General features: G+C 41.0%; 1 long non-coding RNA gene across 2 annotated transcripts; it reads right to left on the bottom strand.

The window, feature by feature from the left end:
• Positions 1 to 8,117: 8,117 nt before the first annotated feature.
• Positions 8,118 to 55,628, bottom strand: LOC119248301 (uncharacterized). 2 transcript variants are annotated; one of them, XR_008552343.1, is made up of 3 exons: positions 55,442 to 55,628; positions 54,597 to 54,776; positions 8,118 to 8,155 (listed from the first exon to the last, which is right to left on the bottom strand). It is a non-coding gene; the product is annotated as an uncharacterized LOC119248301 (long non-coding RNA). The 2 variants fall into 2 exon arrangements; XR_005125898.2 differs by lacking the exon at positions 8,118 to 8,155 and adding an exon at positions 43,361 to 43,699.
• Between the last annotated feature and the right edge of the window lie 16,461 nt (positions 55,629 to 72,089).

Raw genomic sequence — 72,089 nt, forward strand, 5'->3', positions numbered from 1 at the left:
AAGATTCGTAGTCAAGGTTAAATAAAATAATGTGTATGAAGTACTTAGCCAAGAGCCTGATGCACCCTCTCTAAGTGCCAACACTATTATTAAAATTTTGTCAGACTGTCAGCTCTGAAATCTACTGTCTTCTCTCTTTGTTTCCCTTACAATAAGCAGGATAACAAAAGGCTTTTCGAGCCATTGCCCAGTTGATATTATACACATGAACACATTTGTTTTTAGACAAGTTTCATTCATGACCTCTTTATAAATAAGTGCACAAATCATTTAATCATAGCTTTCTTGTCATTTTAAGAAACACTTATTAGCACACAGCAGTCCCTGAATGGGTGTCTTAAGATCTTTCCTCAAAGCTCACAGTCTGTTGCCATGGAAGAGGTTTTGAAGGTTGGGAAACTATAAATGGCACATGTACCACGGTAGAAACAAAGATGGGGCTTTGGGGCACACTGCAGTACTATGTGGAAGAAAATTATAATGAGCATAATTGTAATCAGCCTCCTGCCTAAATATATTAGAACCTATTATAGCTTAGCTTAGTATTACACACCCAGAGATATCACCATTTAAGTCATCTCCCTTGATATGAAGCAATAATACATAGTGAAACTAGAATAAAACATTGCAATACTTTAAAAACATGTTTATTTTTATTAAAGTGACATTGTATTATAACATTGTATAAGTTTCAGGTGTACATCACAGGCAATCAATATATATATATATATATATTTCATTAAATAAAGCACTAAAAATCCAATTGTATTGTTTATCATACCATTTTTCTGTTTGTTCCAATTACCCCCTGACCCCTTCCTTCTGTTAATGACTAATTAGTTTAATTCTTATTGCAATTAATGAACTAGAAGAGAAAGAAATCCAGAAAACAATCCCATTTAAAATCCCATCAATGGGCCTCCCCCGTGGCGAAGCGGTTGAGCCAAGTGCTGTGAAGCTGTCTGCAGCCTCTGCAGTGCGGGTTCGATTCCCGGCTGGCCAGGGTGATTCCCATATGGCTAGCAGACCTCTCCTGTCTCGCCCGCTGCTCCCCTCAGCAGTGTTCTTGGTCATCTGCTTATTCTGCTCCCTGCTCTGTCTCTGGTGAATCCTCTCACCCTCCTGTGCCTCTTGCCTGTACCCCAGCTCTTGTATAAAAATAAATCTTTAAAAAAAAAATAAAATCCCATCAAAATGAATTGAATACCTAAGAGTAAACCTAAAAAAGGAGTTGAAAGATCTATACAATGAACACTATAAGAAATCATTAAAAGATGGTCTCCCCTGGGGTGCAGCGGTTGAGCGCTAGGCTGTGAAGCTGCCTGCAGCCTCTGCAGTGCCGGTTCGATCCCTGTCCACTGGCGAGGGTTCCACATGGCACCGCAAACCTCTCCTGCCATGCCTGCTGCTCCCCTCAGCAGTGTGTTTCATCAGTCTGCCCGTTCTGTTCCCTGCTGTGGCTCTGGTGAATTCTCTCACCCTCCCGCACTTCTGACTGTACCCAGTGCTTGAATAAATAAATAAATAAATCTTAAAAAAAAAAAGAAATTATTAAAAGAAATAGCACATACAAATTGGAAAGATATCCTTGCTCATGGATTAGAAGATTAACATTGTAAAAATGGCCAGCTTACTCAAAGCAATATACAGATTCAACTGCAATCTCTATCAAAATTTCCATGGCATTCTTAAAACATATATATATGTATATAAATTACTGAAATTTATGTGGAACCTCAAAGATCCTAAATAACCAAAGCAATCCTCATAAAAATCAAAATCAACAGGCAACTATAAACTACAGACATACTGCGGGGGTTGGGGGGAGAAGGGAGTAGGATCAAAACAAGGGTGGGAAGAGCACAAGGGACCATGGTGATAGTTCACAGGTGAATGGGTGGTGGGAATTTTATGGGGACTATACCCAAGAAGAAAATGCATACATTGTACAAAAATGAAAACTGATGTAAAATATATAAAATAAAAAAATAACAAAAATAAAATTAACCTGCCAGTTTTATAAAAACAATAAAATTACATGGCAGGAGCTAAATTTTGTGAAGTGCTGACTCCTGAATATTTAATAAATATATAATAAACCTAAAAGGTATCAAAAGGAAATACTGAAAAAAAAAATGGAGGTATCACACTCCCAGACTTCAAAGTCTATGTACTTCAAAGTCTCCTCTACCTATAGTAATCAAAACAGGATTGTACTAGAATAAAAATACATACATAGATGAATGTAATAGAATTGAGAGCAAAAAATATTAACATTAGACCACTACCTCATACTGCATGCAAAAATGAACTCAAAATGGATTAAAGAATTCACTGCCATTCTGAAATCAAACAATACATAGTAGAAAACATAGATAAAAACTCCTTGGCATTGGTTTCAGGTATGTGGCTGTGTACTCAATTCCAACAGCAGAGGACTACATCAATCTCCAAAGCTTCTGTGCAGCTAAAGAAACTACCATAAAAATGAAAAGACACCCTACTGAACGGGAGAAGATATTTGAAAGTCACACATCGGATAGGGCTAATATCCAAGATTTATGAAGAACACATACCATTCACTAATAGAAAACAAATAACCAAATCAGAAAATAGGCAAGTGCCAAACAGACACTATTTCAAAGGTGACATATACGTGGCCAACAGGCACATAAAAAAAAATGAATATCATCACTTGTCTTCAGGGAAATGCCAATCAGAATCACAATGAGATATCACTTCATACCCACTGAGATCAGCAACACCGAAAGATAAGAGACAAGGAGTGTTGGTGAGCATGTGGAGGGAGTGTACAAGGAACCCTAGTGCACTCTTGGTGGGAGTGTTTCTGGTTCATCCTCTAAGGAAAACAGTTTGGAGTTTTCTCAGAATATTGAAAATAGAACCACCATATCATCCAGCAAGTCCACTCCTAGGTATCTACCCACAGAATGCAAAAACACTAAGTTGAAGAGATATGTTCATTTAATCACTATAATAGTGATGGTACGAAGACAACCTTTGTGATCAATGACAGATGATTGGATAGAGAAGATATAGTGTATAGGCATAATGGAATATTATTCAGCTATGCAAAACCCCAAATCTTGCCATTTGTGACAAAGTAGATGAGACTAGAGGGATTATGCTAAGCAAAATAAGTCAAAAGGAAAAAGACAAATAATGAATGATTTCGTTTATTGGTATAATGAAGAACACAAAGGAACAGGCAAAACTAAAACAAAACAAATCCTAGAAGTCTTACTCTAAAAGTGAGGCTACAGGAAGGAGAGGCTAGGAAGTGGGGAACTAGGGGATTTGGGGCCAGTGGGCTATGGTGTGTATTATTGGTGCTCAGGGGGTGGATGTGTTGTAGAAACTGTATTTGAAGAGGTGTGATCCTATACTTCTAAGTCATATTCAGCACTGTAAACCAATAAAAATTATCATTAAATCTATAAAAAATAATAGAATAAAGATAAAAAAGGTATCCTACTGAGCAGGAATAGATGTTTGCATATCATATATCCATAAAGTGTTGCTATCCCAAATACATAAGATCTCAACATTAAAAAACAAATAACCTAATTAAAAATGGGCAGAGGATCAGAACAGACACTTCTCCAGAGAAAATAATAGGCACATAATAAGAAGTTCATCATCTCTTATTAGAAAAATGCAAGTCAAAACACCATTGAGATGTCATTCCATACTTGTGAGAATTATTCACTTTACTGCTTTAATTTTATTATTATTATAAAAATATTATTATTCATTTTACTGCTTTAATTTTTTTCTTTCTTTTTAAAATCTGGATCAACTTACAGAGTTGAACCATTTTTAGTTTTCTATGGTGCAACACTGTGGGGTTATTGATTTCATTTTATTTTGGGGGTCTCTGCTGACTTTAGGTCCTGAGACCTCTAGTTACAGTTGCTATGTCAGCAGGGGTCAGGCTAGCTTTGGCGGGTTCTCCCACCATCCAGAATGTGCTGTGGGGGTGCTGTATCTCTCTATTCCCCTCTCTGGGGCCCCAGATCTGAGTCAGGGGCAGCGTATCTGCTGTCAGTGCACATTCAGAGGTCAGCACCAGAAACGAGGGGTCAGGGGAAAGTGTAGGATTTCTTCTGTGCTCCTTACCTGTGCGGAGTGCCCATCTACTCCTTATGGGCTTTTCCTGGCCCTGTCATATGTCTCCACCGTGTCTCCACTCTTTCCCCAGGGTCCCTGGCTGGACCAGCAGCCTGTGGTAGGTGCCCCCACCCTGGGTCTCAGCCTCCAGGCATTTCCCTCCATCCCCTTCTGTTTAATGAAACACGACAGCCTTTGTCCTCTGCAGGGCTGACTGTGTCTGTGGTGTGAAGGGAGCTCTGAGCTGCAGGAATCTCTTGGCATCATGTCCTCCCAGTCAAATGTTAGCTCTTCCACTTGGGAGTCACGCAAGGAAACTCCTCTGTGGTTATCTTGGTGATGTCATCTCCTGCAATCCTTTCCTTAACTTGATTTCCTGCCTCTAGTCTCCATTTTAAGTAATTTTAAGGAAAGATATCAGATTTCTTTTGTCTCTATGTCACAAATATTCAATTGCTCTCAATTTCTATAGAATAAGTTCCATTCATCAGTTTAGTCTTTCAATCAACATTTATCAAGCTCCTTAGATCCAGTGCACTCAGCATTGGTGATAGAAAGATGACCAGAGAAAGAGTCCTCCCTTTTCCAGCAATATCTAGATTAATTCTCTCTTCCCAGAAAAAAAAAAATTATGCATTTCAGTAGATTTATGCAAACTATCTTATAAAAACAGGGATGAGGAAGAATTTATTTCTGCAGAATATGGCTTTAAGAAAAGAAGAAAAAAGGACAAGGAGTCTCTAAGAAAGAGAGCTCAAAGGCATAGAGCTGAAATGAAAAGCCTGGGTTTTTCTGGAATTCACAGTTGTGTGCCTTGGTGGAAGTGTGGGAAGCATAGGCAGTAAATAGGGAGAGACAGCAAAAGAGAGTGGGCAAAGGCCAAATCCTTCTAGGGTTTACATGCTTAACTAAAGAGGTGATAAGATGTGTAAGGAGTGGTCAGATTTGATTTATCTACAGAAAAATCATTCTGGTGGCACTGGGAAGAGTAGATGGGAAGCACAAGAGAAATAGATCCATGAGGACAAACTTGATCTAAGGGCTTATAATGACAATAGCTAGTAAAAAATTTTAGAGCAGAAAGAGATTATAGGTGAAAAATATCCTGTAGTGTAATAATAAGATGGAATATCATACAGTAGGTTAAAATGTGAATTCCATCTGTTTTTTAATATATTATTTATTTATTTTTTATTATTTTTTTAATTTTATATGTTTTTTACATCATTTTGCGTTTTTGCACAATGTATGCATTTTCATCTTGGTTACTGTCCGTATATAATTTCCACCCCCCTTGTTTTGATCCTACACCCTCCTCCCCCACCCCCCACCCTGTAGTGTGTCTCTGGTTTATAGTTGCTTGTTGATTTTGATTTTTACTGTATTGTAATTAGTCTTTTTCTTGGTCCCTTATTTAGATTTTCTAGATTCCTGCTATGAGTGAGACCATCTGTTTGATTTCTCCTCTCAGGTGTAGTCCCCATAAAATTCCCAGCACCAAGTTACCTGTGCACCATTTCCATAGTCCCTTGTGCTCTTCCCTCCTGTTTTGATCCCTCTCCCTCCCCCTTCCCTATCTAATGTCTCTGATTTATAGTTGCCTGTTAATTTTTTAAATATTGTTATTATTTTTCCCCTGATCTCTTACTTGGTTCCCCTATATTCCTCCTATAAATAAAACCATCTGATATTTTTCTTTTTCCTTCTGACTTGTTTCACTGAGCATAATCCCTTCTAGCTCCATCCATGTTGCTGAGAATGGCATTAGTTTCTGTTTTTGTTTTATGGGTGCAAATTGTTTTCAGATATCTCTGAGGATATTCATGCATTGAAAAGTTCTTTTATGCTGCCTAATCAATAGTTCCACTGAAATAATTTATCTTTGTTCTTCTTTGTCTTGTTGGTTTTTCTTTTAACTATGTTTCTTGGTTGTCTATGTATATTTTCAGTGCAATTTGATATAAAGAACTCCAAGTTCTTAACTCCTTTTTCAGCCTTGCCAGCAACTTTTATGGACTGGATGAATGAGGTCAGTCAAGGGGTTTACGACTTCTTGACCACTTAGTTTATAAATCCTATAGGTCATCTAGCTATTCATTTTGGAATGTGCGAGTTGAGGATTTCATTTGTGTTAGGGCCTTAGTTCAAAGTGAGATAAAAAGATAAATCTGACATCTAACTCAGAAGTAGCATCAAAGATTGAAAAAAGACTGTTAAAAACCATAAAAAAAAGTTAGAATAATTGAACATAATCCTTAGCAGATTTCTCATTAGGACACTGTTAAGTGTTAACAGTGGTCTACAATGGATCCATTTTTAAACAGAGCCCATCTGCTTCTCATAAACAATGGTAGCCTGAGGAGCTGAGCTTCAGATTATTTAAGAAGAGATGAGTGTGCTTTGGATGAACTGTCTCCTCTCTTGCCCTCTGTAGGGAAGTGAATTAATCAGGCTTTTTGTGCCACTGCCTCTGTGGCCATCATCTTCGGCCTTGATTGTGCTAAAACAGGAGACCCTTGGGAACATGGGCACACATGCCTGGTTGTGGACACCTGGAGCATGGGTGTGGCATGTGTAAGTGTGCATACCTGAGCCTGGAAGACAGAGATATAAGGATAGCTACAGGAAGAAGACACCAGGGGTGGCTGTGGGAGGACAAGTGACTACAGAAGAGGCAAGACCACAAGAGAATGCCCTAGAGAGCCCAGGGAAAGAGCATAAAGATTCGTAGGGTGTTGGAGGGCTCAGTTCCCTGCCTGGCTCCCAGAATCCCCTGTCTCTGCCTCCTTGTACGCCAGCCTCCCTGCCTGGTGTGCCTGGTGTGCCTGGTTCCCTAAGAGCATTAAAGCTTGAAAAATCTGGGCCTCCCCGGGGGCGCAGCGGTTGAGTGCTGGGTTGCGAAGCTCCCCGCAGCCTCTGCAGCGCTGGTTCGATTCCCAGCTGCTCCCCGGCCACAGGAGGAGGGTCCCACATGGCGCGCAGACCTCTCCTGCTGCCCACTGCTCTCCTCAGCAGTGTACTTCAGTCCTTCTGCCTGCTCTGCTCCCCGCTCTGGCTCTGGTGAATTCTCTTACCCTCCCGCGCTTCAGACTGTATCCAGTGCTTGTATAAATAAATAAATAAATCTTAAAAAAAAAAAAGCTTGAAAAAAATCCTCCGAGGGCTCTGGGACTTGTTTTACCCCCCTGCCTGAATCATCTGTGAACCTGCCCTGTGCTTGCTGGCACTAGACCCTCTCATCCCCTTGCCAAAATAAATTGTGCAATGTTATGTATTTTCCATTTTAAAAATAGGACAAATTGTATTCTGTACAGGCTGAATCCATTTTAGGGAGGAATAAAGTCAGCAGAGACAGAGTTGATCGTTCAGAGAGTCTAATATTCTGAAGAAAAACTATCCTCACTGGTGATTGAGTTTTTTAGAATCAACTATACAATATAACGTTGTTATTAAGATATTCATGACGGAAGATAAAATTTTTAGATTTCGATTAGGCTCTGAGAGCATGGCCTCAATTATTTTGTGCTTTAGATAACTACTAATCTCTCTTCAGTATCAGATCTTATAATCAGACTGTTATTTTTACCATATATTTTTATTACAGATAAAGATGTCTTTGAAGAAGTAAATATCTAAGGCTTAATTTTTACTACATCCCAAAAGATCTTGGGTCACTATTTTTGACTAATGTTTTTGAGATCACACATGCATCTAGAAAAATAGGGTTTAACTCCCTTCCCAATTTTTGCCAAACTGGAACTTTGGAGGGTAGGGCTTATGCTTAATTTTGCCAAAACTGACATTAGGTTATCTGCTGATAAGAGTAAGCAAGCTATTTCTCTTTTCAAGAGCAGAAAAAGTATTAACAAACCATAAATAGTCACAAATCATGAATATTATTAAAGGATACAAATAATGATATTTTAGTGATAAATTGGAAAAGGCAAGACATATTTTACCACAGAGCCAGTGGAGAGAGTGTTGCTCTATTGAGACATTGATTCCAGACTTCTGGCTTCCAGAACTGTGAAAGAATAAATTTCCATTGTTTTAAGTCACCACATTTATGGTGATTTGCTACGGTAACTCTAGGAAACTAATCTACTGCCTATGTCTTATTCACATTTTGTTAGAGAAGTCAGGAGTAGCCATAACTAGCAAATGTAATAATAGGGTAAGATCTAAAATCTTTTTCTTCAACAAATAGTTATTGAGGATCTACTATGTTCTAAACAATGGGGGCACACAAATGAACAATACAGATAAATATCTTCACCCACAGGAGGGTCTGTGCTAATGTGAAGGAAACAGATACATCAAACAGAACAAATAAACACAGTATGGAAATTTAAACAGTAATAAATTCTTTGAAAAATTCAAGCAGTAAAAGAGAGAGGAAGTCCTGAGAGGCTGGGTTGTCATTATAGATGAAGTGGTCAGGATTTTTTTTTTTTTTTTTTTTTTTTTGTGGGACCCTCGCGGGCAGCTGGGGAACGAACCAGTGCTGCAGAGGCTGCAGACAGCCTCGCAGCCCAGCGCTCAACCGCTGCGCCACAAGGGGAGGCCCTGGTCAGGATGTTTCTTACTGTAAATATAGCATTTGCATAAGGACCTAAGGAAGAGGAAGAAGTAAGTCAGGTAGCTGCTTGGGGGAGGAATGTAGAAACAGGAATTGCACTGACTCTTAGGCAGCAACAGCAAGGAGACATGTAAGGTTACCATGGAGTCAACTAGTGGAAAGATGGTTGACTTGGAGGTCAGTTCAGACTCATGTATAGACATGTAATCTCTATCAGTAAATGGTCATAAGTCTGGCTGATGAATAAATGGTGAGCATTGAACACACTAAACTAGCATCTGGCTCACATCTGGATGTGTTATCAGCACACAAACACTTTTCTTGTATCTCCTTTCCAGTCACGACCCTTTCCCCTTGCACAAAAGTCGCTTGGACTCACATTTCTAACATACAAATTAGTGAGAGCGATAATAATAACTAACTTCTATCAAGAGCTTACTCTATGCTAAGCCCTAGAGATGACTGTCACATTAAATCTCCCAAACAACCCTAAGAAGTAAGTGCTCTTGTTCTGTCTACTTTATAGAAATGAGTGGATGGAAGCACAGAGGGACTAGATGACTTGATGAAATTATGCAAGAATAAGCAGTGGTTCTAGAGTAACTAAATTCTTGCATTATTTCCCAACCATTCCAAGCCATGACTATCATGAGTGCAAGTGATTTGGTCCACTTTCAAATTATATCCAGAATCTGACCCCCCCTTTTAATTTTTTTTTTACCACCTCCACTACCACTTTCTTAGCCCAAGGCATCATTTTGTCTCATCTGGAATAGCTTCTAACTAATCTTTCTGATTTCAAACTTGTCCCTTAGATGCTATTATTATATTTTCTTTTTTTTTCTTTTTTAAAATTTTATTTTTAAATCCCGTCAAAAAATGGGCAGAAGAGCTAAAAAGAAACTTCTCTGAAGAGGAAATGCAAATGGCCAACAGGCATATGTAAAAATGTTCAACATCACTTGTAATCAGGGAAATGCAAATCAAAACTACCATGAGATACCATCTTACACCAGTGAGAATGGCACATATTAAAAAAACTAGCAACAACAAATGTTGGCGAGGATGTGGAGAAAAAGGAACTCTTCTGCACTGTTGGTGGGAGTGCAAACTGGTCCAACCACTATGGAGAGGTGTGTGGAGATTTCTGGACCTACTAAACATAGAGCTTCCATATGATCCAGCAATTTCACTTCTAGGTATTTACCCAAAAGACACAGAAACATCAATTCCAAAGAACACCTGCACCCCTATGTTTATAGCAGCACTGTTTACAATAGCTAAGCTTTGGAAACAGCCCAAATGCCCAAAAATAGATGACTGGATCAAGAAGATGTGGTACATATATACCATGGAATATTACTCAGCATTCAAAAAAGATAAACACATGCCATTTGCAGCAACATGGATGGCGCTGGAAGGGATCATGCTCAGCGAAATAAGCCAGAAAGAAAAAGAAAAATACTGGATGGTCTCACTCATAGCAGGAATCTAGAAAACTTAAATAAGGACCAGGAAAATGAATAACTATAAGAAAGTGAAAATCAAAATCAACAAAAAACTTTGAACCAGAGACACTCTCTGGGAGGTGGGGGGCGGGGAGGGGAGGGATTGGGGTCAAAATGGGGGGGGTGGCAATTGTATGGGGTATATAAAAATAAAATTTAATAAAAAAAATTTATTTTTATATTCCCCATACAATTGCCACCCCCTTATTTTGACCCCAATCCCTCCTTTCCCTGCCCCCCACCCCCCATAGAGTGTCTCTGGTTCATAGTTGTTTGTTGATTTTGATTTTTTTAAAATTTTTTCTTTCTTATAGTTATTCTTTTTCCTGGTCCCTTATTTAAGTTTTCGAGATTTCTTCTATGAGTGAGAAAATCCTGTATTTTTCTTTTTCTTTCTTATTTTGCTGAGCATGATCCCTTCCAGCTCCATCCATGTTGCTGCAAATGGCATGTGTTTATCTTTTTTGAATACTGAGTAATATTCCATGGTGTATATGTACCACATCTTCTTGATCCAGTCATCTATTTTTGGGCATTTGGGTTGTTTCCAAAGCTTAGCTATTGTAAATTGTGCTGCTATAAACATAGGGGTGCCGGTGCTCTTTGGAATTGATGTTTCTGTGTCCTTTGGGTAAATACCTAGGAGTGGAATTGTTGGATCATATGGAAGTTCTATGTTTAGTAGGTCAAGAAATCTCCACAGATATTATTATATTTTCAACATAGCAGCAATGTGCTTCCCAAAGCAGAAAGCTTATGCCACCTGCACATGTCAAACCACACGCAGGAATAAATTCACAAATAAATTCACATGTTACATATATAACAAACATGCAGGTAAAGGAGTGCTTAGCATTCTTGTTTATCAGGAAAATGCAAAATAAAATCACAATGTGATGACCCTGCACAACTCCGATAATAGCTAAAATAAAAAATACCAAGGACTGACAAGTATGTGGAACAGCCAAAATCCTCATAGACAATTGCATCCACTGAGAAACTATTTGGCAATCTCTACTAAAGGTGATCACACTCTATGAGAGGGTGATCTATAAGGGCTAAGGATACCTTTAACCAAAATATATACAATATAGAATACTTCTATCCAAAATATATACATAAGTTCACCTAAAGACTTACAGAAGACCAGTCAAACCCAGAGAGACTCAAAAATTTATTCTCGTTGCTACATAGTAGTTGATGATGTGAGTATGCTCACAATCAAATCCTATATAAAAAAACCCATTCTACTGTCTACTTCTAGACTTGAGTGGTGTTATCCCTCCTATTCTTCCACTCATCACTACTGCATCTATGTGATTGTATCATTTGTATTTTTTCATCATTGCCTTATATTCCTGGCTTGAATTTGGCTTTAATTATGTTCCATAGGCCTAATAACATCATGGTTGGCATCCGAATTCTGACCAAGCAGGGTCCTGATCTTGGTTTCTTTGTGACTGAATTTCTCAACTTAGAACTTGCAGCAGTATTTTTTTTTTTCCTTTTTGCATAGAAGAACTGGGGTATAGGCCAGAGGAGAGGAGGGTGAGAGGATTCACCAGAGACAGGATGGGGAGCAGGACAGGTGGATTTACTGAAATCCACTACTGAGGGGAGCAGCAGGTGAGGCAGGAGAGGTCTGCTGTGCCATGTGAATCAGCAACCTGGCCGGGGATTGAACTCAGGTCATTGTGGTGATAGTGCTGATACTTAACCCCTAGGCCACTAAGGAGGCTCATTTGCAGCAATATTAAGAAAAATGGACAGAATATGTAACCTCTGTATAAAATTTAATTCTCTAAATACAACCTCCAGACTCAATGAACTTTCCAGAGTCTCAGTCTTGGGCAAATTGAGGGCCTGAACATCCACATTCTGTACTGTGCACCTTGATATGCCTGAGGGTTCCCATGGAGAAGCCCACTCACTTTCAGGTCAGCCCATTTGGAAAGCCAACTGGTCGACCTCTGCTGCTTTCCTCATGTAGAGCCATCCCCTCCCCTCACTCACTGTCCTTTGCCCTTCCCTTCCCTTTTCCCTCCCTTAGCTTTAAAGAATTCAAAGTTAGGGGAGGGGCAGAGAGAGGAAGAACTAGAGTCAAAATAAGGGGGGAGGTACAATTGTATGGGGAATATAAACAAAATGAAAATGCATACATTGTACAAAGATGAAAAATGATGTAAGAATTATATAAAATAAAATATTAAAAAAAGATTTAATAGACTCAAAATAAAATAAAAAAACCTACCACATAAATTTTTGTTTATTTATTTTTTTAAAAGATTTATTTATTTATACAAGAACTGGGGTATAGGCCTGAGGCGCGGGAGGGTGAGAGAATTCACCAGAGACAGAGCCGGAGCAGAACAGGAAAAAAAAAAAAAAGCTTTCACAGTTAGAGCCTCCCGGGTGGCGCAGCGGTTGAGCGTTGGTTGCGAAGCTGCCCGCAGCCTCTACAGTGCCGGTTAGATCCCTGGCCAACCGGGAGGGTCCCACATGGCGCGCAGACCTCTCCTGCCGCCCGCTGCTCCCCTCAGCAGTGTACTTCGGTCCTTCTGCCTGCTGTGCTCTCCCCTCTGGCTCTGGTGAATTCTCTCACCCTCCCATGTTTCTGACTGTACCCAGTGCTTGTATAAATAAATAAATAAATAAATAAATAAATAAAACTTTAAAAAAAAAAAGATTTCACAGCTAATCACAGGCTGTCTCATGACAACTCTTGCACGATTGTTTTATAACACACGAGCTTAATTTATATAGCTTGGTAGAAAACATATAGCACCAAGTATATGCTGGAGAATATTCTGGAGATTCACAAATGATTCAAATACAATGCTCAAGGGTTTTTAATTCTATAAATGTTTTGCTTTCCTACCATTAAAAAAGGGGGAAGTTTTCCTTTAAGAGAAGTACACGTTCCTCAACTGTCCCTTACTCTACCACCCCTGGCACATAGGTGGGGCTCAATAAATACCTTTTGATAAATACCTGGAAAACTATGAGATAACTTATTTTCATTTTTATACTGAATGCTAGTATTAATTATAAGATCCCCAAATGATATAGGTCACTGGAGATTAAAAAAATACAGAATAATAAGATAGATAAGGTTGGCATAATAGTTTCTACTTGTTGCTGTAAGATATTACCACAAATTGAGTGGTTTAAAATGACACAAATGTATCATCTAGTTCAGGAGATCAGAGATCTGAAATCAGTTTCACTGGGAAGTCAAGGTATTGGCAGACTTGGCTCCTTCTGGAAGTTTTGAGGTGATAATTCCTATCTTTGTCTTTTTCAGCTTCTAGGGCCACCTGCATTCCTTGTATTCTGACCCCTTTCAATATGCATAACTGCAATCTTTGCTGTCATCATCAGTGGCCTTCTCTTTGGAGGTAGCATGTGTCTGCTTCTCTTTTTCTTTTATATTTTTTATTTTCTTTTATACATTTTTTACATCATTTTTGCACAATGTCTGCCTTTTCATCTTGGTTATAGTCCCCATACAATTCCCACCCTCCTTTGTTTTGATCCTACTCCCTCCTCCCCATCCCTTAGTGTGTCTCTGGTTTATAGTTGCTTGTTGATTTTGATTTTTACTTTATTATAATTAGTCTTTTTCCTGATCCCTTATTTGGGTTTTCTAAATTCCTGCTATGAGTGAGACCATCTGGTATTTTTCTTATTCTTTCTTGCTTATTTCGCTGAGCATGATCCCTTCCAGCTCCATCCATGTTGCTGCAAATGGCATGAGTTTATCTTTTTTGATTGCTAAGTAATATTCCATGGTGTATATGTACCACATCTTCTTGGTCCAGTCATCTATTTTTGAGCATTTGGATTGTTTTCATAGCTTAGCTATTGCAAATAGTTCTGCTATAAACACAGGAGTGCAGGTGCCCTTTTGAATCAATGATTCTGTATCCTTTGGGTAAATACCTAGGAGTGGAATTGCTGGATCATATGGAAGCTCCATCTTTAGTAGGTTGAGGAATCTCCACACAGCTTTAGTGGTTGGACCAGTTTACACTCCCACCATTTGCATTTCCTCTTTGGAAAAGATTCTTTTTAGCTCTTCTGCCCATTTTTTGACTGGGTTGTTTACTTTGTTTTTGTTGAGTCTCATCAGCTCTTTGTAGATTTTTGTGATCAGCCCTGTATCATTAGTGTTATACGCAAAATTTTTCTCCCAGTTGGTGGGTTGTCTCTTTGTTTTGGTTACTGTCTCTTTTGCTGTGCAGAAGCTCTTTAATTTGATGCAGTCCCAGCTGTTGATCTTTGCCTTCACTATCACTGCTTTGGGTGATGTGTCTGTAAAGATGTTACTGAGGTGTATGTCATGTAGTGTTTTGCCTATATTTCCTTCTATATATTTAATTGTTTCAGGTATTATGTCTAGTTCTTTAATCCATTTTGAGTTGGTTTTTGTGCATGGTGTGAGGTAGTTGTTAAGCTTCATTCTTCTGCATGTAGCAACCCAGTTTTCCCAGTACCATTTATTGAACAAACTTTCTTTTTTCCATTGCATAGTCTTTGCTCCTTTGTCAGAGATTAGCTGACTGTGAATCTGTGGGTTTATTTCTGATTTTCTATTTGGTTTCATTGGTCTGTGTGTCTGTTCTTGTTCCAATACAATGCGGTTTTGATTATTATGGCTTTGTGGTATAGTTTGAAGTCTGGGAGTGTGATACCTCCATTCCCTTCTTTTTTTTTCAGGAGAGTTTTGGCTATTCGGGATTTTTGGTGGCTCCATATGAATTTCATCAATATTTGTTCTATTTCTTTGAAGAATGTCATTGAAATTTTTATTGGAATAGCGGTTGAATCTGTATATTGCTTTTGGTAGGATGGCCATTTTGATAATGTTAATTCTTCCAATCCATGAGCAGGGGATGTCTTTCCATTTCTTCATGTCTTCTTCTATTTCTTTTAAGAGTGTTTTATAGTTTTCTTTGTATAGGTCCGTTACCTCTGTTGTTAGGTTTATTCCCAAGTATTTGATTTTTTTTTGTTTCAATAATAAAAGGGATGGTTTTCTTCATTTCTCCTTCTTCAGATTTATTGTTTGTGTATCGAAGGCTACTGATTTTTGTGTTTTGATTTTGTATCCTGCAACTTTCCTAAACGGATTAGTTTGATTAGTTTTTCTGTGGAGTTTTTGGGGTCTCTATGTATATTATCATATCATCTGTGAATAGTGATAGTTCAACTTCTTCCTTCCCTATTTGGATTCCTTGTATGTCTTTCTCTTGTCTTATTGCTCTGGCTAGGACTCCCAGTATTATACTGAAAAGTAGTGGTGAGAGTGGACATCCTTGTCTTGTTACAGATCTTAACGGAAATGCTTTTAACTTTTCACCATTGAGAATGATACTGGCTGTTGGCTTCTCATAGATGGCCTTTATGATGTTGAGGTATGTTCCTTGTATCCTGAGAATTTCAAGGGCCTTTATCATAATGGCTGTTGTACTTTGTCGAAAGCTTTCTCAGCATCTATTGATATTATCATATGGTTTTCATATTTCTTTTTGTTGATGTGTTGGATTACGTTGATTGATTTTCAGATGTTGAACCATCCTTGTGTCCCTGTAATAAATCCTACTTGGTCATGATGAATTATCTTATGGATACATTGTCGGATTCTGTTAGCTAAAATCATATTGAGGATTTTTGCATCAGTGTTCATTAGAGAGCTTGGTATGTAGTTTTCATTTTTTATGTTGTCCTTGTTCAGTTTTGGTATTAGTGTAATGCTGGCTTCATAGAACATGTTTGGTATTATCCCTTCCTTCTCAATGTTTTGAAAGAGTTTGTGAAGGATAGGCACTAATTTGTTTCTGAATGTTTGCTAGAATTCATTTGTAAACCCATCTGGTCCAGGGCTTTTGTTTTGGGGGAGGGTTTTGATTACCATTTCAATTTCACTGCTTGTAATTGGGCTGTTTAGGTGTTCTATTTCTTAAGCTTTATCTAGCTTTGGGTGATTGTAAAGTTGTAGGAATTTGTCCATCTCTTCTAGATTGTTGAACTTGTTTGCATTTAACTGTTCATAGTAGTTTTTGATTATTCTTTGGATTTCTGCTGTGTCTGTTGTGATTTCTCCTCTTTCATTTGTGATCCTATTTATTTGTGCTTTCTCCCATTTTCCCTTTGTAAGCCTGGCTAGGGGGTTGTCTATTTTATTTATTTTTTCAAAGAACCAGCTTTTGGTTTCATTGATCTTTTGAATTGTTTTTTCCCATGCTATTTCATCTTTGATTTTTACTATTTCTTTTCTTCTACTGACTTTAGGGTTTTTTTGTTGTTCTTTTTCTAGTTCTTTGAGATGTGAGATTAGGTATTTTTCTTGCTTCTTGATGTGAACCTATATTGCTATATATTTTCCTCTTATTATTGTTTTGCTGCATCCCATATATTTAGGAAATTGATGTCCTCCTTGTCATTCAACTCAAAGTATTTTTTAATTTCTTCATTGATCTCCTCATTAGTCCAGTGGTCTTCCAGTAGTGTGGGTTTCAATCTCCAGGAGTAGTAGGTTTCCTTGCCTTCTTTTTGTGGTTTATTTCTAGTTTGATGCCTTCATGGTCAGAGAAGATGGTTGGTATGATTTCAATCTTGGTGTATCTGTTGATGTTTGTCTTGTGTCCCAGTATGTGGTTGATCCCGGAGGATGATCTGTGTGCGCTTGAGAAAAATGTGGTCTCAGATTTTTGGGGGTTTAGCATTCTTTTTTTTTATTCATATTTTATTTTATTTTATTTTTTTATAATAAATTTTATTTTTATATTCCCCATACAATTGCAACCCCCCCATTCTGATACCAATCCCTCCCCTCCCACTTCCCACCCCCCCAAAAGTGTCTCTGTTTCATAGTTTTTGTTGATTCTGATTTTCACTTTCTTATAGTTATTCATTTTCCTGGTCCCTTATTTAAGTTTTCTAGATTCCTGCTATGAGTGAGACCATTCGGTATTTTTCTTTTTCTTTTTGGCTTATTTCGCTGAGCATGATCCCTTCCAGCGCCATCCATGTTGCTGCAAATGGCATGTGTTATCTTTTTGAATGCTGAGTAATATTCCATGGTGTATATGTACCACATCTTCTTGATCCAGTCATCTATTTTTGGGCATTTGGGTTGTTTCCAAAGCTTAGCTATTGTAAACAGTGCTGCTATAAATATAGGGGTGCAGGTGTTCTTTGGAGTTGATGTTTCTGTGTCCTTTGGGTAAATACCTAGGAGTGGAATTGCTGGATCAATGGAAGCTCTATGTTTAGTAGGTCCAGAAATCTCCACACAGCTCTCCATAGTGGTTGGACCAGTTTGCACTCCCACCAACAGTGCAGAAGAGTTCCTTTTTCTCCACACCCTCGCCAACATTTGTTGTTGCTAGTTTTTTTAATATGTGCCGTTTTCACTGGTGTAAGATGGTATCTCATGGTAGTTTTGATTTGCATTACCCTGATTACAAGTGATGTTGAACATTTTTTCATATGCCTGTTGGCCATTTGCATTTCTTCTTCAGAGAAGTTTCTTTTTAGCTCTTCTGCCCATTTTTTGACTGGATTATTTTCTTTGTTGTTGTTGAGTCTCATCAGCTCTTTGTAGATTTTTGTGATCAGTCCTTTATCATTAGTGTTGTGTGCAAAAATGTTCTCCCAGTTGGTGGGGTTTCTCTTTGTTTTTGTTATTGTCTCTTTTGCTGTGCAGAAGCTCTTTAATTTGATGTCGTCCCAGCTGTTTATCTTTGCCTTCACTATCACTGCTTTGGGTGATGTGTCTGTAAAGGTGTCTTTGATGTGCAAATCACGTAGTGTTTCACCTATATTTCCTTCTATATATTTTATGGTTTCAGGTCTTATGTCTAGTTCTTTAATCCATTTTGAGTTGATTTTTGTGTATGGTGTGAGGTAGTGGTCAAGCTTCATTCTTTTGCATGTAGCGACCCAGTTTTCCCAGCACCATTTATTGAACAAACTTTCTTTGCTCCAATGCATAGTCTTTGCTCCTTTGTCAAAGATTAGTTGACCATAAATCTGTGGGTTTATTTCTGGATTTTCTATTCTATTCCATTGGTCTGTATGTCTGTTCTTGTTCCAATACCATGCAGTTTTGATGATTATGGCTTTGTAGTATAGTTTGAAGTCTGGGAGTGTGATGCCTCCATTCCCTTCTTTTTTTTTTTTTTCAGGAGAGCTTTGGCTATTCGGGGTCTTTTGTGATTCATATGAATTTCATCAATAATTGTTCTATTTCTTTGAAGAATGACATTGAAATTTTGATTGGAATAGCATTGAATCTGTATATTGCTTTTGGTAGGATGGCCATTTTAATAATGTTTATTCTTCCAATCCATGAGCAGGGGATGTCTTTCCATTTCTTCATGTCTTCTTCTATTTCTTTTAACAGTGTTTTATAGTTTTCTTTGTATAGGTCCTTTACGTCTTTTGTTAGATTTATTCCCAAATATTTAAAGTTTTTTTGTTTTGCTAATAAAGGGGATTTTTTTTTGATTTCTTCTTCTTCAGATTTATTGTTTGTGTATAGGAAGGCTACTGACTTTTGTGTGTTGATTTTGTATCCTGCCACTTTACTGAACTGATTGATTAGTTGAATTAGTTTTTTTGTGGAGTTTTTGGGGTTCTCTACGTATATTATCATATCATCTGCAAATAGTGATAGTTTGACTTCTTCTTTTCCTATTTGGATTCCTTGGATGTCTTTCTCTTGTCTTATTGCTCTGGCTAGGACTCCCAGTATTATATTGAAAAGCAGTGGTGAGAGTGGACATCCTTGTCTTGTTCCAGATCTTAATGGAATTGCTTTCAGCTTTTCACCATTGGGAATGATACTGGCTGTTGGCTTCTCATAGATGGCCTTTATAATGTTGAGGTATGTTCCTTGTATCCCAAGAATTTCAAGGGCTTTTATCATGAATGGGTGTTGTACTTTGTTGAAAGCTTTCTCAGCATCTATTGATATTATCATACGGTTTTCATATTTCTTTTTGTTGATGTGTTGGATAACGTTGATTGATTTTCGGATGTTAAAACATCCTTGTGTCCCTGGAATGAATCCTACTTGGTCGTGGTGAATTATCTTATGGATACATTGGTGGATTCTGATAGCTAAAATTTTATTGAGGATTTTTGCATCAGTGTTCATTATTTGAGATTGGCCTGTAGTTTTCCTTTCTTGTGTTGTCCTTGTTTGGTTTTGGTATAAGTGTAATGTTGGCTTCATAGAACATGTTTGGTATTGTCCCTTCCTTCTCTATTTTTTGGAAGAGTTTGTGAAGGATAGGCCCTAATTCATCTCTGAATGTTTGGTAGAATTCATTTGTAAATCCATCAGCTCCTGGGCTTTTGTTTTTGGGGAGGTTTTTGATTACCATTTCTATTTCGCTGCTTGTAATTGGGCTGTTTAGGTGTTCTATTTCTTCTTTATCTAGCTTTGGGTGATTGTAGAGTTGTAGGAATTTGTCCATCTCCTCTAGATTGTTGAACTTGTTTCCATATAACTGTTCATAGTAGTTACTGATTATTCTTTTGATTTCTGCTGTGTCCGTTGTGATTTCTCCTCTGTCATTTGTGATCCTGTTTATTTGTGCTTTCTCCCTTTTTTCCTTTGTGAGCCTGGCTAGGGGTTTGTCTATTTTATTGATTTTTTCAAAGAACCAGCTCTTGGTTTCATTGATCTTTTGGATTGTATTTTTAGTTTCAATTTCATTTATTTCTGCTTTGGTTTTTATTATTTCTTTTCTTCTACTGGTTTTGGTTTTTTTTTTGTTGTTCTTTTTCTAGATCTTTGAGCTTTGAGATTAGGTTGTTTCTTTGAATTCTTTCTTGTTTCTTGATGTGAGCTTCTATTGCTATATATTTTCCTCTTATTACTGCTTTTTCTGCATCCCATACATTTAGGATATTGGTGTCCTCCTTGTCATTCAATTCAAAGAATTTTTAAATTTCTTGTTTGATCTCCACATTAGTCCAGTGGTCTTCCAGTAGTGTGGTTTTTAATCTCCATGAGGTAGGAAAGTTCCTTGCCTTCTTTGTATGGTTTATTTCTAGTTTAATGCCTTCATGGTCAGAAAAGATGGTTGGTATGATTTCAATCTTGGTGTATCTGTTGATGTTTGTCTTGTGCCCCAGTATGTGATCGATCCTGGAGAATGATCCGTGTGCACTTGAGAAAAATGTGTACTCCGTTTTTTTGGGGTTTAGTGTTCTATAGATATCTGTTAAGCCCAAATGCTCTAGGTCCTTATTTAGAGCTTTAGTTTCTTTACTTATTTTTTGTCTTGTTGATCTATCCATTGTTGATAATGGTGTGTTGAAGTCTCCCACTACGTATGTGTTTTCTCTGATGTCTGTTTTCAGAGAGGACAACAGTTGTCTGATATATTTTGGTGCTCCTTCGTTTGGTGAATATGTTAATGAGTGTTATTTCTTCTTGAAGTATTGTCCCCTTGATCATAATGTAGTGGCCATTGGGGTCTCTTTTTATTTTTTTGAGTTTGAAGTCTGTTTTATCTGATATAAGTATAGCTGTTCCTGCTTTCTTTTTTGGTCCATTTGCTTGTAGGATTGTTTTCCATCCTTTGACTTTGAGCCTATTTTTATCTTTTGTAGCTAAATGTGTTTCCTGGAGACAGCAAAAGGTTGGGTTTTGTTTCTTAATCCAGGCTGCAACTCTGTGTCTTTTTATTGAAGAGTTTAGTCCATTTACATTTAGAGTTAATATTGATATGTTAGCATCTGTATTTGCCATTGTGTTTGTCTTTCCTTTGATTTTATTTATTTATTCTTTTAATAACTTTTTTTTTTTGGCCTTCTTTCGTTGTTATTTGTTCCTCTGAGGTTCTGGCTTTAGGATTCCTTGTAGTATTTTTTGGAGTGGGGGTTTAGTCGTTATGAAATTCCGGAGTTTCTGTTTGTCTGGGAAGGTCCTATTCTTTCTTCATAGAGGAAGGAGAGCTTTGCGGGATAGAGTATTCTTGGTTGGCATCTGTTTTCTTGGAGTCTGTTGACTATGTCCTTCCACTCTTTCCTTGCCCGTAGTGTTTCTTCAGAGAAGTCCGATGTCAGCCTGATTGGTTTTCCTTTGAATGTTATCTGTTTCTTCCCTCTTGTCAGCTTCATTATTTTTTCCTTGTCCTGGGTTCTTGGGAGCTTTACTATTATGTGTCTTGCTGTATTTTTCCTTTCATCGTGGAAGTTTGGTGTTCTTCTTTCTTCTTGTATATCAATTTTCAGCTCCTTCTTCACATTTGGGAAGTTCTCTTCAATTATCTCCTTGAATATTTTCTCTGTTCCTACATCTCTCTCCTCTCCTTCTGGAATTCCTATAACTCTTATATTTCCTCTCCTCATGGAGTCAGATAGTTCCAAAGTCTTTCTTCGTTCTTTTTCCTTTGTACTTCTCTTTCCTTTTCTGTTTTGGTTCTTTTCATTTCTGTGTCTTCAAGAGTACTTATTTGTTCTTCCATTTCATCTATTCTGCTTTCTTTGCTTTTCCCAGAGTTCTTTAGTTCCTCCATTAATTCTTTGATCTCCTGCGTTTCTTTTGCTTCCCTCTTTATAGACTCAATTTCATTCTTCTGATCGTTGATTATTTTTCTCATATCATTGTTTTCCTTTATGACTTCTGTCAGTTTTTTAATCACAGCAATTTTAAATTCTCTTTCTGGAAGTCTCAGAAGTTCTTCCAAGTTACTGTCATTGTAATCTGGGGGGTGGTTTTCTTTTTGTGGTGTTGTTTTTTCCTGAGGAGTTGTTAGGTTGCGTGTGGTTCTTCTACTCCCTACTGTCTGTTTTCTAATTTGTCGTATGCATTGGGACACTGTGTTGCTCGGACTGGCCGGCATCTTGGGTGAACTTCTCGGCTCCCCTCTGGCTCCTCCAGGAGCCATCTCTGGCTTCTGAGGGAGCTTTCTGCGGGTTTCAGGCAGTCTTTACTGAAGAAATGTTCCTGTTCTAAAATGGCGACGCGGGACGCAGTCCCTGCGCTTCCGGTCTCAGGCACACTCTTCTGCGCACCCGGTCTGCCCCGGCCGTGGGTGCCTGTTCCCTCTGTGGGCTCAGACTGCTGGTCGGAAGGGGCCTGGCGTGGGCTAACTTCCCATCTGGCCACTGTCTCCTCTGGGAGCCTTCTGCCCTTTTCAAGCAGTCTTAAGAAATTTCCCTGTTCTATGGGGTGTTAGTGACTTTTTTTTTCCTGGTCGTTAGGTGGCGCCAGAGATCTCTCTTATTGTCCTTGGGGGTGCTGTTTTTCGCCCCACCCCCACCCCGTGGGACAGGGAACAGAGAGCGAGAATGGTAGGGTAAACCTCAACGGCTTTGGGGTGCTGTGTCTGCCTTGTGCCCCACCGTCATGGAGAACCCACGCCCAGAATTTCGTGCCCCGGGTCTCAGTTCCAAAGCCCTCAGGTCCAGGACGCGGGCTGTAGCCCAGTTCAGTGGCGTGGGAATGGCGCCTTTTGCACCCGCTCCCGTGCCTGGGCGCCTGGTTCCTGCTTACTCCGTGAGGGACTTTCACCCCAGTGAGGGCCTCCGCGCGTCTCCCCGCAAGCCTAGGTCGCAGGCGCGGGGATCTCCTGGCAGCCGTGATCCCAATCCGCGTTTGCTTTTCAAGTGCGCCAAGCGCGCCGCTTTTCCGTGCAAGCTTACCGGCCGGCCCGGGGCTGTGTGCAGGTCTCCTCCAGAGTCTCTTTGTTCTCTAATGGCGCCCGGAGCCGTTCGCTCACTGCCGCGGCGAATCCTGTAGGGTTCTCCGCAGCTCCCGTTCATGGGGTGTGGTGGCTGCAATAGTTCCTTTCCACTCACAGTCCCGCTTGCTGCGTCGTTTGTTCTTGTTGGTCATTTTAGTTTGTTGTTTTCCTCCTCTCTGCTGGTCGGAGAGTGCTGACTCTGTGGGTGGGGGAGGGGAGCAGGGTTCTGCGCTTTCCTCCCTTCTAGTCCTCTTTTATGGCCACTTTCTTCTTCAGGTAGTTTGCTGGAGTCGTCTGTTTATCTTCCCTGTCCCAGTTCTCACTGGGACCTGCCTCTTTTCCTCCCTATTAACTTTTTTTAATGGGAGATCTTACTCGCAGCGTCTCCTCACCGCCATGTTGATCCGCCCTCTAGGTTTAGCATTCTATAGATGCCTGTTAAACCTATGACATCTAGATGCTTATTTAGAGCTTATTTTTTTTCTTGTTGATCTATCCATTGTTGATAGTGGTGAGTTGAAGTCTCCTACTATATATGTAGTTTCTCTGATGTCTGTTTTCAGAGATGATAATAATTGTCTAATATATTTTGGTGCGCCTTCATTTGGTGAGTATATGTTAATGAGTATTATGTCTTCTTGATGCATTTCCCCCTTGATCAGAATGTAGTGACAGTCTGGGTCTCTTTTTGCCTTTTTGAGTTTGAAATCTGTTTTATCTGATATAAGCATAGCTGTTCCTGCCTTCTTTTTTGGTCCATTTGCTTGTAGGATTGTTTTCCATCCTTTAACTTTGAGTCTATTTTTATCTTTTGTAGCTAAATGTGTTTCCTGGAGGCAGCAAAATATTGGGTTTTGTTTCTTAATCCAGGCTGCAACTCTGTCTTTTTATTGAAGAGTTTAGTCCGTTTACATTTAGAGTTAATATTGATATGTTAGCATCTGTATTTGCCATTTTGTTTGTCTTTTCTGTGGTTTATTTATTAAAAATTTTTTTGTCTTGTTTCATTCTTATTCATCCCTCTGTTGGTTTTGGTTTTAGGACTCCTTGTAGTATTTTTTGGAGTGGAGTCGTAATGAAATTCCAGGAAGATTTGTCTGGGAATGTCCTTATTATTTCTTTATAGAGGAAGGAAAGCTTTGCAGGATAGAGTATTCTTGGTTGGCATTTGTTGTTCTGGAGTTTTTTGACTATGTCCCTCCACTCTCCTTGCCCGTAGTGTTTCCTTGGAGAAGTCTGATGTCAGTCTGATTGGTTTTCCTTTGTATGTTATCTGTTTCTTCTCTCTTGTCAGCTTCATTATTTTTTCCTTGTCTTGGATTCGTGGGAGCTTTACTATTAGGTGTCTTGCTGTATTTTTCCTTTTATCATGGAAGTTTGGTGTTCTTTTTGCTTCTTGTATGTCTATTTTCAGCTCCTTCTTCATGTTTGAGAAGTTCTCTTCAATTATTTCGTTGAATATTTTCTCTATTCTATGTCCCTCTCTTCTCCTTCTGGGATTCCTATATCTCTTATATTTCCTTTCCTCATGTGTCAGATAGTTCCTGAAGTCTTTCTTCATTCTTTTTCATTCGTACTTCTCTTTCCTTTTCTGTTTTGGTTCTTTTTATTTCTGTGTCTTCAAGAGTACTTATTCGTTCTTCCATTTCATCTATTCTGCTTTCATTGCTTTTCCCAGAGTTCTTTACCTCCTCCATTAATCCTTAGATCTCCTGCATTACTTTCACTTCCCTCTTTAGGGACTCAATTTCATTCTTCTGATCATTGATTATTTTTCCCATATCATTTTCGACTTCTTGCAGTTTTTTAATCATGGCAATTTTAAATTCTCTATTGGCAAGACTTATAAGTTCCTCTAAGTCACTGGTGTTGCAGCCTGGTGTTTGTCTTTTTGGGGTGTGTCTTTTACCTGGAGACATGCTTGGTTGCTTGTAATTTTTCTTTTCCCTGCTGCTTGTTTTCTAATTTGTCCTATGCATTGGGACACTGTGTCACTGGTATTGGCCAGCATCTCTTTAGTGTGCTCTTTCTGGGATGTCGGAAACTGGTGGTCCAATTGAGTCCAATACTGTTATTACAGAAGTCCAGTAGGGCAGTGGTATTATGGATATGTTAATGGTCGCTGTCCCTGAAAATCTCCTCCTTCTTTATTTGTTTAATTCCAGAGGAGGTTCTTGAGGTCCCACAGACTGCCCTGGTGGTGGCTGGATCCCCACTGGGCTCCAAATCGCTGGATCCCCCTCTGGGCTCTAACTCATTGCCAGTCAGGGCCTGGCCTGTGGGGACTTCAGCTCACCTCTGACTGTGGGGACAGCTGTTTTTCAGTTCCACTCAACAGCTTTGGTGGGGTCTGGACACACGCAAAATTCCCTGTGTTAAATATGGCGCTTCTGCTGGGCCCTTCCCTTTCTGCTTCTCTTTTTGAAGGAATTTGTAATTGTATCATTAGGCCCACTTGGATAATCCAGGCTAATGGCTCCATCTCAGGATGCCTAGTTTATTCATATCTGTACGATTGATACAGGGCAGCAAGGGGCACTAAACTGGCCACAGACACTGCCCAACTAGTTTACCAGTCACTGAGTTTTTCACCTGCGCACAATTGCAAGACTACTCAGGCTCAGGGGACAACAACAAAGGGATTTATTTAATAAACCAGGGAAAAACAAAGAGTTACTGAGGCCAGTAATGGCCTTTACCTCACCAAAGTCATGTCCAGTGTTTCTCAATCCTGCATAAAAACAGTTAAGATAGTGTCTTCCTGCCGCTGTGGACACGCAGCAGCCAAACTATAGGCCAGGTTCTGACTCATGAAGATAGCAGAGAACACCACAGGAGATGCTCCATGAGCTGCTGTGATGCCCCAGCACAGCACCAGATAAGCGGCACTCAAAACAATAGCAGCCGAAGAACCTGATAAGTCGCCACACTCACGCATCTTACCAAGACACCTGACTCCTGGTCTTTGCCTTCTCCGCCAGGCTGCACCTCAGCAAGACTCCTGGCTCCCAGGCCTCTATCTTCTCCACCAGGGTGCAGCTCAGTAAGATGCCTGGCTCCGGGTCTCCTTCTCTGCCAGGCCACAACAGCCTTCTAAAAGATTGGTTCTGTGGGGGCCCAAATCTGCTAACCCCAAATGCTAAATTACATAGACTATCCCAAGATGACTGCCCAGGAGCCCCCTTGCGCAGTCACTTATATCACTTATCTGTAGCTCCACCCCACTTTCAGCATTTTTGGGGGGGCTCTCTATCTTTACCAGCAACCCCCTCCAGGGGGCACCACTTGTAACAGTGTTTCAGCTTCAGCCATGGGTTGCCACCTGTTACACAATTATTTTGCTGGGTAAGGAAACATATTTACAGGGCCTGGGGATTAGGGTGACAAATGTCTGGAGGTGATAAACATTACTTAGCCTACCACACCTGGCTAATATTAATTCAGACAAAAAGGCAAAACAGAAAGAAATGTTACTTGAGATACCCTCAATCAGTTCTTTAGTATAGCAGGGCCTTGAATGATATTGTTTTGTTATAACAAGGGGATGTTGAGTGAAATGTATTCAAAGGCATATGTTGTTTTGCTTAAAGTTGCAGTTTAAGAACCTACTGATGATGCTAAGTGAGAACTTACTTTCCACAGCAAACCAATGTGGGGAAAGTGTGAGTGTTGGAAGAGGCTCATCTGTTAGTTGGAGAGGGAGCTGGGCGATATTATGAAGATTAATTACAACTCAGGTGGTTGTCGCCGGTGGGAGACTACCTACGGCTGGAAGTGGCATCAATAGTTTATTAGTTTCCATGATGGAAGTATCTTAAATGCTGGTATAGTTGTACAGTCCAATTATTTTTCGTCTTTTTGAGTTTAACATGTATTTGCATGTTTATTTGGCAAACCTTTCTTTATGCAAGAGGGTTTTTTGTATTATTTTTCAATTTTTTAAAATATTTATGTGTATATATATATTTTTTATATCATTGTTCATTTTTGTACAATGTTTGATTTCTCCTCTCAGGTGTAGGCCCCCTAAAAGTCCCACCCCCACCTCACCTGTGCACCATCACCATAGTCCCTTGTGCTCTTCCCTCCCCTGGTTTTATCCCTCTGCCTCCCTCTCCACTGCTCTCTGATTTATGGTTGCCTGCTAGTTTTGTTTTTTTATTTACTATTGTTATCTTTTCCCCCTTATCCTGCAAGCAATTTTTTTTGAGAAAAAGGTGCACTTTTTTTTTAGCAAGCAAAATACTCACTGAAATAAATTTTCTAACTCTTCACCCCTTAACAAGAGTTCTAAAGCATTTTCTTTATAACATAAGTCAGTCATCAAGGTTAGTTTGAGGACTCTGGATGCTCTAATGTAAGTTAGGAAAAATCTATTTCTTTATTTAGATTAGAAGCTATCATTTTCAAAGAGTATCCTCTGTGGGACCCAGATTTGTGGTAGTCAGTATCCTCTGTGGTCAGACTTGTCAAGTATTAGGATGGTGTGATGGAAGAGATTCTATGACTAGGTCATTCTTGATAAGTAAGCATGACCTTCTCTCCCTTTCACTTTCACTCCCCCCCATCCTACTTGAGAACAAATACTCCAGAGAGCGTATGTTAAGTCACCACTGTGCATAGCTGGGGTGGGGGGCAAGGAACTTCCCCAAGTCCCTTAAAATCTTGCAAGTCTGGGGCCTCCCCGGTGGTGCAGCGGTTGAGCGCTGGGTTGCAAAGCTGCCCAAAGCCTCTGCAGCGCCGGTTTGATCCCTGACTGCTTCCCAGCCACCGGAGGAGGGTCCCACATGGTGCGCAGACCTCTCCTGCCGCCCGCTGCTCCACTCAACAGTGTACTTCGTCAGTCTGCCTACTCTGCTCCCCGCTCTGGCTCTGGTGAATTCTCTCACCCTCCCGCGCTTCTGACTGTACCCAGTGCTTGTATAAATAAAGAAATAAATCTTAAAAAAAAAATCTTGCAAGTCTGTATCACCTTAAATTTAGATTCTCAGTGGAATAATTCCCCAAAGGAATGCACTTATTTATTCCCAGCTCGTAAATGCAACTGAGAAGAAATCTTTACACACAGCCTAAACTCATTTCTTTCTGAGTCTTCTATGGATGAATGATCCATGTAGTTCTTTCTCTCCTTCTCTCCTCCTCATTGCTCTGTCAGAAAGCTTATTAACGTATGTATATTCCTGACTTTTCTCCTATATGAATGATTCAGAAACAAATTGAAATGTCAAGTTCTCTATGGCTTCCTGGCAATATTGAAATCTACCAGTTCCTATTAAATTTCCATCAAACAGTATTATTCAGGGACAAAAGATCAATTAGTCTCTGTTCTTCTCTTCCTGAAAAACACCGATCACATAGACCTCTGCTACGTGAGCTCTTTAATCAATGGAGTTACCAAGGGCACCGGAACCAGGACGGGTGGAGGATGGGGCCCAGTACAGCAACTGGGGCCATGCCTCTTTATTAACTCTGCATATTATATGAGGAGGGGAAGTTCAGAAGATTTGATTGATAATCACTCAAGTATGCCATTTCATAAGGAAGAAGTCACTTCCAGATTTGAATGAACAGCTTTAGAAAAAAATGTATGACTATATTTTATGCAACATAAGCTACCTTTATAGAAAGAGTAACCACCCCTTTTCTAGCAGGACTAATATAAAAGAAAAAGACTTTTTCATCATTACTTCCAACTACTCCCTTGGCACTTTTGCAAGAAGAGCTGGGCAGTTATTGTTTCCGTCTCAAGATAAACGTAAGGAGAAGTATCAATAAAAAAGTAATTATCATAATAATAATTATAATAACCCAAAACAAAATAATAACAATTGAAGTCATAATCATAAAAAACATTATTACATCTTTCTTCTTTAGGTCTTTCATCCACTGAATCTTTTTAATGTGTAGGACTTGTGGGTTTTCATCCATTCTGCCTTAAGCAGTAATTGCATTTGATTCGGCAGCACAATTTTACCCATAATATTAGAAGTAGAAGTGAGTCGTGCAGTGTGCTTATTATTGGTTATTATTAAAGATGGAGATCAGTGAATTATCATGGAGAGCCATCAGGCTGTCACAAACAGCTTCCTTTCACTCACCTCCAGACTGCTGTGATATTCAATCCCAACTCTCATTTAAACCTAAGTCTGACTATTTTAATGGAGCAAACCACTTATTGGTCTGTCCTCCTTATGCTCTGATTTTGGCTTCTTTTGTGACTTATTTTGTTAGTTTTACCCCCTGCATTCTGTAAATGTCATAATCAGAACAGAAACCGTGCTGAATAGAGACAGAAATGTATCTATGTAATAGATATACTTTTTCCTTCTTTGCATTGGCTCTGGTTTGCAAGAGTGGCTGGACCCTGGGACTCAGGCCCTATAGCCCTTGCTGTTTGATTTTGGGGCAGGCAACTAACAAAAGTGTCTGTCCTAATCCTTTTATGGATCTGCATGTGACAACCAAAGGGGTCTGTGGAGAGTGGGGAGTGGGGAGCTGGGTTGGCCACCCTGTCAATGTTCAGGGAGGCAGTTTCAAGGTGTGAAGTAAGCAGGTATGGAAGATAAAGACAAGGAGAGTCTAGACAGCCTTCAACTTGTCTGTGAGCTCCAGCTTTACCTCTCCCTCATTCATGTGAGATTCCCCCAGATGTTTTCAATAAATTTCTCTCTCTCCCCAAGTTAGTTTGGGCCTTTGCCCTTTATACCCTGACACATCTTGATGAATTGAGTCTTATTCAGGTAGGGAGTCTGTCACAGGAGTATGACAAGCTCAGTTTCCCCCAAAGTAACTGGGGGTACAGTGGGTTGCAAGCAATGCTTTCTTAGTAACGAGGAACTGAAACTTATCAATGATTTCTCAATTTAATGCTTTACAATACCATCAATATTGCATCTATATAAATCATCATTTACACTTTAGAATGTTATGCAATCAAGAAGATGTGGTATATATACACAATGGAATACTATTCAGCAATCAAAAAAGATAAACTAATGCTGTTCGCAGCAACATGGATGGAGCTAGAAGGAATTATACTCACTGAATTAAGTCAGAAGAAAAAAGAAAAATATTGGATAGTTTCCTATAGGAAGAATATAGGGGGACCAAATAAGACATCAGGGGAAAAAATAACAATACAAAATACAACAAAACAAAACAAAAACAAACAGACAATTATAAACCAGAGACATCTTGCAGGGGAGGAGGAGGCAGAGGGATCAGAGGGAGGGAGGGAGAAACACAGGGGACTGTGGTGATGGTGCACGGGTGAATTGGTGGAGGAAATTCTATGGGGACTAACCTGAGGGGTGTGGGGGAACACAAACATTATTTAAAAATGAACATTGATGTAAAATATATATAAATAAAAAATTAAAAAAAACATTCTAACATGATTTTTCTTTAGTGGCAGAGAAACTGTAGATTTGCAGTGGGTGTCCTAAGAATTGTGTGGACTCTGGACATATACTGTGTCAAGCAGGAGAAAGATATGGCACATGGAGAGTGATTGATATCCATTGTTCGAAAGTTGCTAAGTACTGGGCCCTGGAGTCTTCATCCCATTTGTTCAGTGGATCTAGCTGCTTCATATATCTGTCTTTTAAAGTGTTGAAGTGTGTGAAGTGTTCTTTAAGCTCTGAGTTTTATAAAGTCAGGAGTATATCATGAAATGTTTTGGGGGGTATTTCTTCCTGAATACTAGTGTATTAATTCTTAGGAGTCTGGCATATCTAAGTGTCACTAATGGGCTAGGGTGATGGCTTGCAAGAAGATTTGAAAAAGGGACTGAGATTACCCTAGGGAAAGAAAGACTCTGGCTGGGCCCAGTAACAAGTTATTAGTAATCCAGAGAGGAAGGGTTGAGCCATTCTATGCATTATGGTGGTCTGGTTCCCCTGACCTCTCAGATTACACAGTAGTTGTACACATAAAAGGAAAAGAGAATAGAACAAAAGTTCTCCAAATATCTCAAGGATTTAGAGTTGACATTTTCCAAAAATTCTGTGTGATGGCTATGCTGGTTCTTTTCTCCAATAATAAAGGATAAAAAAGTCACTGTCCTTTCATTGGCATGAAAGACTGCCTGGCTGAGGTATTTTGAGGATTCCAGAGGACAATGATTCTTTGGCATTTGAATATTTTCTATTTATTTTAGCCCAGGATTCAGGGGATGATAGGATCCAGTGCATGGTAGAAAATTCCAAATATCTTCTGAAGACTATTGGAATGAACTGGAAAAGGTCTTGTTTGTATGGTGCATTACACTTACTGATTTGTAAGTATTGAACCATCTTAGCATTGCTGGAACAAATCCCACATGGTCATGATGTATGATCTTTTTAATGTATTATGGAATTTAATTTGCTAAGATTTTGTTGGGAATTTTTTGTATCTATGTTCATTAGCGATATTGGTCTGTAGTTTCCTTCTTTGTAAAGTTATTATCTGCTTTTGTTGTCAGAGTAATTTTGGCCACATAAAATGTGTTTGGAAGCATTCCTTCTTCTTCAGTTTTCTGGATGAGTTTTAAAAGGATAGGTGCTAGTTCATCTTTGACCATTAATGATATATAATATAGTATAGATTAGAATAGTATAGTATAGCATAGCATAACAAATAACTTGGTACTGGACTTCTATTTTGGGGAGACATTTGATTACTATTTCAATTTCTTGACTTATGATTGATCAGCTTTTCCATCTCTTTCTAATTCAGACTTGGAAGATTGTATGCTTCCAAAAAGTAGTCAATTTCCTCTAGGATCAGTTTAGAACCTCTATTTCTGATATGTTTCTTGAAACTTCTCTCTCTTTTTTAAAAAAAGATTTATTTATGCATACAAGAACTGGGGTGCAGGCCAGAAGTCTGGGGGATGAGAGGATTCACCAGAGGCAGAGTGGGGTACAGAACAGGCAGATTGACTGAAATACACTGCTGAGGGGAGCAGCAGAGAGACAGGAGAGGTCTGCCACGCCATGTGGGTAGCTCCCTGGCTGGAGATCGAACTCGTGTTGCAGTGGCTGCGGACAGCTTTATAAGTTGTGTCTTAACCCCTTGCGCCACCAGGGAGGCCCGAAACTTCTCTTCTGATTCTATTTATTAGAGCTTTCTCCATATTTTAATAATGAGTCTGGCTATAGGTTTCTCTTTTGTTTACATTTTCAAAGAACTATGGATTACGTAATATATTTTTAAATACTACTTATATTTGGTTTTTTTTTTTTTTTTGGATTGCGTATGTAGCTTAAGAAGATTTCTAATTTTTTAAAAAATATTTATTTATTTATTTATTTATTTATTTATTTATTTATTTATTTATTTATTTATACAAGCACTGGGTACTGTCAGAAGCGCGGGAGGGTGAGAGGATTCACCAGAGCCAGAGCAGGGAACTGAACAGGCAGAGTGACGAAATACACTGCTGAGGGGAGAAGTGGGTGCAACAGGAGAGGTCTGTGCGCCATGTAGAACCCTCATCGGTGGCCAGGGATTGTACCAGTGCTGCAGAGGCTGCGGGCAGCTTCACAGCCCAGCGCTCAACCGCTGCGCCACCAGGGGAAGCCCAAGATTTCTTATTTTTAAGTCACTTTTCTTATTTATAGGGAAGTATTTAAACAAATTCTGACAAAGGGAATTCATATATTCAGCCAGGAGTTTCTCTTGTCCTTCATTTCTCTAACATCTCACTTTCGAGGTTTTATTCTAACCTCATCGAATTTCCAAAGCTCTGTTGTTTTATGCCATGTTGAATCTCCCCATTTTTGAATATCTTCAATTATTATTCCAGCATGGCAGTTCTAACTTTCTAAGTATCTACTTACCCAATTCAAATTGTCCAGAAAATGGACTAATAATTTAAAGTTCATTTACAAAGAAGAAAATGGAACATCCTTTCTCTAAATCATCCTTCACATAACCAATTTAGAGTGTAAAGACTGCCAAGTGTACATTTTAAGATATTTTCTGGTGATTTTGGCTTTTTTATATCCTTGGGGTATAATCATCAGGGACTAATATAGATGATGAGATATATAAGGATCTTCATTAAAGGAATTTAAATAAGTGATACATTTCAGTTTAATATTCTGTGACTTTTAAGTCTGAAATTTCTGAAAGCCTTGATTTTTGGTATGATATTATCTCTGGATTTCTAAGCAATACTGTATTAAACTATGGCTTTGACTGGCTTTTCAAAATTTTGTAGCTCAGAATACAAGATTTAATTATTATTGTTATTTAATAGATATAAATATCACAACTGATTTTTAAATATGATGCACTCAAGTATATTGGGAAATCATTTTGAATGCTGAGCTCAAATGGAGGAAATATTTAAAGATTTACTCACCTTCTACTCCTAAAACTTGCAAGAAATGTAAGTTTATTTTCTTTAGTAATGAAACCCTGGGGCCTCCCAGGGTTAAGTGGTCTAGGGGTTAAGTCTCAGCACTATCACTGCTAAGGCTTGAGTTCGAGCCCAGCGAGGGAGCTGACCCACATGGCACAGCAGACCTCTCCTTTTTCTCCCATTGCTCCCCTCAGTAGTGCATTTCAGTCAATCTGCCTGTTTTGCTCCCCACTCTCTCTCTGGGGAATTCTCTCACCCCACCCCCCTGCCATCCCGAACCTCTAGCCTACACCCCAGTTCTTATATGCCAAAAAAAAAGTAATGAAATCCTGTTTAGAAACCAGATTCTGAATATTTGAACATCTTCATAAAGAAAGTGTAAATGTCGAATAATTTTTATGTGAGCATAATGGTACATTAGATGGTTTGGTAAATCATATTGAGCTACTTTAACTCAGAAGGTTAAGTGTGTCTATCACTGGAATTAGAACTGAAGAAATGCATGTGTATAGTGACAGATCACAAATCCAAAGGCCCCTCTCCCTTCTCCCATCCTATCCTGTTACTTGGACTTGTACACTCTGTGTTTCAGAGGCATGTCCTCCTGACTTGGAGGGTATCACTCTTTTAGCACCTCGATGGCTTTGTCTTGTGTTCCTGGCTCTGTGTTTAAAGTTGGTGACTGAGATTGTTCTTTTTTTTTAATATTTATTTATTTATTTATACAAGAACCCAGGTACAGGCCAGATGTGCAGGAGGGTGAGAGGACTTACCAGAGACAGGGCGGGTAACAGAAGAGGAAGACTGACGAAATACACTGCTGAGGGGAGCAGCGGGTGCAACAGGAGAGGCCTGCCATGTCATGTGGGACCCTCGCCACCCGGCCAGGATCAAACCGGCACTGCAGAGGCTGTGGACAGCTTCAGAGAGCTGTGGTCAATCACCTGAGCCACCAGGGGAGGCCCCTTTTGTTTTTGTTTTTGACCAAAGACTTGGCATATTACTTTGGGAGCTTGTGAACACTTATAATAGTCCTGAACATTATTCAGTAAGCACTAAGAGTTGTCCCAGAGAATATATAGTTTATCTTACCCACAGTGTGGAAGAAGCAATCCAATTTCCCCTTGCTAATAAAAATTACTTACTTCGGGGCCTTCCTGGTGGCACAGGGGCTAAAGTCTCAGTGCTATCAAGTTATTGCCAGCCACTGTGGCCTGAGCTCGATCCCCAGCCAGGGAGCTGAACCACATGGCGCAGCAGACCTCTCCTGTCTCATGTATTTCAGCAGATTTGCCTGTTCTGCTCTCCACTCCGTCTCTGGTGAATCCTCCCCCCACCCTCCACTGGTGTGCATGAACGTATAAAAATAAATATTAAAAAAAAATTGCTTACTCTCTTATCATAGCCCTCCTTTTCTGGCCTCTTGGTTTAGTGGCATAGAGAAGGCAGAATGGCCATACTAGTGCAAATATCCAGTTCAATGAGATCATTGTATTCCCTGTTGGAAACATTCCTTTTTGGAGATGAGACTTCTAAGCCAACCCACTTAAAGTAGTATGGACGGGAAGAAAACATTATCTTACTGGTGAATCTGAAGCTTGGATTGGCTTCATCTGGGTAAGCTCATCTCTGCTCCACTTGGTTTCATCCATGTCTGGTGGCTGAGGCTGGTGGTAGACTGGGGAGACTAAATTAGCTGAGGATACAGGCCATGGATAGAACATGGATTTTCTTTTTCTTTTTTTTTTTTTAAGATTTATTTATTTATGCTTACAAGAACTGGGGTACAGGCCAGGGTACAGATGAGGGGGATGAGAGAATTCACCAGAGACAGAGTGGGGAACAGAACAGTCAGACTGACTGAAATACACTGCTGAGGGGAGCAGCAGGCGAGTCAGGAGAGGTCTGCTGTGCCATGTGGGTAACTTCCTGGCTGGGGATCGAACTCGTGCTGCAGTGGCTTCAGATAGCTTCATAGGTTACGTTTTAACCCCTTGTGCCACCAGGTAGGCCCAGAACATGAATTTTCCATGTGGCTGCTTGACTTCCTCTCATCATCATAGCTAGATTCCCAGGGGGAGTATCTCAGGTGGTGGAAGATGCTTTCTATGCAAAGCATCGCTTCTTCTACACTTAACTGGTCAGAGCAGTCACCAGCTCCAGACCAGGTCCACAGTGTCTCCCTCTCAGCAGGAGTGTTAATCCTTTTATATTACTTTTATAGAGATTTTAAATTCCCAGATCGCAAATTACATTGCTCTATTCCTGAATTTCCAAATAACCTTATGTAAAGTGAGCTGGTTCCTTTTATTCCTCCAGCTGAGCACAACAGCCAAATGCAGTATTTTTCTAATTTGATAGTGAAAATTATATTTGTTTTAATTTAGTTTGTATGTCTGATTACTTATGAAGGCAATTATTGTCCAACATCTTTGTCATTTTCTGAATCACTTGCTGTCCACTAACCTAAAGGAACCAATGTTTATTGTTTGCTATGAGTTACTTAAAATTAAACCATTAGCCCTCTATCAGATGTTTCCTAGTTTTAAAACCTAAATTCATTTATTTTTTATAATTTTTATTGAAGTAATGTTGATTTGCATTGTTGTTTGTATTTAGAAGTGTAGGATTCCACCTTTAAGTATTGTTGCCTCAGAGCACCCACCTCCTAAGCACCGTGGTCCACCGCCATCGTCCATGGTGCTCCTTCCCGACTTTGCCCTTCCCCTTCCTGCTCCCTTCTCTTCTGTAGCTAAGTTCTACAAGCCAGATTTTAATTTGCCTTATTGGATGCTTTGTTTGGTTTCTCTGTATTGTCTATATAAGTGAACCATTCAATAGTTTTCTTTCTCCTTCTGCTTTATTTCACTGAGCATCATCCTTTCCAGCTCCACCCAAGTTGCTGCAAATGGCGTGAGTTTATCTTTTGTAATCGCTGAGTAGTGTTCCATTGTGTGTATAGACCACTTCTTGATCCACTCATCTGTTTTGGGGGCATGTAGTTTGTTTCCATAGCTTGGCTATTGTAAATAGTGTTGCAGTGAACACCAGAGTGCAAGTGTCCCTTCAAATTCTTGTTTCTGTGAATACCTAGGAGTGGAATTTCTGGGTCATATGGCAGATACATTTTTTAATCTTTTGAGAAACCTCCATTCTGTTTTCCGTTTATGGGCTGGACCAGTGTACTGACCCACGGAGAGTATACAAGGGTTACTTTTTCTCCACATCTTCAATGGCACTTGTTTCTGGTCCTTTTGATAAGGGCCATTCTTCGGCTATGAGGTGGTGTCTCACTGTGGTTTTGATTTGCATTTCCCTGATAAGTGATGACAAACATTTTTCATGTGTCTGTGGCCATCTGTTTGTCTTTTTTTTTTTTTTTTGAGAAGTGCTTATCTAGTGCTTCTGCTTATTATTTGATTGGGTTATTTGTTTTATTTTTGTTCAGTTGTATGAGTTTATTGTAGATCTTTGATATCAGCCCCTTGTCAGATGTATGGTATATAAATATTTTTCCCATTCCATGAGATGCCTTTTCATAGAAAAAAATTATAAGATTTGGTTATGTATATAATTTTCCAATTTTTATGCATCTATTAGTCTTATCATTTTCATCTGTTTATCTAAAAACTTATCAAGTTTGTCTTCTAATTTATTTGTTAATCTTTTTCTATGATGAATTTACTTTTATTTTATTGTGGCTTTATTTAATTTTATTATTTTATTGAGGTAACACTGTATGTGATTTAAGGGGATAGGTTCACACTCCTCAGATATAAGTTACCACATCATACCCACCAGCAAAGCACCCACAGTCCTTTACCCTGCACCATTGTCCCCCATCACTCTCTGACCCTACCCCAATCTTTCAGTGCCCTCTAGTAGCCTCAATTCTACAGTCATGTTTTGAGGTTTGGTTTTGTCAATTTCTTTGTTTTGTTTCTCTATGTTCCACATAGGAGTGAAATCATCTGTTGTTTGTCTTTTTCCTATGACTTAGTTAACTTAGCATCATCCCATCTATTTCTATCCATCTTCTTGCAAGAATTCATCTTTTTTTAAATGTATATAGCTGAGAAGTACTCCACTGTGTGAATTTACCACATCTTAATTTATTGTGATTTTATTTTATTTTTTATTTTTAAGGTTTATTTTATTTATTTATGCATACAAGAACTGGTGTGTAGACCGGAGATATGGGAGGTAAGAGGACTAACCAGAGACAGAGTGGGGAACAGGCATTCTGACTGAAATCCACTGCTGAGGGGAGCAGCAGATGAGACAGGAGAGTTCTTCTGTGCCATGTGGGTAGCTCCCTGGCTGGAGATCTAACTCATGCCTCAGTGGCTGTGAATAGCTTAATAACACTGAGACTTTAACCCCTGCACCACCAGGGGGGGCCCTATTTTAAACTGTCAGTCTTATTCTTGGATTTGTTCTTGTCTATTTTATATCTTTCACAGGCTGTATCCTCTTGAATATCATAAAAAACATAATCATAGCTATACTTAATAAATTATTCTTATGTGTAAATATGGTTTCTCAGCAAGATTTTTTAAAGTTAATTATTTTGAACTGAGGTAATATTGGGGTACCTTCATCAGCTATTACCACCATAGTGCTCCAACCATTGATTACCCATATTCCACCACCATAGACCACGATGCTTCCTTCCTTCTTTGTTCTTTCTGAGGAAGAAGGTTTTATAGCCCTTTCAAAGAAGAGTGGTTTTCTTCTTCCCACTTAATTTTAATTTTTACTTTCCAGGATCTTTTCATTTTTCATGATCTTTCCTTACTTGGTTAGTTCTTTTAGAGGGGGTATATTATTATGCTCAGTAATTTGTAAAATTACCCAATATTGCTAAATAATTTGTAAAATTACCTAAAAGTTGTGAAGTTACCAAATATATCTGAGAGTCCAATATATCTGACAAATCTCTGCTCATGTCCAGAAAGCAGGAAAAATCAGGACAAGTTACAATGACCATGCCACTTTGATAAATGCTACCACCAAATCCCCACTGGAGTCCAGTCAACTGGCAAAACAGGAAGGAGCCAGGACCAGGGTGTTCACCTCTCGGTTACCAGAATGAATCAAATAACCAAGAACGATTTCACACATCCTCTTCCCTAAATTGGATTCGTTTCTGTTTTGGATGTGCACCTACAACAGCTATGAGGTTATCTATACATAAGGAAAAACTCAGTGTTATAAGCATGCAAATAAAAATTAGCAGAAGAACTTAAAAGACATTTCTTCAAAGAGGAAATGCAAATGGTCAACAGGCATATGAAAAAATGTTCAACAGCCCTTATCATCAGGGAAATGCAAATCAAAACCACACTGAGATACCACCTTACACCAGTAAGAATGGCACATATCAAAAAAAACTAGTAACAACAAATGTTGGCAAGGTTGTGATGAAAAAGGAACTCTTCTACATTGCTGGTGGGAGTGCAAACTGATCTAACCACTGTGGAAAACTGTCTGGAATTTCCTCAGTCTACTAAAAATGGAGCTACCATATGACCCAGCAATTCCACTCCTAGGGATCTACCCAAAGGACACAAGAACATTAATTCAAAAGAACACCTGCATTCCTATGTTTATTGCAGCACTATTTACAATAGGTAAAACCTGGAAACAATCCAAATGCCCCAAAATAGGTGACTGTATCAAGAGGATGTGGTATATATACACAAAGGAATATTATTCAGCAATCAAAAAAGATAAACTCATGCCATTCACAGCAACGTGGATGGAACTAGAAGGAATTATGCTGTGAAATAAGCAGTGAAATAAGTCAGAAGGAAAAAGGAAAATATCAGATGTTTTCACTTATAGCAGGAATATAGGGGAACCAAATAAGACATCAGTGTAGAAAAATGGTAATACAAAACACAACAAAGCAAAAACAGACAATTATAAACCAGAGACATACTGCAGGAGAGGAGGAGGGAGAGGGATCAGAGGGAGGAAGGGAGGAGCACAGGGGACTGAGGTTATGGTACACTGATGGTGCACGGGTGCATTGGTGAAGAAAATTCTATGGGGACTACACCTGAGGGGTGGGGGGGAAGCAAATATTGTTTAAAAATGAACAATGATGTAAAGAAATAAAACATTAAAAAAATTTAGCCAAGTGACCTAGAAGAAATTGAACAAAGTCATGATTTCAAATAGGCTTAGATTTTCAAAGATAAAGTCAATGGTAATATTTTAGTGAGGGCAGGACCTCTCTGGTGGTGTAGGGGTTAAATTTCAGTGCTCTCACCCATGTAGCCTGAGTTCAATCCCTGGCCAGGGAGCTGATCCACATATGGCTCAGCTGGATTCTCCTGTCTGGCCCACTGCTCCCCTTAGAAATGTATTTCAGGGCTTCCCCAGTGGCGCAGCAGTTGAATGCTGGGTTGCCAGGCTGCCCGAAGCCTCTGCAGTGCCAGTTCCATCGCCGGCCGCAGGGGGAGGGTTCCACATGGCTCGCAGACCTCTCCTGCTGCCTGCTGCTCCCCTCAGCAGTGTACTTCATCAGTCTGCCTGTTCTGCTCTCTGCTCTGTCTCTGGTGAATTCTCTCACCCTCCCGCGCTCTGACTGTACCCAGTGCAATAAATAAATAAATAAATAAATAAATAAATAAATCTTAAAAAAAAAAAGAAATGTATTTCAGTAGATCTGCCTGTTCTGCTCCCCACTCTGTCTCTGGTAAATCCTCTCACCACCCCACCTCTGGTCCCCACCCCAGTTCTTGTATACATAAATAAAAAATAAATAAATTAGTGAGGGAAGTTACAAACCACCAAATAATCTTCATGGATATTGTATAAAAAGCGGCTAGCAAAAACCTCCACATGCACCTCCATAAGCACCATCCTCAAATGAGAAGACACAATAGAAAAATAAATAGGAGTTGAGAGGAATATGTTTTAAAAATGAACCTGTAATATTCTCACCTAATTCTGTACATACTCACTTATTATTCCAAGGTTAACATAAAAGTGTGAAAATTTTTATAAAGCTTAAAAATCATTATATATAGTTTATTTGAGCAATAATCCCCTCAGAATTGGTTATTACCACTATTAATGACTTGCTAGTTAGAGTGTTAATGGCCCATAGCAAAAAACTGCTGGTAATGACTGATTTCAAAGGGATTATTACTTAATTAATGGCACTCCACCTATCCTTAGTCACTTTTGTAATATCATTTTTATTGCCTATTTTAAGACCTGAACCTTAGTTTATTACATTTGGAAAGATGTTGCCAACGCAGATAAAATAGATAATAATTTTCTGATTGTGATTAGCTTTGCAATGTGTGGGCATTTCACTAGACTATTTCAATGCTTCTGATCCCGTGTTAATAAAATGTCACCTGTGACTTCTGGGTGGGTTTCAAGAATATAACTAAAAAAAATTGACTTATTTTTTGAAGGAAAAAGTCTAAAATATTTCTGGACTCCTGGACACATTTTTGAACATCTCCAATTTGGATCAGGTAATAAATAAGAAAGAGAAAACTAATAAGGCACTTTCTTTTGAGAACCTTCTTAGTCATGAAGAGAATGCAGGGGAGGGTGTCATGTGACCTGAACTCTGGTGTCTGATTTTTACTTTCATCATTTGTAAAATTAGACTATTGGATTAGATTGACTCTTGAATCACAGTTCAAAACAAGAACATTTTAGGGCTGTTTGCATTAAAGCTATAGAAAATCCTTTTTCAGTAAACTCCATAGCTAGTCACATTATTCCCTATACTGAACATGGCCCTTTTGTATATTGCTTGCAGTAATTGGCAACTATCTAAGGCTTGCATGATTTGGGGAAAGCATGACCGCTAAATTGGGCCAATATCATGAATTGTTTTACATAAGGTAAGGGGCTAAAACTTGACATTAACCAAATCTTTGGACAAAAGTAGAAAAACCCATTGAAATTCATTATTTTCAACAAAAGCTGTGTAAGTAGCTGAAATTATGAGGTTCCTAGCTTCACATTGCACTGGAAATATGCCTTACAAGACTGGACTCTGAAAGATTTAAATATCATCATCAGCTTATGCTCTAAGTGAGTGGTTTTCAAAATCAAAGTATGCAAAAGGGCTAGTGAGAATGGAACATATTAAAAAAACAAACAAACAGGAAACAACAAATGTTGGCGAGGACATTTGTGGAGAAAAAGGAACTCTCCTACACTGCTGGTGGGAGAGCAAACTGGTCCAACCACTATGGAAAGCTGTGTGAAGGGTCCTCAAACTACTAAAAATGGAGCTACCATATGACCCAGAAATTCTACTCCTAGGGATCTACCCAAAGGATACAAAAACATTAATTCAAAAGGATACCTGCACCCATATGTTTATTGTAGCACTATTTACAATAGGTAAGATATGGAAGCAAACCAAGTGCCCCAAAATAGGTGACTGGATCAAGAAGATGTGGCATATATGCAAAATGGAGTATTACTCAGCAATCAAAAAAGATAAACTTATGCCATTCACAGCAACATGGATGGAGCTGGAAGGGATTATGCTCACTGAAATAAGCCAGAAAGAAAAAGAAAAATAATGGATGGTTTCACTTGTAGGAGGAATGTAGGGGAACCAAATAAGGAATCAGGAAAAAAATAATTATGATAAATAACACAATTAACAGTCAACTATAAACCAGAGACATTCTGCAGGGGAGGAAGAGGGATCAAAACCTGGGAGGGAAGAGCACAAAGGACTGTGGTGATGGCCCACAGGTGAATGGGTGGCGGGAATTTTACGGGGACTACACTTGAGAGGAGAAAGCATGCATTATACAAAAAGGAAGAATGATGTAAAAAATACGTAAATAAAATAAATAAGAAAAAATATGGTATTTAACCACTAAAAATTAAAAAAAAAATAGAAGTATGCAAGAGGAGGGGATTTCAGTTATGGTCTCTTCTCTGCATTGCAAGACACAGCTCAATTTCAGGGTACATAACCAAGAGGATATATTTAAAAAGGGTGATTGGGATAAGGAAAGTTCCTAGGGCAGGTGGCCAGCTGTCTGATTCCAGATATTGTCCACAGTGTCCATTAGTCTAAAACAAAAGCTGCTCATGCAAAAGAGTCTGTGATAAGAGCCTGGAAGTAGGGGCATGTAGGTAAGAGGTGGACCAGGATCCAGCTAACCCATAGCAGCTGGGGTGGTCACGGGTGCTGATGAGAATACACCCCAGCAGCATCTCTCCTGAAACCAAAGTCTGTCTCCCCCGAAGCCAGAGTCAGTCTCCTGAGGCTGAAGTCAAATTTCCTTCTCTCTGAATCAAACCTTGTCAGCTCACTGCAGCTTTCCCAAGCAGTCTCTCTTGAACTGATGGAAGCCTTTCCAAACTAAGTCAAACTTCTCTCAAGCTGGCTCTTAAGCTCGCCCAAGCAGCCTCTCCAGCAACTTCTCTCCCAGGCAGCGTCTTTCCAACAACAACCCTCAACCCAAGGCAAGCCTCTCCTATCCCCTTCCAGGGTCTCCACCTTTCAAATCTGATTGGCCCATTTTTCAAACTGGCTGTTTTCATGACTTAATTGGTGCTGGTGGAAGCTTGAACCTCATTGGTGCTGATGGGAGCTCAGACCTAGTTCATTTTAAAAGTAGCTCAGGTTCAAAGCCAAAACCCTAGAAGTGCATCCAGTCTGCCCTGTACCATCTCATGCAGGAGGTGGGCAGGTGATCTCTGCTATATCTGAATGGCACTGGCTAGATTCAAACCTGACCTGCTCCAAAACTGCCATGTTTTTTTCTCTTTTTTCATTAAAACCCAGTATGACTGCACCAGCATTGGCCATCAGACCTGCTGCCCTGGCATAGCTCAGGCTCATGCTGCCCAGCTGGGGCTGCTGTTACAAAAGTCTGATCCGAGGACCCTGGTGGTTCCAAGTGAAATCTATTTTTGATACTAACTAGGGTGTTATTTGCCCTTTTCATGCTTATTCTTTCATGAGAACACAGTGAAGTTTTACAGAGGTTTCATGAGTCATATTGCATAATGGAATGTATTTGGAAGGTCTGCACAATTCCTTGAACCAATGTTTTCAAATAACCAATGTACGATATTAGAAAGTGATGCAAGGAAAGGATTCTGTCAAGATGCAATCTGTACTGTGGGTAGAGGAACATGCTCATCTTCCATGTAGAAGGGAAGTGATGTTGAGAATGCACCCAGCAGTCTCTCTGCAGTAGCATTTTGGTATGTGTTAGCCTTTCTTTCTTTCAGAGCAAAGTTGATTCACCAGTAAGCACTTGCTATATGATGCTCACTTAGTTCCTCTTCCCATTAAATTACTGGTAATTGGTACACTTGAATATATGACACTGGCTCCAAATTGGAGTCATACAGATAAGAAGCAAACTCTATAAAGAGCTTTACTACTTGATATTAAAGTTAGTTCCTGAAAAGAGAAAAAAGGGCAGAGTTATAATTTCTCTATTTACTTTCTTCCTGTGTGTAATTGCAAATAATGAAAGAGAAGATCAGATGCACCATTCATCATACAAAACATCTGTAACTGCAATGCAGTACAGAGAGTTATTCCTCTTTTCTGTGCTTTGGCATTTAAACAGCATGTGGAGGTGATTAAGCAAATGCAAAAAGGACACACTAAGGTATTGACCACAATGGTTGTTACCCCTCTGTAGAGTGTTTGCATTTTAAAAAGGGTCTGAAGTAGGTCTGCAACTAGAGAAAACAACCTGGAATAAGTTTTTTGAATAAAGGAATGGATAACTGTAAAGTGGTGAGCAAAGATGGTGTTGCTTTTTCAAGGCTATTTATATCACATGATACAGGATGGAAACATCTGGGAATAAAACAATAATAAATAAAAAAGTGGAAAAACATTAATACAAAAGCCAACTGAAGAAAATCAATGACTCTCCCTACCTAGAGTGGATTCTGTATTCTCTAACTTTATATATAGGCATATCCTTTCATGAGCTTAGTTCGATCCTAAACTGGTTCAACAGAGCCCGTTCAGAAGAACAGGTGCATTGATTTATTAACAGATAATACATTTTCCTGGTAAAAATATTACAATGGTTTGAAACAGCATCAAATAAAATGTAAAATCCTGCCATCCTTGTTCTATTCCTCAGAGATCTCTAGTTTTTTTCCTGATGGTTGCTGCATAACTGAGCGATGTGCTTCATTTCTTGATTTATCATCTGTAGGGAAAATTGAGTTAAATCAGGCTTTTTCTTGCCTTCCTGCAGCTAGCCTCTATGGCTGCCACCTGTGGTCTTACATTTCTCCTGAGTTGCCCTTGGATGCCTGGGCTGAGAGGCACGGGCATAGGGCATCACACTTACAATTATGGGCATCTGGCCCCAGAGAGCACAGGGTGTGCACATGTGTAAACACAGACACCTGTGCTCAGAAGGGTGGGCCAAAGTTTCTCTTCAGTTCTGGCATGGATGGCTGCGTCACTCTGAGGCTAGTGGGCTCAGTGCTGTCTCCCTGCCTGCTGGTCTGTCCCCTGATTCAGCATTAAAGACCTGTAAAATCTACCAAGGGCTCCAAAATTCTATTTTCATCTGCAAGAATTGACAATGAACCTACCCAGCCTGGGATGGTTGCACAACATCATCTTTAGTCATTATCTTTTGATTCCTCACCCTAATAATTGAGGTAGTCACCTTTTATAAAGATTCCCTACTCTCTCCTACTTCCCCCAAGTTGTTAGTTATGTCATACTTTATTTTTTTAAATTAAATTATACATTTCAAAGATTTTATTTATTTTTGCGTAAAGGAGCTGGGTGTAGGCCAGAGGTACAGTGGAAGGGAGGATTTTCCAGAGAGAGTGGAGAGCAGAACAGGTGGGTTGACTGAAATCCACTGCTGAGGGGAGCAGTGGGCGAGACAGGAGAGGTCTGCTGCGCCCTATGTGGGTCAGCTCCTTGGTCTGGGATTGAACTCGGGCAGTCGTGGTGGCAGTGCTGAGACTTAACCCCTAGGCCACCAGGGAGGCCCCATACTTTAGTTCTTTACTGTTTACCTTTGCAACTTGACCCTCCATTCCTATTTGGTCAACTTGGGTAGCATCTTTTCACTCTAGGGAGCACAAACTCATATTCCTGGGTTATCCTTCAGATGTGCAAAATAGGTTTTTCTGAGGTGGGACTTGGAGTCAATATTTAAGTTCTATATTTAAAAATAGAAATTCTCAGAAGATTCTAATGATCACCTGTTTGGTCATCATTGCCCTAGACTGTATCTCCTCTTTCTCCTGAAATTAAATGGATCTAGTACCCATGCTGTCAACCAAGCCTCCCAGCCCCTGTGATCTCTGCTTTCTCCCTGGCTCCTCCCTGACCTCACTCCTCTCTTTCCATCTCTCCGCTATCTTGGCCACCCCCCCACCACACACACATTTTCTTTAATGAAGGTATACATAAGACGGAAGATATATTCTGTAATGTCAGAGTAACATCAAGCCTAGCGGCTAATACAATCTTGTGCAGCACAAGGCCCCTTGGGCTGGAAGGGGGACACATGGCAACAACAGTTTCCTGGAATCAGAGGTGGTGAAGAGCTCTACTCAAATAGCAGTGCTGTCAGTTGGGGTCTTTAGTTCAATAAGATGGAAAATGAATGTGTTAAAAGGATGTGTGGGCAGCTAGCCCAGTCATCTGGAAGGCTGGACAATGAGCTAGAGGCTGGGCAACAGCCAGGAATGATGCCTGGAACCAAGCAGGGCTGGTGCTGTCAGAACAGAGCCCAGACCTGGCAGCTGCATCATGGACCCAGTTGACACTTGGCCTTTACCCGTGCAGTTGGCACTACTGGCACCATGCACCACAGGGGCCTCGGTCACTGCCTTAACTGACACCTTTCCAGAGTGGTCCCTCTTGCTCTGTCTTATTTGCCTCACCAGCTACAGATTAAGTTCAGGCAGTGTGTCTGGGTAGCAGATCTTGGGTCTCTTAACACACCTGGCTGCAAGGCAGGCTGGGAAGGCAAATACCCAGCATTGCCACCTTTTTCTAGTGGGAGCAATGAGGTGACTAAATCTCCAAATATAGGAAGATTCAAATGCAGGTTGGTTAAATGTCCACTATGGTGACTCTAGTGGCCAGCTTGGAGGCTGGTCAGGCAGGCAGACAAGTAAGACCCCCACAATCTTTATGCTCTTTCTGTGGTATTCTCTCATGATCTTGCCTCTTTTGTAGTCATGCCGCTCATCCTCTCATAGCCGTCCTCTGTCTCTGAGTGACATCGCCCTTATGTCCCTGGCCTCCAGGCTCAGGTGTGCACACCTACGCATGGCCACACCCATGTTCCCGGTTTCCACAACAGTCATGCATGCCCCATGCCCGCGCTCCCGAGCACCTTCTGTATCAACATGATCAAGGCCACAGGTGATAGCATATAAGAGCAGGTGTATAGGCCAGAGGTACAGAGGGGTGAGAGGAGTCACCAGAGCCAGAGTGGGGTGCAGAACAGGTGGTTTGACTGAAATCCACAGCTGAGGGGATCAGAGTGAGGCAGGAGAGGTCTGCTGAGCCATGTGGGATTGTTTCAGTGCATGATCCTATCAGAAGCATGATATGCCAAGAGACAGTTCTTGGATATTAGCAAAGAGCAACCATAAACCAGGACACACTACAGGGCGGTGGTGGGGAGGGGACAGGAGGGAAGATTAGGGTCAAAACAAGGGCGGTGGGAATTGTATAGGGAATATAAACAAGATGAAAATGCATACATTGTGCAAAAATGAAAATGGTGTAAAAATGTATAAAATGAAATAAAATAAAATAAAGTGTTTGGGAAAGTAAGCACAAGCCATGGATGGGACACCAAGGCCGAGAATTGTGAGCACGGGGTGTGTGAGCCTATAAGCATGGACACGCAGGCTGAGGATCATTACAGGAGATAAAGAGAAAAGCCAGAGAGTGTGTACAGAGATTGCAGGGGCTGGGGAGTTTGGTTGCTGCCTGCCTCCCACCCCTGCCTCCCTGTCAAATCTTCAAACCCTGTCAAATCTACCGTGAATGCCAAGATACTTTTCCATTTGCTGGAATCAGCCATAAACCTTCCCACTTTGGGCCTGGTTTGCCCTACACTAGGTACAGGGTCAGGCTTTTATGCCATTGGCCTCTGAATGTGGCCTTGAATGCAGAACGAGCTTGGGAGTGTGGTGTGGGGCACATGTGCCTGATTGTGGACACCTGGAGAATGGATGGGGGTGTGTGTAAGTGTGCACACTTGAGCCTGGAGGCTGAGGTTATTAGAATGGTGTTACTCAGAGACAGAGAATGGCTGCAACAGAATGACTACAAGAGAAAGAGACCAGGGAAAGCATAAAGGTTTGCCGGAGACTGGGAGGACTGCCCTGCCTTGCCAGCCTTCAGGCCTTCCCCACAGCAATTGATGTATAAAGTGCATTAAAGTCTAAAAAAGCCACTGAGGACTCCAGGACTCTCCTTTATTCATCTGCCCGAATAATCTGCCCTGTGCTTGCTGGCACTACAGTGGGTAAAATGAAACTTAATGTCAGAGTGATGCCCACTTTTCTCAAGTATGAGTTTCCTTTTCTACTTTAGCCTGTTTGGATTGGATTTTCTGTCTCACTCGAGGTTCTGCAGCTTGTGCATCTGTTAAGATAAAAACACCTTCCTTTCAGAGAAGAATAGGAGACATGAAGAGATTCGTGTATCTAAGGACCCACCGTGGAGAAACTACATTTGCTCTTTCTCCATTTTTGAAGACTCTAGCAAAGGTTCTTGCTCAATAAACTCAATGGGTATTCAATGAAGACTACATTTAATTGAGCTTTTTTAAAAAAGCAGATGCTGTGGCACAGTGGATGTCTTTATATTTCTAACCTGCAAAAGATCTCTGAATACTTCTAATCAAGGTAGGGCTAAGCAAATTCTAATGCTAAAGTGTCACCTTGCAGAGTGGCAGTGGTGCAGGATGAGAGCAAGTACTTAGTCCATGTGGTGCAATGAGAGGCCTAGAGGGGCTACACCAGGAAGTAACATGCAGCCCCGTCCAAAAGCAGTCTCGTGTTTATCAGAATCAAGTACAAAGGTGGGTCAAGCATGTAGGGAGTGTACATGCATGGGTTGGGGGATGCATCATTGGGGATGTAAGCTGGAGGGAGTCACCAGAGACTATTGCCTGGGGTCTCCATTTTTCCCGCTATCTTTAGTGCCTACTCTTACCTTTCTGCTTAATCCTTACAAGTAAGGTATTTAGCTGATCTTGCTAATCTGGCCATAATATCTACCTGCTGCTGTCCTCTTACTGGGACTTTTATTCTGGTGAGACGCCTCCTGCCTGTCTGCCTAGCTGACCAGCAAGAACTCTGGGCACCGGGACAATAGCCCCGAGAATATGAAGGCTGGGGAACACACTAAAGCAGGCCAATATGGAATCCGCTTTAGAGAGGTGGTTAATTGGACAGGGCCCTCCTACTCACCTGCACTCAATGCAAATTAATGACCCTCAGCATGTGCTTTCCCCTGGTGTCTCCAGGCTCCTGCAGCACAAGCTTCCTATCGCTGGCCACACACCTTGCAATTGTACAAGTGATTAACTCTAGAGAGCTCATTTCTCCTGAGTGGGGTCGCAGTGTTACTTTTAGAAGGAAAATATGTGCGAACCAGCACTTACTCAAATGAACCTACATTTCAAATATCTGCTATCCAAGTACCAACTTATAATGTAAAGACATGAAGAGAATGAAAATGCTACTTAAGAAAAAAATTATTTCAAACTAAATTCTCACCAAAAAGATGGAGAATCGAAAGGGGTTATTATATTTATGTAAAACATTCTTCCCCCCCATTGTGCCAGCAAGCACAGGCCAGGTTCACTATGGATTTGGGCAGATGGATAAAGAAAGGTCCCATTGATCTTTCAGGTTTTTTGCTCAGGAAAAAAAAAAAAACAGGCACACAGACAGGGAGGCTGGCATACAAGGAGGTAGGCCTGGTCCAGGTAGGGAGGGGGACTGAGAGGCAGGCAGGCAACCGAGTCCCCCAGCTCCCCATGAATCTTTACTCTTTCTCTGGGCTCCCTGGTGTTCTCTTGTGGTCTTGTCTCCCTGTAATCAAGTAGCTCGTCCTCCATCTTTGAGTAATGCCCCCCTTATAGGCTCAGGTGTACACACTTAAGTGTGCCCACATCCATGCTCCAGGTGTCCACAATCAGACATGTGTGCCCCACACCCATGTTCCTGAGTGCCTTCTGCATTTACATGATCAAGGATGCAGGTGATAGTCACAAAGGCTAGTGGTGCAAAAAACCTGATTAAGTCACTTATCCTATACCTCCAAAAGAACAAAGCCTAAGAACATTCAGACATAATCAATAGGTCTGCTGCTTTAATTTTGTCATATGAGTAAGTATGAAAATTTACCACTTTGCACATGGTTTTATCAGTCCACCTTCCCTCCAAGGAGATAAAAAAAAAAAATGAAATCAGCATTCTTTCCAACTCCCTTGGCATAAATTATTACTTACCCTAAGCAAGATGACTGATGATTTCTAAAGCTCTTTTAATTATATGCTAAACTGATTAGTGGCTGAAGGGAAGTCCTTTTAGTGTAGTGAGCTGGAATTACTCTAGAAATACCTGTGTGCTGGGGTAAGAGAGGTGTAGTGTATACAAAGAATGCTGACCATTGAAAGGGCCATGCCCTGTATCAGCAGGAGACACCAATACCTTAATAAGTAACTGGAACTTGGCAAAAATTTTGCCGGGGTGATTTTTTTTTTTAAATCATTATCTGGGGTGACTTTAGAAGAAAGGACTGAGAGAGGATTATTCAAATATTAAGCACTTCAAGCACAGAAAAACCTTCTTGCCTCCTGTAAAGAAAAGAACCTGACAGATTTGGAACGAGGGATTTTCAATAATGCTAGCATTTTCCCCAAGTACAAACTCTACAATGGCCTTCAATAAGAATATAAAGTGAAGAATTAAGGGAATTACTTTGAGAATTAAGATCTCCAAGAAGAAATATCCATAAAATTAAGATTGAAACTGGTTTTTGAAGTTGCATTTTCTTGTGTAATTTTTTAAAATTTAATATCAGGATTTTTTTTTTGAGGATTTATCATCTTCTTAAAAACTCCTGTCTTTTGATCACAGAAGGGATTTCAAACTTCCTAAAATCAGGACAGTGCCAGAAAGTGTGTAGTAGGAAGAAGTGGAGATCCTATAAATTTGTCAAGTACAATTCATTTTACATTATTAAAAAATATGTTTGCTTTGAAAAAAATAGTTGATAAGCACTGTGGAAGAATTCTAGAATCCAATATTTCTGATGATTCAATCAAATAATAATCTAGCTTGGGTTACCTGAGTGGGTCCAGAATAATCACTTGAGCTAAGAAGGTGAGAGGAAACTTTGCATGGAGAAGTGTATGGCATAGACTGTGGTGATGATAGCATGGTTTATTTATCTCCAAACTCATCAAGTTTATTTATCTCCAAACTATGTTACTTACGAACAACTTTTGATTTGTAGTATAGGGTAAGTGAATAAATCAGACTTTTTGCTCTACTAGTCTCTGGCTGTCACCTGCAGCCTTGACAGTGTTCATGCAGAAGACACTTGGGAGTGTAAGCTCGGGCACACATGCCTGATTGTGGACACATGGCATATGGGTAGGGGCATGTGTAAGTGTGTATACCTGAGCTTAGAGGCCAGGGATATAGAGGCACAGGGGGCTGGCCATGGGAAGACAGCTACAGACAAGTGACTAAGGAAGAGGGGAGAAAACATGGGAGAACACCAGTGAGAAGAGTAAAGATTTGTGGGGCATTGGGGGTACTCAGTTGCCTGCCTGCCTCCCAGCACCCCCCTCCCTGGCCTGTGCCCACCTCCATGCATGCGAGCCTCCCTGCCTGGTGTGCCTGTGTAGCTGGTTGCCTGAAAGGGTATAAACGCCTGAAAAATCCACTGAGGGCTCCAGAAATCTTCTTTATCTGTCTTTCCGATTCCATAGTAAATATGCCCTGTGCTTAAGGAATTATATCAGGGAAGGGAAAAGAAGTAGAGAAGAAAAGCAGAAGTTAGGGAGAAGCAGTGTAAGAGGAAGTGGCAGAAGACTAATGCATCAAAGGGGATTCAGAGAAGTTAGATGTTGAAGAGACTCCATCTTGACCTTTGAAGACGGAGACCAGGGTCGAGTCAAGGAATGTGAGTGATTTCTGGAAGTTGACAAAGACTCTCTTTATCCCTGATGAAAAACAAGGAGGTGAGACCTCAGTCCCATAGCAACATGGAGCAAGAGTCAGCCAACATGATCATCTCAGAAGATGATTCATTTCCATGGCCTCCAGAAAGGAATAGAGACCTGTTGACATGTTGATTTGAACTTGTGATTCCTAGTGCAGTAACCGGTTCAGGCAACCTGAACTTCTGACCTGCAGATACTGTGAGATAATAAACCTGTGTTGCCTGAAGTGCTGAGTTTGTGGTAATTGATAGAATACAACAGAAAATGCACACTAAGGTGAAGGAACTTAATACTGCCAAATTAATCTTCCACTCCTTGAAGATGCTCAACAAACATCCTTAAAACTCTCTGATGCAACATTATCTGAAACAAACAAGCAAAGCAAACACACCAAGAACAGTGATAAAGCTGGATTTTTTTGCATCCTCAGTAAGAAAATGTCTTATGTATTTAGCGAGGGGGAAAAAAAAACATAAAAACAGGTGATTCTTCTCCAAAGACCCTGCTTCTTGAATGGGACTGTGACTATTGTTTCAGAAGGAAAACAATAAGTTCCTTCCTTTTGTTTCCCTCTGTTTTCACTGCACTCACTGTGATAGAAATAATCACTTATCACGATTCTGCATTCTGGAGAATATTAATTATGATAGCTTTCTGGGTCTCAGATTTTAACCTTGCTTCTCCTTAACATTGGTTGATTGGGTTTGGAGAATTTAGCCTTTTCATTTTTTGGCTCTTCTCATGGGTGTGATGAGGTAAAGATTCTTACCTAATGAAATTGTTGAGATAATTTTTTAAAAAAGCATGTTTTCAGACAGTGCTTGGAACATAGTAATATTTCATCAAATAACACTGATTCTTTTTAACATAAGTGAATCTTTTTTCCTTTGACTACTGACTCTTATTCTAGATTATAGTCCAATTCAAGTGCATAGTTGTGAAGAATACTTCTCAAATACCAGTATTACTCATTCCTTTATCATTTGTAATTGAGGAAATTCTTTTATAATTTGACTTTTATTTCCAACTTGATTATAAATTCTTTTTGAGCAGAAACCATAAGGCCCCAGTAGACTCTTTGTAGGAACACACTGATAATTTAAACATCTTAGCTTCACTTTGCTTTATTTTGTATATTTGTAAATTGCTTTATTTTTTCTACACCTGGAATGCCAAAAAATGTGAAGAAAAAAATCCATCCTAACTAGATTTGCATCCAAGTCTCAAGCTACAGTGCCAGCAACCTCAAGAGAGTATCTAATCTCAAAAGAATGCCAGAGTAATTTTGCAGGACCATGAGATTTGGCTTGTTGGGGTAAGTTTTAGATAAGCATCTGCAATTTTGTTTTTTTAAATATTTAATTATAATATTTCTTTATTGGTTTTAACCTAGAAGAGTTCACCAGCCTTTTTTTTCCCCCCTTTGGAATTTACAACCATGTAAATTCTCCATGTGTGTATTTTATTTTTTGTATTGCATTTTATTTTAATTTTTTAAATTTGCTATATTTTTTTCATCATTTTTTCATTTTTGTACAATGTATGCATTTTTATCTTGATTATAGTCCCCATACAATTCCCACTACCCTTGTTTTGATCCTACTCCATTCCCCCCCCCCCCATGTCTCTGGTTTATAATTGCTTGTTGATTTTGATTTTTACTTTATTATAATTAGTCTTCACAGTCAACCTGGAGAGTGTTGTCTGTCATCAGGCTGGCAGCAGTGAGAATTTGTCCTTATGGGGGTTTACTGCAGGAAATAAACCTTCTTTTCTGTAAATGATTTTGTTTCAAATACGGGTATCTTCCCTTTGACCAAAAACTCCCGTGGTGAGATGTGCAGTTTTCTGACTTTTGGCTGTGCATTTTATTTATTTATTTATTTTTTATTTTAATTTTTAAGTTTTTTTTTTAAAAAGATTTATTTTTATTTATTATACAAGTACTGGGTACAGTCAGAAGCGCGGGAGAGTGAGAGAATTCACCAGAGCCAGAGCGGGGAGCAGAGCAGGCAGAAGGACCGAAGTACACTGCTGAGGGGAGCAGCGGGCGGCAGGAGAGGTCTGCGCGCCATGTGGGACCCTCCTCCGGTGGCCGGGGAGCAGCCGGGGATTGAACCGGCGCTGCAGAGGCTGCAGGCAGCTTCGCAACCCAGCGCTCAACCACTGCACCACCGGGGAGGCCCTGGCTGTTCATTTAAAAAAAAATGCCTTTCAATCACTGACTTACCTGTTTCAGAACATTGTGGAGGAGATAAGAGGTAAAATCTGATAGACCCTTAGGGAGGATTTGATATTGAAATTGAAATTATTAATCAGTATCTGTCCCAAGCATAATTATACTCAGATGTTTTCCTATCTCATGCACTCATGGGACATTTCTTTCCTTCTTTGCTTATTTCCCTGTTCTTTCTTGAAGTTTCATTATTGAATAACTTTTTGGGTGCTTTTTCAACCTTTACTGAAGCAAAAAGAGTATTTGAAAATATATTCTGTGTAATGTCAGTACTTAAAATACTCACTTTGCTGTTATCATTTTTCTCTGTTGAGGGGTTGCTTTTTCTCAGGAGGAGTTTAATGTTTGTTTGGGTCTTCATGTGGGTGCCTAGTGAACCTATGGGCTCCCTATGGGCTCTGTGGCTTGAGGTCCTGGAGAGGACCCTCTTTGCCAAGGGATAGTGGGCAGTTTGGCTTTGTGTTTGAAGCTACTGGCTGGTTCCTTTTTTCTAAGTAGTGGTTTATTAATTTCCTGCTACTGCTGTAATGGTTCACTGCAAATTTGGTCCTTAAAGCATCACACCCTTAGGGGCCTCCCAGGTAGTGCAGTGCCTCCTCAGAACTATGAAGCTATCATCAGCCACTGCCGCTTGAGTTCCATCCCTGGCCAGGGAGGTGACCCACGTGGCTCAGCAGACCCCTCCTGTCTCCCCCACTGCTCCCCTCAGCAATGGATTTCAGTAGATCTGCCTGTTCTGTTCCCCACTCTTTCTCTCTCACCACCCCCTCCTCCCACACCTCTGGCCTGCACCCCAGTTCTTGTTTGCATAAACAAATGAAATAAATCTTAAAAAAAAAATGACATGCTTATCTTACCGTCATGAAGGTCAGAAGTCCTAAGTCAGTTTCAATGGGGCAGAATCAGCCACTGTGTTGGTAGAGGCAGGCTTGCTCTGGACGCTCTGGGGAAGAATCCATTTCTTGCATCTTCTTGCTTCTGCTGTCTGCCAGCTTCACCCCAGTCTCTTTCTTCTTAATGTTTGCATTTGGAGCTACCTGGATAATCTCAACTTGAAATCCTTAATTTAATCACATCTACAAAGCCCTTTATTTCCATAACATACCCGGGCCTCAGAGATTAGGAGCTGGTTGTTCTAAAGGACTATAGTTCAACTCTCCACACAGGGATAAAAATCCCCAAACTTAATTTTTCAGTTTTCTAAGAGCAAGAAAATCACTTTCATTTTCTTTTGTTCCCATTTATATACTACTAATTCACCCATAGAAGAATTCAATGGAAACATTCATCAATTAAAAGAGCAAACATGGAAAAATTGATGAGTATTTTGCGGTACCAACCATGTCTCTGTCAGGCCTGTGACAAATGTCTCTCTCCTTACTGATCCCCTTTCTCTCTCCTTGACACCATCCTTCCATTCCATCTTTCTCCCATCTGTCACCCTCCATCAGTTTTCTCCACTACTTCCCCGGCTCCCCTGTCCTTCCTCCTTCTCTTGTTCTCTCCATCCTTCCTTCTTTTCCTCCTTCTGTCTTTCTAACTCTATTTCAACTTAGCCTATAAAATAGATAGAAATAAGTAATTCTGGCTGTGACTGGTCATTTTCACAGCTAATTTAGATTATTGTAATATAAAACTGAGGAAATGTGTGAAAGTGCTGGGATCAAAGAATGGAATGAAATAAAAAAATGTAGCCAGTTACCTAGGAGTGTCCACCCTTATGAAGCTTAAGTAGGTCTAGAAAACCTCCCCAGATGATTGTTTAAAATTTGCATTCATCAGGGTGTTTGGCATGTAGCTTCTGGTTTGCCTCTGTGGATTCTCCATTGATGATGATGAATAGAACAATTTCAGAAACTCAAATTAAAAATAAACACAGTCGGGCATCTCATGTGTGACTGATGAGTTGGGGCTAATTATGACATCAGGACATTTGTGTCCTTCAATGTCATGGGTGCGGTCAGATGATGTGGGGTCAGGAGGAAGCAACAGGATAAGGCTGTTAACACATAATATCTGGCTTTACCTCGCATACACACAGCTCCGTCCCAATTGTGTGGGCTAATTGGGGATAAAGGAGATATAGAGGAATGAAAACCAGAATGGTGATTGTAATCATAGAGGACACATCCAGATATTTGAATATCCTCTCCCTAGAAAAGGAAGCTGAATAATCTATTTTTTTTTCCCTTGGAAATTCTGGGGAATATTTTAGCAACCATAGTGGAGGTCATACCGATTTGGGTGTGACCTGCCTTAATTTACTGCCTTAATTTAAGGCCAGAGGTGCCAGGGGAGGGGGGATAAGAGGATTCCCCAGAGACAGAGTGGGGAGCATAACAGGCAGATTGACTGAAATCCACTGCTGAGGGGAGCAGCAGAAGAGACAGGAGAGGTCTGCTGCGCCATGTGTGTCAGCTCCCTGGCCAGGGATCGAACTCAGGCCACAGAAGTGATAGCACTGAGACTCAATCCCTAGACTACCAGGGAGGACCTCATCGAGTTTTCTGTTGCTGTGAACATTCTAATGTTATTTTCTATGCAAACTGATTCCTTGTCAAGATTCAGCTCAAATATATTTTTTTTGAATCCTTATCCAATTTCTCACGATGGACATGACTTGCCTTCTCTGATGGGCATTTGGTCTACCATGCAATTGATAATTAGTATCAAGGACTCCTCCTACTTTATTGCAATAAGTTATCCTTTCTTTCACTGTTTTTATTATTTTAGATTTGTGTAGCAACCTGCATTAAAAGAAGTTCAGTGTCCAGGATGGGGGAGGATATTGTCTTGCCTGAAGTTCTATTGCTCAACTCATTCCAGGTGCTTTATGTTTAGTGAGGTTCTTTCTGGGGGCCATGGACAAACTAGCACAACTAGAGCTTGTGCAAAAGATGAGGACCAGAAAGGCAGAGTCTAGAAATCAAGATAGAAAGAGAACCATTGAGTGAGCTGAGATTGCGTAGACTGGAGCAGCAGTTCCCACAAGACTACAGGTCCCCAACAATTCTTTATGTTACTGTTTATTTAAATGTTCATCTTTCATACTCTCCTAAGGTCTGGGATGTCAGGAAGCACTTCTGTTTTTTTTTGCTATAGTGTTTGCTGCACGCTTCACAATACCTGATGCAAAATAGATACTTAATGGATATTTGATGAATGAGTGGGTGAATAGATAAATATTCCATTGAGCCATAAATCTACATGATGTTAATAGGGTAAAACTGGGAGGAATCAGATATCTGTGGTTTAAAGTGCTTGTTATAGTGCAATTAGTTGGTTGTCTTTACTGCTGGAATCCTTGAAGTTTAAAAAAATTCAAAGACAAGATTAGAATATGTTCTGTGTTTTCTAAGTATATTACATAGTGGAATTCCCCCCCTGCCCTGATAAAACATCTTAGAGTAATGCTCCCCATAAAAAGGAGGGATGGGAATATGATAGGAACTTTAAATATTTGAAGAGGACCCAAAAAGAATTAGTGAGTAAATATTATAAGGGTGCAGGTATTTTATTTAGCACAAAGATTTTGTTAAAATTAAGGCAGTAAAAACAAAGAACCAATAGCCTCTTGAGGTAGTGAATTATCTGTTGCTGTTTTAGCAGCTTCAAGTAGAAGCTGAATACTTGAGGAGAGTTGAAGGAGTAGGATAATCCATGAGCTGGAAGATATTAGGTGACCTCAATGTCCTAACAAAGCCAAACTTGTAGCACTGTGTACAATGTCCTAACAAAACCAAACTTGCAGCATTGTAAATCCCTGGCTGAGATGACATTGTTTTCTCTTTGATACCCAATGCCCTTGCTTGGTAGACATATAAGTATTTGCATATTGCTTGATTGGTCTGTAGATGCTTAGAGGATTGAAAGAATTGTAATGGAAACATATTGACTATAATATAGAAATCTTGTGCATGTAAACTAGTTTTCTTATAATTAGAAAGGGGACATTAATAGGAAGCCTGTCTGGTGGATACACACAGAAATGTACAATTTAAGGGTATGGCATAATTGCTGATGCTATCTTACTTTTTTTCTTCTTCCACAATCCCCAATCCAGAATTCTTTCTCCATTTTACCAATGAACCTTGACTCAGAACAAATGAGTTGTAATCATTTGGTTGACTTCGCTGTGAAATTTGAAAACATATTGAATGACTCAGATATCATAAGCTAATTATCTGTAAATTATTGAATTTAGAAGGATATTCTTTTATCTTACTCCTGCTATTAGTTTGTTGCTGTTATTTTGCTTGCCATCTGGCCAAACAATAACATGTCAGGTTCTTAGAAAGTATATAGGTTGAGTTCGTCTTTGCCAAACTCAGGCTAATGCTGCTGTCTCCCAATTTTTTGTATATCAGTATTACTCTTCTTCAGTTTTCCACTCTACTTGCTTTATCTATGTACACCCAGCAACTTTCTGTTATTAAGTTCTCCAGAATTATTGTTCATTTGTTAACAGGCAACAAAAACTAACTAATACAATGTGTTTGGATGATGAACCTGGAAATGCAGAGTATGAGGTATAACAGCATAGAGCAGCACTGTTGAACAGAAATTGTATATAAGTTACACATGTAACTTTAAAGTTTCTTTTTTTGTGTGTGAAGAACTGAGGTGCAGGCCAGAGGTGTGAGGGTGGGGTGAGAGGATTCACCAGAGACAGAGTGGGAAACAGAAGTTAGATTGACTGAAATCCACTGCTAAAAGGAGCAGTGGGTGAGACAGGAGAGGTCTGCTGTATCATGTGGATCAGCTCCCTGGCTGGGGTAGAACTCAAGCTGTTGAGGTGATAGCGCTGAGACTAACCCCTTGGCCACCCCCCTAAAATTTCTAGTAGTCACATTAAAAGAGTAAAAATATGGGCCTTCCTGGTGGTGTAGGTGATTGAGTGCCACACTGAAGCTGTCCACAGCCTCTGCAGCATGGGTTCGATCCCAGCTGCCCAGCGAGACTCCCATATGGCGCAGCAGACCTCTCCTGCCTCTCCCGTTGCTCCCCTCAGCAGTGTATTTCGTCAGTCTGCCTGTTCTGTTCCCCGCTCTGTCTCTGGTGAATCTTCTCTCCCTTCCGCACATCTGGCTTGTACCCCGGTTCTTGTATAAATAAATAAATCTTTTAAAAAAAAAGAGTAAAAATACAGCAGGTGGAATTAATAATAAATTTAATCTTAGTCAATATATCTAAATTAACATCATTTCAACTTATAATCATTGTAAAAAATGACTAAGATGTTTGCATTTTTTTTCTTTATCTGAGGTATTAAAAATTCAGCCTGAATAATATAATTACAGCATATTTCAATTCACACTCTAACTTTTTATCAGGTATAATTCATTTCTATTTAGATTTAATAAAACTTGTAGTTAAAAGAGTAGATTCACTTACTCAAGTTGTTTCAAACAAAAGGTTTTCAATAACTGAATTGCATCCAAAAGGTAATTTATACTTGGGCTGGCAGTCATGTAGCCATATTTCAGAGATTACCTGTTGGATGCCACAGTCTAGATCCTGACTTTCAGAAGATCCTCCAACAAGTGGAAGACTTAGATCTCTCTATAAACCCAGTTTCCATTCTCCTCCTCCCCCAAATCTTCACCCTCCACGCAATAATGGAGGGGTCAGGAATGAAATGTCATGTGTGGTCCAAGGCATTTCAAACAGCCAGAACCTAATACAGTTCACTGCACAGGCATTTATGGACTGAAAGAGCAAAGAAGGTGCCTGAAATAATAACAGAGCACTGCTACCACCCTGGGAATGGAGGGAAAATAAAGGAAAGTTGTAGAATCACCAATAACTAAGCACTTGGGATGTGAGCCCCAGCTGGGTGATGTGCAGCTTAAATTTTTTTTTCAATTGAGGTAATGTTGGTTTGCATCATTGTTTGTATTTTGGGAGTGTAGCACCCCCTTACTTTTAATGATCCGCTTGCCTGCTGCTGTACCTGTGAGTGGAGGCTGGTCTGGGCAGGCTGCAAGAAGCTGGGGCTGCATCAAGGAAATATTGGAGCTAAGATATATTTTTTTAAATTTATTTTTTATGTATGCATACAAGAACTGAGGTATAGACCAGAGGTTCAGGGCCTGGGTTGGGTGAGAGGATTCCCTAGAGACAGTGTGGGGAGCAGAACATGTGGATCTACTGAAATCCACTGCTGAGGGGAGCAGTGGGGGAGACAGGAGAGGTCTGCTGCACCATGTGGGTCAGCTCCCTGGCTAGGGATTGACGGCATTGAACTCATGTCGCAGTGGCTGACGACAGCTTGATAATGCTGAGACTTTAGCCCCAGTGCCACCAGGAGGCCCCCAAGTGAATCAAGATTTTTTGACCTCCCTTTACCTTTCCATTTACCCTGTGCCTCACATTCAGAACCTGCTAGGAAGTCAGTTTGTAGAAGTCTGTCTTATACTTCTCAAGCAAAGGACAGAACAGTAAACTCAGAGGGGAGAGAAAACAGGTAAGCAATTGGCTTTGACAGGTGGGGACCTTTGCCCTTCATGCTTCACAGGGGCTGTCACCTAACCTGCATGACATCCTCAGTTCAAGCTGAGGGCCCCAGCTGTGGTCTTGTCATGGGCTTTGGCCGTACCCAGCAAGAGACTTTTGAAAATAAGGACTTTGTGGGTTCATCTGAGTTTTGAAAGCCCTGCCAGTTATCTAGGTTTAGACCGAAATAAATCCAGAGTTTAGTTCAGTTTGAAATTGTTTCAAATGGGTTTGGCATCGATCTGTTTGCATCTCAATGAGGAAATATTTGCTACCTCGGACTTTGGACGGTTGATTTTACTTTTAGGGGCAGCTTGACCAGGTGGTTATTCTCTATGTTTCATCCTATCTGTGGATTTTGCTACATGTTCCTCTAAATGGGCACCAAAGGGATGATCAGTGTTTATATACACCTTTTCACGGAAGAAGGGATCACATTTCCTTCTCTCCCAAGATGACTTTTCAAGATGATTTTGCCGGGCATCCTACAAAGTCTTTTGATGGATTTCCCCCTTCTTGAAGGGCAAGACCCTAGTGTGGTTGTGCTTTCTTCTCAAAGGGAGACCAGCACAGGGGGCTGCCCTGCTGAGGCTGCAGCACCAAGACATGGGCTGGAGGAGAATTAGGAAGCAGTGCCCATCTTCATGCCTCCACTCCAAGGTCCCCTCCCCATTCACGTGCCAAAGCAAGTGGGATTATTTTTGCAAGAAAGATGTATTTGTTGACTTAATGCTGCATATGTTTGAACTCATTCCAAAATGATGTATTCATCAATGCTTAAAACATTTTGAAAGCCCTGTGTAATGGGAGGCCGCATTAGCCATTTCCTGGCAATGCGATGTGTTTGTGTTTGGGTTACAGTTCAGTTCTTGGCTTCCTCATCGCACAGCAGTTGGAACGACTCTTTGAATTAGCATGAAATGACACGGTTTATTTTGTTTAGTGGATTTGGTCTTTCCAAGGCTGGTGCTCATTTCTCCTGAGTCTATTGTGAATATTCAACTCTGATAGGCTGGAGAGGAAGAAAGAAGAAATCCTGACAGTAGTTTTGACACTGGATTTCTCATTAAAAAAGATAACAGCCAATTCCCCTGCCACTCTCCCTTCCGACCGACCACAAAACAGAAATCGGGCCAAGGCAAGAACCTACACAGAAGAATAAAACCCTCATTAAAGGGAATCCTTTGTATTTGCTTTTTGTAGCTCCCCCTCCTCCATCGAAGCCCATTAAGGCAAAAAAAAAAAAAAACAAAAAAAAACAAAATTCAGGCTCTTTGCGTATTCTGGCTTTGCCTAAGATTTTACCAAATGAAGTCAGCATAGGTGAATCAGAATGTTCCCCTTTGGGATGGGGAGATAATCAAGACATAAATTACCAGAAAGTTAATGATTGCAGGCCCTTTCATGTTTGGCTCTTTAATTTCGAATCCTCCAAAAGCTCCGGATTCCTTCCTTCATGCACGGCCCTGGCAGATGTTTTATTGTTTCTGTTGTTTCTCCTCTGGGGCTGTACATTAGGTTAAAATATCACAAATAGCTGCTATTATAGTGTGAGTCACAGAAGCTATAATTCTTTGTGACAGCCAGAGGAAATGTGACATATTCAGGAAACCCTGTCAACGATGCTAACGTTCAGCTCTTCAGGCAAATGTTTAATCACCGACTCAGCAAGCTGCACAAACTTTGCTGTCTACCAAACAAAAGGTTACTCCCAAGGAACTATAAATACTCGGGAAAGTGCTTTCAGACAATGATGCACTCTTTCTCTTCCTTTACACTGCCTACACCGAAATTGTTGGATATGTGCCCTATTTGCAACAAATAAGACACAGCCTCTTTTCCTTCTATTCCAGTTTGTATGTTTGGTTGTGTTATTTTTAGTTCACAGCCAGGACATCGGGCTCAGCAATCTTTCATGTTTGAAATTTGAGGCCTTCAAAATCTGTCAGAGTGTGGTCATTGGAGGGGGGAGCGTAGATGTTGACTTAACTACCTGCTACTGATGGCATGACAGGTGTGGTGCATCCGTCCTAGGCTGGGTAGGGTCATTGTTGATTCTTCCAGATGAAAACAGAATGTTGGTGTCTTTGGTATCTGTATCATGCCTTTAATGCTGAATCAGGGGACAAACCAGCAGACAGGGAGGCAGCAACTGAACCCACTAGCCTGAGTGACGCTGCTGTCCCCACCAGAGCTGAGAAGCCCCTTTAATCCCTGGCTTCTAGGCCCAGGTGTTGCATTTTCACATGAGCGTGTGCTCCATGCCCATGCCTCTCAGCCCTGGGTGTCTGTGCATGTCCCATCTTTCACTCCCAAGCCCTTGTACCAATGTGTGGGCAATAAAACCTGGGAGGCCTGCAAGACCACAGGTGCCAGCCATCTGGGGGCCGGGAGGGCAGAGAAAGGCTTGAGCCATTCCATTTTCCTATAGTCATTCATTTTGTATACCTAGCAAATTATAAGTCACCCAAGTTGATTTTCCACCTTATAAATTCATACATGCTTTACATTATCCATCGAACCCAGGGTTTCTCAAACTTAGAGCTGTTGAAATTTTGGGGTACATGACTCCTTGTGTGAGTCATCCTGGGCATCATGCTGGGATATTCAGCAGCCTTTTGGGCTCCTCTCATTTGACATGAGTAACACCTATCCAATAGTTGTGACAACCAAAATGTCTCCAAAATATTAATGCCAAATATTCTCGGGGAGTGGGGGGAAGGGGCACAATTATCCCCAGTTGAAAACCACTGACCGAGCTCATATCCTTTCTACTTCCCTGTCTTCAATGATTTTACGTGACTACATAAAATTCCTCATCCTCTATACATCAGGTATGGAATTCTCAGTGCTATTCTCAAAGGTCTCACATGCATAAATGTGTTTTTCTGTTCACAACACACACGGGGTGTTATCTGGGCTACTTCCTATTACCTGGCCCTGGAGTTCCTCTATAGGGCAAGACTGATATTTTACAAAGCTTGGAAGATGTAGCATCTCTCTCTGGTTCCAAAGGCTGCTGTACACTGGCCTTCCCAGCCTGGGGGTGCTGCCAGGTTGAAAGGACTAAGATGAATAGTTTAGCCAGGAAGTATCAGCTGGAGGGCTGGGGGACTCTGAAAAGGAAAGATAAGGAAATGCTGGAGCTAGTCCTGGGGTCATGCATTCTGCCAGGCTCCTCCTCCCCGAAACCCACCCCCACCCCTAGGCCAATGGCCCTGACTTGGGGAAGTGGAGATATCCAGACTGTGAACACTCTGTTCTTGACCTCTGAAGAAAGAAGCTTCCAGGAGTGGATGTTGGAAGAAGAGCTGAAGAGCTTAGCAACTGAATCTGCCTATAGTCTTGTTGTTATCTTTGTAGTGAGAGCCAAGGGTCCAGACCAAGCATCTCACTGAGGCTCATCAAGGGATATTCAATGGATCATCTGCCATCTCTTACTGCTACAGCTCCTGTTGCTGCCTGTTGCAGTGTCTGATGCTGTTCATCCCGACCTTTGGAATTTGCTGCTGGGTCTTTTCACCAGCCATCTGTGAGCCCCTCTGGCTGGGGTACCACCGTGGCTGTTGCTTACCACATGCCACACCTCCAGGGGATTGTTGGCGCGAAGATTTCATCTTGTAGGAGTGGCCTTTTGTTTGGGACTTCTGAACACTGGATGCTATCTAGGGTGAGAAAGCCCCCACTTGTGGCCTTAGTAACTGTTGCCCCTGTTTGTTAAATAAATACTGTTATTGCTATCTCCTAAACTTGAGTGGTCTTGCAGTTGTACATACATGTGAAGAACCCAGTGACCTGTCCTTTATTGGACACTGTTGCTGGAGGGCCTTAGTACCCTTAGAGCCCTATTTCATTACCACAGTCCATCTATTCCTATAGCTCTATTGGTATATTTGTAGTGGGCGCTTCTGTACTGTGAGTTCAATGTTTAGATGTAGCTGGTACTTAAAATTGAACTAACATGATAGGAACAATAACAGACACCCTGACCAATGGAACCAAATAGAAAATCCAGAAATAAACCCACAGATTTATGGTCAACTAATCTTTGACAAAGGAGCAAAGAATATACACTGGAGCAAAGAAAGTTTGTTCAATAAATGGTGTTGGGGAAACTCGGTCGCTACATGCAAAAGAATAAAGCATGAAGCTTGACTACTACCTCACACCATGCACAAAAACCAACTCAAAATGGATTAAAGAACTAGACATAAGACCTCAAACCATAAAATATATAGAAGGAAATATAGCTGAAACACTACATGACATGCATCTCAAAGACATCTTTACAGACACATCACCCAAAGCAGTGATAGTGAAGGCAAAGATAAACAGCTGGGACTACATCAAATTAAAGAGCTTCTGCACAGCAAAAGAGACAATAACCAAAACAAAGAGAAACCCCACTGACTGGGAGAAAATTTTTGCACACAACACTTGTCCGGGCCAGCCGGACAGATCAACGTGGTACCCGGGGGAGGAAGCAGGGGCTTGGAATGGGACAGGGGTACGCGAGGAGTGGAGACAAAGCCAGGATCATCGCCAGTCTCATTTATTCAGGAATGTGCACAATGTTATATAGGGTTCAGAGGGGGGAGGTCTCTCGTTATCTCGAACAAGGAGAGACCACCAATACAAACAAGCCACAAGGAGCAAGTAGCCACAAGGGTTCAGTCGTCACAATAGGAAACTTGAAACCTTCCCTGGAGCTAACATTCAGTACCTGCTTCAGGCAAGAACCCGGATGTTCAGGTCTGGGCCCCAGGTCTGGGCCCCGACAGATCCTCCTTTTCTATTATTTCTAATGAGAGAGCGAAAAGACAGAACCCCTCGGGGACTGCGCCTGTCTTAGGTCGTCAGGAGTCACAGACGTGTGGCGATTTAGCACCTCGAGCCATTTTGAGTCTGCCCCCATCTTACCCGTCATTGGCTGACCAGTCCATCACACAGGGAAGGGGGTCTTATTTCTTCAGACTGAGCATAAGTCTGAGTAAGAGCCTCCCTTATCTCGCATCTCCAACCTATGATAATGTACCTGAATGGGTTTTGCCTGAAGGGCCTGAATCTGTTGTTTTATACAGGTTATTATTCTGTTAAAAATGCAAGGACCCACAACAACCAATATTAAAAGGGATAACAGGGGACCCATGAAGGGAAGAAGGTAGGGTAAGAGTCCATTGAGACCAGTCCAGAGTGGGTTTTCAGCTAGCTCCTGGCGTCTTCTTTCCAGGTCATCTGTAACTGTTGGATTTTATTGCGGATGATTCCTTATTTGTTGGCGTAGAAATAGCATTTCTCCTGCAGGACCAAGCAAATACCCCCCTTTTCCGCTGTTAGCAAATCAAGGCCCTGTCGATTTTGAAGGACTACCTCAGCTAAGGAATCAACCTGATGCTGAAGATCCTGAATAGTACTAGAAAGAGCATGAACATCATTAATAAGTTGTTGAGACAGTTTAGTATATTGTGAGAGGGATATGCCTAATCCAGCTGTCCCTGAGGCCATGGCGGCAGTTATACCCAGGCCTGCAAATAAGGGAATAAGGTGTGCTGCTCTTTTACTTTTACTGAAAAAATGGTCAACCGTTGGAATGGGCATGACTCACTTCCAGGAACAACGTCTGTGTTGGGTAGGAGAAAACCCAACACGCATTGACCGGTCTAGTTAGCCGGCAATGGATGCGGTTCATTTCCAGACGCCGGAGGAGCCTCTCTCTGTGCTCCGAACGGTACCGACCTGGGCCGGCCGGTTTACGCAGGCTGCCTGGTGTGGTACCCCCGCCCCCTGAGGGGTCACCACGTCTGAGGAGGTGAACGTGTGGGCACACTTGGGTGCAGCGCACTGTGGACCAGAACTGCCGATCAAGCGATCCTCCTGCCTCAGCCTCCCATGTAGCCTGGGATTACAGGTGCGCGCCACTGCGCCCGGCGTGTCAGAAAACTGGATAGGCTGAACCAAAATGGGAACCGTGAAGGAGCAATTACGGTCGGGTGCAAGTGAGGAATTGGTTGTTGGAAAGGCCAAAGGCACAGGGAAACCCATTTGTAAGCATAACCAACAATTATTGGCCAGTGAGGAATTTGTTAAATTAAGTAAATTGAACGAGGAGTGGACGATATTAAAAGTATTGTAGTCAATGCCCAATTTTTGTCTTTCAGCAGGAAGGGCAAGTGGATGGTAGCTAAGCGCGGGGGGAAGGCGCGGTGCAAGCTGTTTTAAGATTGTACTAACAAAATGATCTCTGGCTTTGTCTTGAGGACCTCCTTCATCGGTGACATGTACTGGGGCAGTAGTTGTCCAGCACACTGTGTCACCCACCTTTTTGTTAGCACCACAGGTGGTCAGCAAGGTAGAGGCCAGTGGCTGATTTGCAGGGGACTTCCTGATAAGAACAGCAGTATAATAAGTCTTATTATTATTGGCCATGCATTCAGAAAAGGTCTTGTAACACGAGGAGTGTACTGATTCAGCAAAGGAAGTGCAGGTACACTGCCCTCCATGTGAGGGGCCACCTATAGCTGTCCGGAGGCATTTATAGCTGGACTTACGGCTGGAGCCTGCAACAGTGACCAAATATGTGATGTGGCCAGGGCAAGTAATGTAAGAGACATATCCATTAGGAGTGGTAGAGAAATAGCCCCACCTGTACTCACAAGGTTTGCCATGAAGATGTTGAGTCAAGGACACAATCTTGCCTGTCCGGAGCCGTCCGGAGTATGTGCCGTGTTGCATATGCGTGCCATGAGTTCGCTTTACCGTTTCGCCTTCGGAGAACCACAGGTTTTTCCTGTAAAGCACATGAGACTGGGAGGTACGAGGGGAGGAGCTACGAGGGTATAAGAGGAGAACGCGGGAGAGAGAGGGGAAGAAGAAAAGAGATTTAAGAGGAGAACCATGAGAGAGGAGAGTGCTGCGAGAGGAGCAGAGAGAAGGCCAGGGAAGGTAGAAAGACAGGGAAAAGGAAAAGAGAAGGAAAAGGAAAAATAAAGAAGCAAACGCTAGCGTCAAGTTGTCAAGCCCCTCATTTCAATCCTCAGCCCTTCTCTTTCCGTGCCTCCGAATCCCGCGGGTCAGGACACTTGCCTGGATCCTTGAAGCCGGCAAAAGCCCAAGAGAAAAGCAACACCTCAGCATAGAGGATGAGCCAGGAAGCAGTCACCATGCTGTAACAAATCTGACAAGCCGTTTAGGCAACCATCGGCCGCATCATGAGTCTGTGAAGAGACACATACTGATCCCCTTCCCCAGGTCAGAACTGGGTCAGGTCCGTACAGAGATCCTGAAATTTAGTCCTCCAAAGTAAATGATCTCCGCCGTCAAGGGCAGCCTTTACTAAAGTTTGCCAATCTAGGGGAGTGAGCCACCCTTCTGCGATAGAATCAAGAATTGTGAGAGTGAAAGGGGCACTAGCACCATACTGGGTAACGGCGGTTTTTAATTCTTTTAAATGTTGGAAATTATGTGATTGGTGATAACGGCGGAGGTGGCCTTGAACATCTGCAGCTTTGATAACAGGAAAGACTTAAGCCGTGGAAAAGGGTTTTTTGGGAGGCGGGAAAGCACACAAAGCGGCGGGAGCCATGGGGGGAGGAGATAAAATGACCTCGGCGCTAACCCCGCCCCATAATGGCGGCTTTAAGGTGACGTTGGCTTCAAGCTCGCTCCTTAACGGTGGCTTTGAAGTGGCCTCGGCGTCACCCCTCCCCCATAATGGTGGAGCGGGATCTGAGTTGGATGAAGAAGTTAATTGGATCTGTTGAAGTTGAAGGGAAAGTTTATGATAACGAGCCTGTAGGCGCATGCGCTCCTCAAGGTGGGTGATTTTGGTTTTAAGGTCGAGATTAGGGTCAGCAAGTTGTGAGGGCGCAGAGGCAACAGCGGCCATGTAATAAGGAGGAGAGTGGGGATCATAACGTACAGCCTCCTCCTCCAGGTTGCCCCAATCTGCTTCGCCCGCCTCAGGATCCTCCCCTTTTGCGATAGTGGGGGGAAGTTGCGAAGCAACTTTGATTTCGCTTTTGGAGTTAAGCAGTGGAAAAACTCCGCCCTCTTCTTCAGAAGAGCAAGGAGGGTTTGTAGCTACAGAAGTAAACTTGCTCAAAGAGGGATAAATTCTGTTTTTCTTTTCTATTTTGGGCCGGTCGGGAGAGGCCCTTTCATTTTTCCCTAAGGGTTCTTTTTGTTCTTCTTTGGATGGATTGTCCTCCGCATCATTGTGAAATGAAATTAAGTCCTCACAGCGATCGTTGGGGGATGGGGCCCCTGCCGTGCTAGGGGAAGCACTTCTAAGCAGTTGTTCTGTTTCCCCCACCCTTTTCCATCTTTTTTGATTTATTGTGCCCTCTTGAGGGAACCAAGGACACAGGTCTTGAACAAAATCAAAAGTGGAGTAGATCCTTTTTTTGTGACCCTGACTCCTCGCGTCCTAAGTGCCTCTTTTAATTGCTTCACATATATCTCATGCTGGCTTAATTCCTGTCCCATGATTCAGACGCTGTACCTGAGCTTACCTTATCCATGACGCGGCAGGGTCCCAAGTCGGTAAGGCTTCCTCCTGAGCTAGCTAGCTTCCTTTTCGGGCGTCTTCTCCCTCTGTAGTTCTTCCTCGTACCTGGGCCCCACGTTGGGCGCCAAATTTCCGGGCCAGCAGGGCAGATCAACGCGGTACCCGGGGGAGGAAGCAGGGGCTTGGTCTGGGACAGGGGTATGCGAGGAGTGGAGACAAAGCCAGGATCATCACCAGTCTCATTTATTCAGGAATGTGCACAATGTTATATAGGGTTCAGAGGGGGGATGTCTCTCGTTATCTCGAACAAGGAGAGACCACCAATACAAACAAGCCACAAGGAGCAAGTAGCCACAAGGGTTCAGTTGTCACAACAGGAAACTTGAAACCTTCACTGGAGCTAACATTCAGTACCTGCTTCAGGCAAGAACCCGGATGTTCAGGTCTGGGCCCCAGGTCTGGGCCCCGACAAACACTAATGATAAAGGACTGATCACAAAACTCTACAAAGAGCTGATGAGACTCAACAAAAACAAAGAAAATAATCCAGTCAACAAATGGGCAGAAGAGCTAAAAAGAAACTTCTCCAAAGAGGAAATGCAAATGGCCAACAGGCATATGAAAAAAATGTTCAACATCACTTGTAATCAGGGAAATGCAAATCAAAACTACAATGAGGTACCATCTTACACCATCTTACGCCAACAACAAATGTTGGCGAGGATGTGGAGAAAAAGGAACTCTCCTGCACTATTGGTGGGAGTGCAAACTGGTCCAACCACAATGGAGAGCTGTGCGGAGATTCCTCAACCTACTAAAGATAGAGCTTCCATATGATTCAGCAATTCCATTCCTAGGTATTTACCCAAAGGACACAGAAACATTAATTCCAAAGGGCACCTGCACCCCTGTTTATAGCAGCATTATTTATTATAGCTAAGCTATGGAAACAACCCAAATGCCCAAAAATAGATGACTGGATCAAGAAGATGTGGTACATATACACCATGGAATATTACTCAGCAATCAAAAAAGATAAACACATGCAGTTTGCAGCAACACGGATGGAGCTAGAAGGGATCATGCTCAGCGAAATAAGCCAGAAAGAAAAAGAAAAATACCAGATGGCCTCAGTCATAGCAGGAATTTAGAAAATCTAAATAAGGGACCAGGAAAAAGACTAAGTAATACAAAGTAAAAATCAAAATCAGGGCCTCCCCGGTGGCACAGCAATTGAGTGCTGGGCTGCGAAGCTGCCCGCAGCCTCTGCAGCACCTGTTTGATCCCCGGCCCCTGGCGAGGGTCCCACATGGCGTGAAGACCTCTCCTGCTGCGCCTGCTGCTCCCCTCAGCAGTGTATTTCGTCAGACTGCCTGTTCTGTTCCCCACTTTGGCTCTGGTGAATTCTCTCACCCTCCTGTGCTTCTGACTGTACCTAGTGCTTGTATAAATAAATAAATTAATCTTTAAAAAAAAATCAAAATCAACAAGCAACTCTAAACCAGAGACACACTATGGGGAAGGGCGGGGAGAGGAAGGATTAGGGTCCAAAAAAGGAGGGTGCAATTGTATGGGGAATAAAATAGTGACTTGAAAAAAAATTGAACTAACATGAAGGAAATAAAACCTAATTTCAAACTCTTTGAGTTTGTCATTTTCTTTTTCAAAATTATTTTCAAAGGTGAAAGCAAAAAAGCACTAGGAAAGTGTGAAGATAAATGAAAATGACCCAAATCTCACCATTCAGAAATAGAAATTTTTAACTACGTAGCTAATTTTCTTGTTGTATTTTTTTCTGTGATTTTTGAGTGATTTAAGAAAAACAGGGCCTCTCTGGTGGCTTAGGGGTTAAGGTTCAGTGCTATTACTGCTAGGACCTGAGTTTGAACCCTGGTGCCAGTGAGCTGACCCACATGGGTGCAGCAGACCTCTCCTGTCTCGCCCGCTTCTCCCCTCTGCAGTGTATTTCAGTCAGTCCACCTGTTCTGCTCCCCACTCTGTCTCTGGTGAATTCCCTCACCCCCCTCAACTCTGGCCTACACCCCATTTCTTCTCTGCAAAAATAAAAGAACTTTAAAAAATCAATGTCATGAAAATTAGCAGTTACAAAAATAAATTTGTAAACATTATCGCAACGACTAGCCTGTGGAAAGAGTCTCCCGCCCAAGTGTAGAAGATACTGTGTATAAGAACAGTAGGAGGAAAGAAGTAAAGTAAGCTTAGAAATTGGCAGCTGGGCCATCACCACAAACCAGCTTCCCACCTCAGCAAACTGTAGGGGCTTCCTTTCACACCTGATAACAGCAAAGGATTTTCTGCAAAACAGGAGGGGAGGAGGCATCTGTGTGTCTCCACCTCACTGGTGGAGACCAGACCTCTTACATTCAGCAAAAGTAAGGCAGGATAAACCTTATCACCTTAAGTCTGTCAGCTTCAAAGGGTGCTGGTCCCATGAATTTGAAAGGGGTAAAAGAGGATTGCAAATGCAAAACATTCTGGAGGTGACTTCTGCTTTCTTTTTCTAGAGTAGAGGCACTGGCTTACTAGGGATGGGCTGCCTTCTTTTTCCTTGGCTATTGTTGCATTTTGTGGAAGAATTCATTTTAGTTTCCAATTTTAAATAATGCATAACTTTGATTTCACTCATATGTGGAATGGCGGGGAAAAAACCAAACAAACAAAAGGGCAGGCAAAACTAAACCCAACAGAGCCTCCCCTGGTGGCGCAGGTGGTTGAGCGCTGCACTGTGAAGCTGTCCACAGCCTCTGCAGCGCCGGTTCGATCCCACGTGGCGTGGGAGACCTTTCCTGTCGCGCCCACTGCTCCCCTCAGCAGTGTATTTCGTCACGGGTTGCCTGGCTGTGGGTCCTCACCCGCGCGCTTGAAAGGGACTTATTAATACTCCACTACAGGCATACACAAAAGGTTAATAAAAGGTTTATTTACAAAGGAAAGGGAATTAAGGAAATGTACAACTCAGGGAGAAAATAGGGAAATAAAGTCTTTAATGTGTCCTACCCGATCTGCCGACCGACCTGGAAACCCAAAGGCACTCTCAGAGCTGGCCGGATGCTGCGAGCTGGTGGAGAGCCAAAATGGGGGATCTTCTCCAAAGCCCACATGTCTGGCTTTATACCAAACCTGGCTGCTTAAATAAATAAATTAAATAAATAAATCAATCTTTAAAAAAAAATACAAAAAAAAAAAAAAAACCTAAACCCAAACAAACCTTAGAAATATTGACCACAGAGGAGAGGCTACTAGAGGGGGAGGGTAAGTAGGGATGGGGACAAAGGGGAGAGGGCTTGAAGGCCCTAAATCATGTACAAAAATCATGTACAACATTGAA

This window comes from Talpa occidentalis, unplaced genomic scaffold, assembly GCF_014898055.3.
Source record: "Talpa occidentalis isolate TD23 unplaced genomic scaffold, MPIMG_talOcc4v2.1 talOcc4.16, whole genome shotgun sequence".
NCBI classification, from domain to species: Eukaryota; Metazoa; Chordata; class Mammalia; order Eulipotyphla; family Talpidae; genus Talpa; species Talpa occidentalis.